At 57.9% G+C, this 53,558-nt stretch overlaps 3 protein-coding genes across 3 annotated transcripts; 1 reads left to right on the top strand and 2 right to left on the bottom strand.

The window, feature by feature from the left end:
* Window positions 1-24,442: 24,442 nt before the first annotated feature.
* Window positions 24,443-35,080, bottom strand: YTHDF1 (YTH N6-methyladenosine RNA binding protein F1). The gene is made up of 5 exons (XM_081150014.1): window positions 34,962-35,080; window positions 34,664-34,688; window positions 33,554-33,633; window positions 28,364-29,884; window positions 24,443-25,713 (listed from the first exon to the last, which is right to left on the bottom strand). The coding sequence occupies exons 1-5, from the start codon at window positions 34,986-34,988 to the stop codon at window positions 25,687-25,689; spliced, it is 1,680 nt and encodes a 559-aa protein (XP_081006140.1). The 5' UTR covers window positions 34,989-35,080; the 3' UTR covers window positions 24,443-25,686.
* Window positions 35,081-40,915: 5,835 nt separating this feature from the next.
* BIRC7 (baculoviral IAP repeat containing 7) lies at window positions 40,916-44,485 on the top strand (the record flags this gene model as incomplete). The annotated part of the gene is given in 6 exon segments (XM_081149247.1): window positions 40,916-41,285; window positions 42,145-42,241; window positions 42,556-42,614; window positions 44,028-44,099; window positions 44,293-44,451; window positions 44,454-44,485. Coding segments are annotated over 6 exon segments (789 nt in total).
* A 2,765-nt stretch (window positions 44,486-47,250) lies between these two features.
* On the bottom strand, window positions 47,251-53,131 carry NKAIN4 (sodium/potassium transporting ATPase interacting 4; the record flags this gene model as incomplete). The annotated part of the gene is given in 8 exon segments (XM_081149246.1): window positions 47,251-47,291; window positions 47,294-47,307; window positions 47,309-47,336; window positions 48,635-48,695; window positions 50,699-50,884; window positions 51,757-51,846; window positions 52,588-52,725; window positions 52,985-53,131. Coding segments are annotated over 8 exon segments (705 nt in total).
* Between the last annotated feature and the right edge of the window lie 427 nt (window positions 53,132-53,558).

The following is a 53,558-nucleotide window of genomic DNA, read 5'->3' as shown; positions in this document are numbered from 1 at the left end:
AAGTATGCACACGGCTTGTCTCCTCACGGGTTAACCTGAGCTTAATACTGTGTGTCTGAAACACACCCGTGCACCCTCCGCGCCCCTGCTCTCCCTGCTCCCCCTGCTCCGGCCGAGGGCACTGAGCTCAGCGTATCTGCTCCCAGCGTCCTGAGGACCAGGCCGCCCAGGCAGTCACTCCAGCTGCTGCTGAGGCAGGTCGTGAACTAGCTCCTGGACATTCCTTGATATGGCCAGCGCCAAGCGCTCCTGAAGGGATGCAGGGGAGCCTCAGTGAGGCCGGCCGTGGCTGGATCCGCCTGTGCATGGCCTGCATCCTTTGTCGGGCAGCCACACCCCGCCTGGCCAAGATTCTAGGGCGGGGCCGTGATTCCTGGGGGCTCCTGCAGCATCCCACTCTCCAGGCCTCCGACACTCCACCCAGCTTCTGAGAGCCACACTCTCAGCAGGAGAAATGGGTGGGACCCAGTGTGCTTAGCCTTGAGGGCCCTGGGAGACCTCAACATGCTGGGAGGTGGGCACAGCATCCCTGGGCACCTCTGCCCACGGCCAGAATGAACAGAACAGCACAGTACCCGGAGACCCCATGTGAAGCCAAGCTTAAAAGGGGCATTTATTTTTAGAGAATGCTTTTAACTCAGATCCGAGTGACAAATGTGAATGGCAATAAAAACAGTGTGATCCGCCAGCACAGCCCACTTGGCAAAATGTCCTTTTGTTCAGAATTAATTGCAAAATAATTTTTTTGCAATAGCAGGAGCGAGGAGACTTCAGAGGACAATCAGATGAGCCTAGGGGCACCCTTAATGGAAGATGACTAACACCCCCCCCAAGACTCTGGGATTTGCTCCAGAATTTCTCTCCCAGCATGCTTTCTGGGCTGTGAGATTGGAACACACAGCGCTCTCTAGGTCTGACCTCTGCCCAGCACAGAATGGATTCCTCTTAGAAGATTCTGATGGGCTCATCTGTACCTCTCACTGGGTCCCTCTGGCTTCAGGGTTTTTTAAGTGTAGTCACCGTTAACAGGGATTAACAAGCATTCCGTGTGACCTGAACGTGTTTGGACTTCGGATTGTGGCAAAACCAGGAAATCGAATCACAACCACAGCAAGAAGTGCCCAGCTAAGAGACTGATGCACACAGAGGCTAAGGGACGTCCCCAAGGTCACATGCAGAATGTGCGGGAACTGCTGTCCTGCTCCAGAGTATGTGCCTCACCGTCACTGTCACCGGGGTCCTTTCCCCAGTGACTCCAAAAGATGCTAGACAGGGACTGTGGGCCCAGCTCAGCCCCCTGAGCCACTTGGGGGACAATGGTCTGGGCTGCCCTTTGTGGGACGGAATGCAGGCTGAGAGAGAGCAGAGCTCACCTATCTCCTCCACCAGCTGAGAGGTGTGCTGTGGGCTGGGTGGCACAGGAGAGGTTGAGGTGAGCCTGCCTGTGGTCATTTACCCTTGAGAGATGCTTCCCACATCCATGTGGGAGAAGTGACCCAGAGCCTGGGACCTTGTCCTACTCCCAAATCTTCATTCATTGTGGGCTCTCTTAGCTGGCGGCCTCCCAGGGACACAGCCCTTGTCAGAGGAGGCTTTTGTTTCACTCTGTGTGTCCCTGGCATTTCCAGGTGGCCAGAGGGGGCTGGGCTTATGTCCCAGGAAAGTGGAATTCTGAGCTCCAAGGACTGGCGGCCCCCAGTTTCCTGAGCTGCCCCACCTGGGAGCTAAACAAGGCTCACCTTGGGGGAAGGATACTCATGTGCCCTCTTGTGCACAGTGAGGGCAAGGCACACACACACTCACACACACTCACACACACACACTCACTCACACACTCACACTCACACACACTCTCACACACTCACACACACTCACATACTCACGCACTCACACACTCACACACACTCACACTCACTCACACACTCACACTCACACACACTCTCACACACTCACACACACTCACACTCACACACACTCACACACACACACTCACTCACACACTCACACTCACACACACTCTCACACACTCACACACACTCACACTCACACACACACTCACACACACTCACACACTCACACACACTCACATACTCACGCACTCACACACGCACACACACAGAAGCCACACTTGCTGTGTGACTGTGGGCACCTTCCTCAGTCTCTCTGGGCCTCAGTCTTCAGTCTGAAAGTGAGAAAACCACAGGTCAGCCCAAGAGCTGCTTGCAGAGGAGTTCACATGACATGCAGCGTGGAAAGCTGGGTGCCGCCGGCCTGGCTGGGGTCAGGTCTGCTCCACCCCTCCCTGCCCCTGCCCTAGGCCCACCAAGACCTTTGCCCAGGAAATAAGGCAAGGAAGACGTGTGGCCCTGCTGTGGGTGCTGGTGTTTTCAGGGCTGAATTCAGTCAGGACAGCAATCCCACTTTGATAGTGGCTAAGACTTTGTCTCGTTTTTATTAATAATTATTAAAATGCTTATTATTCACTTGCCCTCAAATCAGAATGATTTTCGTAGACTATGATCGAGATGCCACTGGTGCTGAGGTCTGCCTCATTTTACCCGGCCCAGCAGAGGTGAGCCCACCTGGAGGCCACCGCAATGCCACACACAGAGCCAGCACTGATTTACCTCTGAATATTTTGCCTTTAATGACAATAAACTAATAAAGATTTCAGAGATGCTCTCATTTATTAGAATGCACAGTTATAATTGGTGACCTATTTTAAGCAATTTAATTTCCCATGACCTGTTTTCCAAATTAACATGGTAATAAAGGCTGGGGCGGTGGGGGGGCTCCAAAGGTGCGAGCCTCCGCCTGCCTTAAAGGTGCATCTGGTGTTCGTGCAGGGAGGTGCTGGGCTATGGGAAGGCTTCTGTCTGGGCCGAGTCCCCGCTTTTCAATCAATCAAATAAAATGAACAAGGACATTGTGAAGATCTGTAAAGTCACTGTTAAGAGCCAGAACGCTGGACAAATCTGCCTGAAGTCCTCTTGTTGCTGAGGCCCGTCCCTCCGGCAGGGGAGAGTGCTCTCTTGCTGGGAGCCAGTTGACCTCATAGGCTCCTCTGGTACCTGGGAAATGTAGACCCAGGGAGGTGGAGTGGACCTGCACGGCTACATCCAGGGGCACACCTGAACAAGGGCTGTCCTCTCATGTAGCTGGGCCACCAAGAATGGGGAGGCAGGTGGAGAGGGGAAGGAGGGCAAGAAGGAAGGGGGGGGAGGGGGGCGCATGGGCAGCCGGGAAGAGGCTGTCCACCTCCTGTCTGCCCTTTGGCTGGTTGGCCTGCACCAGTCTGGGCTGGGGGTGGCCTTGGGGAAGAACTGGCTGGTTCAGTGGCTCTTGGGGTGGCTGGAAGATGCAGGGCTGGGGGTGGGAGTGTGGGCCTCAGCTTCCCCATCTAATATGGGGAGGCCAGAGCACTGCCTGGAGGGCTGCTGGGAGGGTCCAGGGGAAGCAGCAAGTTCAGTGACTCTGCTCCCCATGCACATCCCTTTAGAGCCCAGCACAGGGCTGGGTCCTGAGCCAGGAGCCCTTTCCTATTCCACTGGGCTCAGTGCAGCCACACCCAGGTGCCCTTTTCCCTCCCCCCCTTCTCTCTTCCACTGTTTGCTGGGTGCCGGCTCAGCCAGGACCCAAAGGGCTGCCCTCTGCTTTTAAATGTAACAAAGGGCACTTTCCAAAACACACACACAGAACAAAAACACATTTGAAAATGGTAGGAGAGCAAATCTCCAACCCCCCCCAACCCCCCCACCCCACCCCCACCCCCACCCCCGCCAAGTTCAGGAAGAAACTAAAGCCAATAACCTCGTTTTCTCAGAAATGGGAAACTACCTCTCTGCTCCCCCAGCCAAGGTCCCTCGGGTCCTTCCTCACTGGACCTTCACTCCAGCCCCACCCCAAGGATGGCCAAGGCGCTTCGGACACTCTCCACCAGCCCTAAGTGTCCCAGGGGGTCGGGTAGGCCGGCTGGAGACTGGTCAGTGGGATGTAGGAGTGGGGGAGGGGAGAGCGGGGTTGGGGTGAGCTGGCGTTTTCCCACACGGGGTCTCCCTGAGTTCCAGGTGCATCTGCTAGCAGTGGGGGAGGGAGTCTAGGGCTCCTTAGGGGCAGCTCTACCTGGCTAGGCTGAGACATCTGCTATCTGTCACCCATTAGCCAAGCCCTGCCCGAGTGCTCGGCCCAGGGAGAAAAGGGCCAACCCCGAGGTGCTCTGCCAGGAGCAGGGTGGGTGCAAAGGCTGGTCTATGAACCACCGTGGACTCGGGGGCTGAAAGGAGTTCCCCCCTGGGGGCCCATTGGCTTCTGGTGTCCAGGACCCTGGCCCATACCCCTCTATCCCCTTTCACCTGTGGCTGTAGCACCTCCACCTGACCTGCCTGCACCTGGAGGAGTGGGGGCTGGGAAACACTGGGAGTCCACTGGCTTCAGGTAAGGAGACCTGTGACCCCCACACTGACCTGCAGCCCCCCTCTCCTCTATTCTCCCTTTCCTCTTCTGCACCCCCAAAGCCTTGTCAGGGCTACACTCTGCTCCCCCCACCTCCCTCCCCACCCCACCCCACCCCACCCACCCCACTCAGTCCCCTGCCCCATGGTGGCAGCAGCTCTTGGGCCCTATTTACAGAAAACCAGGGCTCTGGCCTCCCAGCTGGCCGCTGTGAGCCCTGACCTTGGGGAGTGTTCTCTGAAGGGATGTCCTGGTTAGTCCCTCTCTGAGCTGGATTAATTTCCAAAGACAGAGCCTGCGGTTTGAGTGGTGCTATTTGTGGTGCTGGCAGCCCCAGGGGAGCAGAAGGAATTAAGTGAGGACCACAGGGATTACTGATTCATCCACCCCTCCACCCTGCTGACTGCCAGCTGGCGGGAGCATCGCTGCGCCAGGCTGGCCGGCTGCCCACCGAAGCGCATGCCTCCTGCAGCCCTGGATGGAATGCACTCCAGATGCCCAAGCCACCCTTCCAGCAGTAAAGGCCCATGGGTGGTGGCTGCAGCTCTCTCCTGGGTCTCCTCTGGGGATTAGGAGCTTCTGGCCCCTCGGTGCTTACAGGACCACGGGTGACCCCTCAGAGCTCCTCCACCAGACCTGTGATGGGGACACCTGCGATGGGGACCCAGGAACACCAGGTTTCAAGTTGGGGGTGTAGAGTGAGCTTCCTGCCCTCAAAAAGTTTCATCTGGCTGGAGAAACAGCACCCACCCCTGCCAACAGTGTGATGCTGTCAAGAGCAGGAGGATGCCTTCTCTTGGAGGAGGTTTCTCTTCTGAACACACCTTGTTTCCATGGCAACTGCCTCTTTCCCTCAGTTTCCACATCACACCAGGGGGCCTGGCCAGGCACAGTACACAAGATGGTGTGAAGTGACTACCAGCTGGGCCTTCCCTCCCAGAGGGTTGTTCTCCCTGAACTCACCAGCCCGTGGAGTGGGGCCTGAATACCAGGCAGGGGTCCCTCCCAGGCATCTCAACAGCCCACCCTGGTCCTGGGGGGTGCCCCTCCATTCCTGGAGGTCTTTGGAGAACTGGACAGGTCAAATGACCAGCTGGCTCTGTGCAGTCTGTCTGTCCCCCCTCTTGGGGGCTGGCCACCTCCCCACTCCTGAAGGGGGCTTTGTGTTTCAGGAGGAGGGAAAGGGTGGCTAGACTCTCTTGGAGGCTGCCAACACAGGCTCCCCACCCTGCACGTCTTGCTGGGGCCCCCCTTCCTCCTGTCCAGCCTCCCTCCTCAACAACTCGAACTGGTCCCTAGGCCAGCACCGTCCAGGCTGCCAGCAGCCCCCTCATCCCCTGCCCCCTGCCCCCTGCCCCCTGCCCCTGCGGAGGAGTCTGGGCAAACACTGGGAGGGTGAAGCACCAGACAGAGCGCCCAGCAGGGACTGACCAGGGGATCCCTCCTGCCCCAAGAAGATGGCAGTTAATTCAATCAGCTGGAGGGAGTTGTCCTTCCCGCACCCCACCCCCTGCCCCTGGCTTGGTGTCCAGAATAGCTGCTCCTGGGCTCCCGGGATTCGGGGGAGGGTTGACTCTGCCCCTGGTCCTTGATGGAGGCTGTCACTGTGTAGCTTTTCATTGGAGACGCTGGATCACTTGTGGGACAGGGAAGCCTCACGGGGCTAAGCGCGGGCACACATGATTTTGCTTCCGCCTGTCACCAAGTATGTCCATATTGGTTGTCATCATGTGCTCTGAGCGCACCCCCCACACACGTGTCCCAGAGGCCACAGCGATGAGATGCTCTCTCCAGGAGAGGCAGAAACTCCTGCCTCTGTACACACATAGGTGGTTTTCTCCATGTTTCTGTCTCATGATGCTACGATTAAATGTTAGTGGTTGACCTTGGGCCCAATTCCCTTGATTTCTTTGTCCTGGTGTGTCTGCCACTGAAATCAAGGAGTTAAGTTCTTTGATGTCGTGAAATAAAGGAAATGTGACAAATCTCCAGGGTGTTGGTTGTAATTTCTCACCCACCCCCTCCTAGGAGGAAAACAGTCACCTTCCCCCACTTCTTTTTGGAAATGAGAACTGGCTGCCCACCCAGCATCCTCTGTGGTCAGTGTGGCCCTGGAACTCCTGTGGGCTGCCCACTCTGGCCCTGCACTCCTGGCTTGGCCTGGGCAGGGCAGACGAGACCCTGCGTCCCCAGTGACCGCTGCCTGCCACCTGCATTGGTCCTCTCCCAGACATGAGCATCATCCAGGGACTTGAGGGCCAGGGGCAGGGCAATGGTGCTGGTGGCTGGGCATCTCTGTCTGTGTCCTGCAGGTAGCCCAGGACAAGTGGGTGGGTGGGCTTTTGGGGGACAACAGGGCAGGCTTGGGCTCGCTTCTGCAATCCCAAGTCTGGACTCTGACACATATCCAGGTGACATTGCCAATGTCCCTGACTTGAAATTCTCCTTAAATCTTTTCTAAGCAAAACAGAAGTGTCAATACCAAACCCAGCACTTTCCTTCCAAGGGGCTGGTCCTTCAATGTCCACTAGAAACCTCCCGAAGAGGACAGACCCAGGAGAGAACAGGCTGCCACCTCTATGGAGGAGACTGGATGAGCCAAGTGGGTGCTTCTGATGCCAGCTAGTGATGGACACTAGGACCTCCTGCACCCCAGCACTGCAAACCAGATGCGTTGGTCTGTGAAGCCTACTACTACCCTGGACAGGGCCTGGGTGTCGATACCATCTCCTTCACCAGCCAGGAACCTGGGTCTGAAGACCTGGCCTGGTCCCACATGCCTGTGGGTGTGGGGACCAGGTTGGTGGGTGACAAGCAGGCCTCGGAAGATGCTCCCCTGGCCCAGCAGCCTGTGCCCCCTCCGTCTTGTTCTCCCAAGCAAGAGATGCACCCAGACTGAGTTCAGGCAGGCAAGCCAGGGCAGTTCTGGGGCACAGGAGCACTCTGAGTCCCTGGGATATGCTGGTGGAGGGGACACCCCCTTCCAGCTCTCTCCTTACACACGTGCCCGCATGTGACTGTGCACCTGTGAACACACGTACTCACACGCACACACCACGGCACAAAGGCATTTCCACCCTCTGCCTATGGATTACTGGCTTGGGCTTTAGGGGAAAAGGAAGAAAGGGAAGAATTGCTAGGCAACCAGCCAGGGGTTGCTATGGCATTTCCGAGAGCAGCCAGCCAATCAGGGCCGAGCGCAGGCTGCCGTCCGTCAGCGCGGGAGGCGGGGTGGGAGGCAGCCCGGGCCGGGGAGGCCGGGCCACGCCGCGGACCCCGACAGCATGCCTCATGAATATTCATTGGGCTGATTGCGGCAAAGCCAATTAACCACTTGGAGGCTCGATTTTTCCTAGATTCATTCACTGTTTTAACTGCAGGCTCAGGGACAGGCGCGCTGACTACGCAGCTAGACCTCTTGTTCCTGCCGGTCCCAGCCCTGATCCAGGGTGTCCCTGCCGCTCCACAGGTGGCCCTGGCCCCCCAGCAAGACTCAAACTCCCAACCAGGAGCCAAGCACAGTGCAGTGGGGTTACCATTGGACATGTCTGACCGTTCATTCCTCCTTCAGTCTTTGCTCCAATAGGGCAAGTGACAGAGCAGTGACCATGGCCTTACCAGCCTTGCCAGTGTCACCCCAGTCAGTTCCCAGAGTCCCAGCTCCTGCCTCAGCCCAGGTCTCCAGACAGCAGAGCCTAAGAGGCAAGGGTCCCAGGTCCCAGGAGAAGGGACCAGGAACTGTAAAGGAGCTCTGTGGGGGAGGGGCCACCGAGGGTGAGCACTGCTCCAGAAAGTTTGCAAAGAGGAGCTGCTCCTCAGAGTGCTCCTCAGAGGACAGTGGGTTTCTCTGCCTGGGTCCCTCCTGTCTCCCTTTCCTTCTGGTCCAGCTTCACCTTTGGGAACTGACCCATACACTTTCATTTGTGCCCCCAGGGGCCACTCGGGAAGCCAGATCCCTCTCTGTGGTGTGGCATTCCATCCAGGTCTGGAGGTGGCCAGGTGAGTTTCAGACCATGAGAGATGCGAGGGTCCAGTAGCCCAGGCTGAGCTGCCAACCACCTGGAAGCCCTCTGCACCTTCAGCACTACATGTGTCTGTTCCACTAGTCCATCCAGGCCTGACCCCCACCCCCAGCTCCAATCTCCAGGGGAAGGGTCCTGACACATCTCTTCCCACATTGCCAGGGACCAGGGCACAGTGGATGCTCAAAAAGTATTTTTACCTCGAGCCCTGTCGCCTGAGCAGCAATTTGGACAGCTCCCAGGCAGAGCACCCAGCCCACCCAGAGCAGGGCAGAGGTGCTGGGTGCACCTTCTGAGGGTCCCCATGTCCCCTCCTGAGACTGGGGGTCCACCAGCATCTCAGCTCACCCGGAGACCCAGGGGTTGCCTGATGGGGCCTGGGGTGGGAGAAAGCAGCCCCCACACACCCTGCACTGTCCTCCCATCCTGAGCTGCCAGGCCTCTTGTGGCCCACACTCCAGAACCACCCCATTGGCCCATATGGGGTACCTCCTTTGTCCTTGCCCCTCGCCCAGTTCTGGTGGACACCCAGATTCCTACATAACGTGGGGCCCTTCAAAATGGGAGAAAATGGAGTTCTGAACAAATAAAGCTTCAAATGTGTGCATTTTCATTAAAATGTTACTTTTACAAATGAAACAGCTGCTGTATTCTTGTCCTTCCTAAATTTTCTCACCAGCCTCGGAAGCAGGGGCTGTTTCTGTCCCCACTTCTCATTTGAGGACCCTGAGGTTTGGAGCGGCTCGGGAGCACTCTGTGAGGAGGACAGCACCGTCTGACTCCCAGAACCTCTCTCTGCTGCAAGGCCAGGCCCTGCCTGTGTTTACTCACCAGCAAAGGTGACTGAGACTGTCTCCAGGGAGAAGCTCAGCCATCCGAGTTGGCCAAATTCCAGCCCCCCTCCACAAGGTCTGGCCCCTGCAGGAAGGACCCTGAGGAGCAAAAGGTCTCCGGGAGTAAGGAGACAGCAGGGGGCGAGGAGGGGCGGGGAGGGATGAAGCCACTCCCAGCAGGGCCTGCCCTCGCCCTCACCTGCCCGCACAGTCCTGGGACCCTTGCACTTTCCAGAGCGATGTACAATGAAATAGTTTTGCAGTCACAAGGAAGCAGTCCAGGGCATGGTTCTGTCTGGGCACCAGCGATAATGTGTTCTGAACAACACATTAATTGTTTTCATTAATATTATTAATATTAGCCTCAGCCCTGTCAGCAGCCTGGGGTGTTCTCCAAGGGCCCCAGTCCCTGTGGGGTCTGGGTACAGTGAAGAGAAGCCTGGGCGTGGTGTGACCCGCTCTGCAGCAGCCGATGTGGCTGCCACGAGTCATCTCTGGGTGGAAGATGGAGGAGATGTGGTTGAGAGTTGGGTGGGGTCTCTCAGGGCCTTGTCCAGGTTGGGCAGCCAAGGGGACTCCGGGCAAACTCAGCTCATCAGTGCAGAGGGCACAGCCCTGCGCCCTCTCTGCTCCCCCCCCCCCCACCACCTCTGACCTATTTTTCAGGGACTTGAGGATCCTGCAAAGCCCCCCTTCCTATAACCGTGGTGCAGAGGATGTGAAGAGCCTGGGAGGTACCTGGGCCTGGCCTGGGGACAGGGCAGCTCCACAAGCCAGGGTCTGAGGAGATAAGCAGGGCAACCATCTAGTTTGCCACCGCTGGAAGGAGACAAAATGGTCACCCCAGAGGCCCCTGAAGAAGACAACAGCACCCAAGAGAGAGGGCGTGGGCCGGGGGCCTCCACCCTCTCCAAGGCAAGGCCACAGTGTCTGAGTCTCTGGCAGAGGGCTCGCCCAGGCTGCAGTCTCGATGCACCCTGAGCTCCCCCCACCCCTGTGACTGCCTGCTGCACCCCCCACTCTCCAGTAGCTGATTCCAGACACCAAATGGGGGCAGCTTGATTCCCTTCCAGGTGCAGCTGGGCAGTGCAGTCAGGACCTCCATCCTCAGCCCTGAGAGCCCTCTCTCCCCACCTCACAGATGGGATGTGGGCTGGGGATCTGGCTCTTAGGACTTAGAGATTACTTACTGTCATTACTGCTACCTCCCCCAAGGGTGGATTGGATGGGAAGAGAAGCTGGGGTCATGGGTGTTCCCTCCCTGCAATGCCTGGATCAGCTCTGAGCTTCCAGAGTCACCTTCAGAATGGTGGGGTGTCTGGACACGGTGCTCAGCTCCACTCCTCCTCCTCCTGCAGGACAATACCTGGGTGCTCTGAGTCACTCCCTTCCAGAGGCCCAGCCACCCCTGTCAGATGAGGCCTCCTCACTTCAGCCCCACCCCACTCCCTCCTGGACTTCCCTGAGCTTGCCCTCACAGTGTCCCCTTTCCTCCATCCACTCTGAGCATCAAGCTTATCTCTCTCTCCTGGTCCCTGGGGGGAGTCCGGGAAGCCTCTGGGGTTCCCAGAGTCTCTTGCTCTGGTCTGGGGACAGGAAAGCCTGCCATTAACTCAGCCCTTCCTGGTGAAACCACCTGGAACCCTGGAGGGGAATAATGCAGGCTGTAGCCGTCCCTCATGGACAGGGCACCCCGCAAGGAGGGTGTGAGGTAAGAACTAACTCACTTCTCCCTCTGTCGGGTCCGCCAGTGCCTCCTATGGCCAACGCCAACTGGAAGCCAGAGGTATGGGGCCCAGGGATGCAGCACATAGGCAGCCACCCAGAGTGCAGAGTAGAGAGGAAGAGGCTGACACCTGTACACTGGGAAGGAAACCGCAAGTCTTAGCAGTCATTCACATCTTAGTGAGAATTGGTACCTGAGACTTTCCAAAGGAAGTTATAGGGAGAAAGAAGGCTTGAAGAGGTGGCAAGAACAGAGTGCATAATGTGGTTCCAGGGATGGCCAAGGGCGACAGCAACTACAATGCACATCCGAGTGCACATGTCCATGCTTCCTCCACTCCTGACCAGCAGACACATTCAGCACCGTCTTCCTGTCCCTAAGAGCAGACAGAAGTTTGAGAAGCTCCTGGGGCCCCTCCAAGGACCCCCCTTTTGATCCTGTTAGAATCACCCACATGCAGATGGCAGAGGCCCTGGAGGAAGGGCTGGATTAAGGAGTAAAAGAAGCCAGAGGCTCTCAGAGGCCAAGGAAAGTAGAGGGGACAGAAACAGAAGATAGGGCGGGAAGAAGGAGGGAGGGAAGGAGAAGTGGGTGTGTAGGAGAGAGAGGAGGCATGAGAGAGATGGGCTATGGGTGAAAAATCTGAGCTGGAAAAGCAGGAGGAATTAGCCCAGAGGCAGAGATGGGGGGGATATGGAGGAGGGGCCAGGAGGCAAGGACTGGACTGGAAGGCTGGGCCCAGCAGGAGGCCACTCTGGTCCCTTCCCTTCCTGAGACCCAGGCTTCCAGGGGCCCCTATCTGGCCTATCAGCCTGGCCAAGGAGGGTCTGGCCACTCCCACCCCAAGCTGAGCCCTTTCTCAGGATATCAGTGACCAGGACACAGGTCTGGGCTGCCCCAGGCCCAGTGATACTGTGGTGGCCGCTCCCTTGTGTGAGGTCCTGGGCCCTGGGGTGTCTGAGGACTGAGGGGGAAGGGGCAGCACTGGGGCTCCTGGAGCAGGGCACATCCCACCTGTGTGACCAGGAGGGGCCTCTATGGGGACACTGCCGAAAGGTCTGAGGGACAGGCACCCTGCTCCCCACTTGGTGGCAGCAGGCTCTTGTCCCATGGCTCTAAGCTGAGGAGGAAGAGACAATGCAGGGCCAAGTTGCAGAAGGAAAGAGCCTCTGAACGGGTACTCTCACCCCCTACCTCCATCCTGTAGGTCAAATGGGCCACTGTCCTGGGGCTCTACAGACCCTGGAGGGACCCAGGGAGACCGGACCACGGAGCCTCTCTGGGCTCTCTGCAGGGCAAGCCCTCCCTCCACAGAAGTGATTTGTTGTCACCAAGACTAAGGTGTGGCCCATGGGACCCAGCCTGGGTCCCTTCCCCACAACATATCCTCAGGACCCAAGCTGGGCCTGAGGTAATGGGGCTGTTCCAAAGCTAGGACCCAGCCTTGGGTGGGGGTGGGGGGGGTTGCCCTGGGGTAGGGCTGGGAGAGGCGGGGGAAGGGAGTTGCCCCCCACCCCATCCCACCCCCGTTCTGCCCAGGCTGGGGTGCCTAGGAGATAAAAGGCCAGCTCCCACCACTGGACAGGCATCCAGCCAGCCTCCAGCCTGGCCCACATGCGTCACTTACCTGGCCTCCCCAGCGACAACTCTGAGGCAACTTCAGCCCCACAGCTCCACTGGCCTCAGGCCCCATGACCAGCTTCACCTGACCAGAATGGAGGCAGTCGCACCTCTAGGGCTGTTGGGCCTTGGTTTGTCTGTTCCTCCTTGTGGGGCCAGGCTAGGGCATGGAGGAGGGGACAAGGGGGCAGGGTGGCTGGGAAAGGGCCGAGGCTCCAGTTCCCTGTGGAGCCCCTGGCCCCTGAGCACCCTGTCCCATTGTGAGCCTGACCAGGTTCACAGTCACTGCCTTTGTGGCGGCTGCTCCGCCCTCAGCACTCCAGTGTGGCAGGGTCCCAGCCCCTTACCCGATTCATAGGGGAGGGAAGGAACTCCCTCTCCCACAGCACCCTGGAGAGACAGGTAGGAATGGCACCTACTGCGGAGACCTGGCCTCTAAGCCCGGGCAGGTTGTGCTGTGTTGGCACACCCACCCCTCAGCCCACCACCCAGCCACACAGGGGGACTCAGCCAGGCAAAGTATCCTCAGAACATGTGAGGTGGGAGAGGCCCTGGGATGAAGGAGAGTGCAGGGTCCCAGCTGGGTGGGGTGGGGCTGCCCCATGACATCAACCACCTGTTCCACCTCTGGGAACCTGAGTCCCACTGAATGAGAAATGGGACCTGGGTGCTTCCCTGGGGAAATGTTTGGAGTCACTGGTGCCTGGTGGGAGGGGATGGGGCCTCCTGCACAACAGGTCTGTGGTGGGGCCTCTGAGCTGCCTGGACCACCCACATCTAGAGCTTGGAAGCTGTGGAGCATTTTGAGGACCCAGAGCAGGGGTTGGGCCTGGAGCCCTATGCCCATGCCAGCACTGTCCTTTTCTCCCAAAGCCCTCGACCTCCCCCCACACATCTGCACTGCAGGCCCCTGGCCTCCTGCAAGACCCCATCCCATTCCTCCCCCACCTTGGAAGGAGGGCAGGGTCACGGGGCCAAGAGCCAGCTGTTCCCAGATGTGGCCATGGCCCCACCCCTTTCTGGAGGAATCACAAGCCTGGCGCCCAGGAGGGGGCGGTGGTGTGACAAGGAAGCAGGAGCAGAAAGGGAGGGGGCTCTTCACCGGTTTCTGTGCATTTGTTTAATCCTCGATATTCGCAGGCTTTCCTGGTGGAGGAGTGGGAGGGCAAGGGAGGGGAGGGGGTCCCAGACGAATCCCTCCCTTCCTCCTCTCCATCCCCATCCCAAGGAGCCACCTCACCCGTCTCCAAGTTGCCGGCCTGTGCGAAGGGCCTTTGTGCACACGGAGGCGGCCCCCTGGAACCTGGAGCCCTGAGCCCTGAGCCGCCAGCTCCCATGCTCTTCACTCTGAGCCAGGAGCCCCCTGCCCCCCCCCCCCGAGAGCTGGCAAATAAATCCACAAACTCAAATTCTCGGTGTGCTGGGAAGAAGCCGCGGCGTGGGCATCAGCAGAAAGGAGGCTGGGCAGGTGAGGCTGGGTGCCCCACGGAGCTGACCGACTGGAGCACAATCACGAGCTGGGGCCTGCAGCAGTAAGTTGACTTTTATGACACCTATGGAGGTTCCAGGGCCAGCAGGCAGGTCCCCAGCAGGCTGACACAGAGGGTGGACAGGGCACAGACTGGAGGTGGCCCCATTTCCCAGGCAGAACCCACAGGTCAGCTCCACCCCCGTGCCCAGGGCAGCTTTTTATCCCCAGGGCCAGGGGGCCAGCATTGGAGCTGTGGGCCCCTGGGAATGGAAAGAGTGAGCCTCTGACCCCATTGGTGCCAGGACTCTGAGAGGTAAAAATAGGGAGACGAAATGCCCATGGGCTGTGCTGGGAATGTGCAAAAAGCTGGTCTGATCCAAGGGTAGGCGTGCCCACCCCCACTGCTCTGCCGGTGGTAAGGAGAGGCAGAGTGGAGGTGCTCAGTCAGGGGAGGGAACAGGTCTCTGAAGATCTTCCCCTGGCCCAGGTAAGGGCATCTGAAGAAAGATTTGGGGTCTACAAACCTGAGGAGCACTCCCCTTAGAATGCAAACAAGCTCTAGGGAGCTGGTAGCCAGAGCCAGCCTGAACCTTACCCAGGTTGGTGGGGGTCAGGGGACATCTGCCTTGGGTCCCAACCCTATATGGGAAAGGACTGGGCAAAAACTCTGGAGGGAGGCAGGAGAAAATGAGACTGGGGTTCAGGGTTGGGTTTCAACACCATGGACAGCAGCCCCCACTGCTTGGTGACCCTGCCAGCTGCATTAGGGTGAGGGTCCACATCTACCTCCGCCTGCCGGTAGAGGCAGAGGGCAACATATTGTGATGAAGCTGGAATTGGGCTGCCCAGTGTCCCTTGCCCTCTACTCCCGCCAGTGCCAGCATCCTGCCTGCGTGAGGCTGTGGCTGCCAACCCTGCAGGCTTGGGGCAGCTTCCTAGAAGCTGGTCTGGGGGTAGGCGATGGTTTCTCTTCTGTGTGGAGGGGGGCGGGGGGGGGGCTGCAAATCCCATGGAAAAGAGAAGGGCCATGCCTGGCTCCTGCAAAGAAACTGGGGCCGGTTTGGGTCAGACTGAAGCCACATCAAAGGGGGAGGGGTGTCCTGGTGGGTGGAGGACCAGCAGGTTTTGAAGGCAGAGTCCCAGCCCCTTTTCCAGTTGGCTTTCTTCAGGGTCCCGCAGGGCTAGAGAGCTGAAAAGGAAGGAAGCAGAGCAGTGCACCCACTGGAGGTATGAGGGTCACCAGGCTCCACTCTGAGGGCAGATGGCGTAGGGGCTGGTGGCCTGGAGGGAAGGAGGGGAGCAGAGGCCTGCTGGCTGGGCCTGGGCCTGCAACTCCCTCCGTCTGCACAGGAACAAAGGGCCGTGGAGGCGACCTGAGGTGGGGTGGCTTAGAGAAGCTGCTGATCCTTGGCCCTGGAGGGCCAAATCGGGGTCAGCCGTCAGATGGACTCAGGAGAGGGCACACTGGCTGGGCGGTCAGGCCTGAGGAGTGGCCTGTGCTTCCCTGACACCCGGGGGCAAGAGCTGCACCGCACCCCAGTGGAGACGCAGCGAGCCGGGGGCAGCCGTGGGTCGCTGTCGCCCTCCTCTCCTTGGGTCGCTGTCGCCCTCCTCTCCTTGGGTCGCTGTCGCCCTCCTCTGCAGCCGCCCTTGGCAGGACCTGCGGCCGGAGGCCCCGGGAGAGCCCGCTGCGCTTCCCGGGAGCGGGAGGCCGCAGGGCGCGGACCCGCGAGCTCGCCCGTGCGCGGGGGAGGGCGCGGGCCGGCGCGAGCCCAGCTTGGCTGCCGGCGTCGGGGGCTCCCGGACGGTCTGTGCCTGGAGGGCTGCGGGGCCGCGTGCGGCGGGACTCAGGAGGGGTTCGAGGGAGAGGCGTTTCCAGGGCCGCAGGGCACCGGGCACGGCGGGGGGCGCGGAGGGCGGCGTCCTCGGGCCAAGAGCACGCGGGGCGGGACGGCGAGGGCGCGTGTGTGCCTGCGTGCGCTGCGCGTGCCCCGCAGTTCTCAAGGACACCTCGGGGAGGCGGCGGCTGAGCCGGTGTCCGGGTGACGTCACCGCGCGCCCCAGTGATAATCTCCCGGTGCCCAAGCGGAGCGCGGATACGCGCGGAGGCAGCTGCGGCGCAGCGGGCTCGGGGACAGGCGCGCGGACCGGCCGGGCGCCCGCAGCGCCGATTCCGGGGGCGCTCGGCCCCCGCCGGCAGCTCGGCCCGGGGACTCGCCCGGCTCCTGCCGCTTCTGCGGCGTCCCCGCGCCCTCCTCCGCCCGGCAGCGGCGCCGGGCCCCGGGCACCGAGGAGGAGGCGGGAACGGCGGCGCTGGGAGCGGAGGCGGCGGCGGAGGCACGGCCGGCGGCGGCGATGGCTCCCGCCCGCGACGGGTAACTGCGCTCGGGGCCGGCTGCGCCGGCGAGCGGCTCCTCGGGGCCCCCGTCTCTCCCCGCGACAGCTCGGGCGCCTTCTCGCTCGCCCGGCGCACGGGGAGGCGAGCCCGCCGGGTTGTTTTAAAGAGAGACTGGTTTTCATCTCTGAGATCCACACGCTTTCTTTACCCGCATTGGCTGCGCGCTCCTGGGTCGGGCCGGAGAGGGGGCGCCGAGGGGAGGGACGCGCACGCTGCCTGTCGGGGCGCCCGGCACCTGCCCGGGCCCGCGGGAGCGCACAGGCTCGCTCACCCCCCGGCCGGCGCCGCCTCGCGCGAACCCCGGGGGCCGGGCTCCCGGGACGCCTCGGGGGGTTGCCGGCCCCGCCCCGACGCGGCGGGGAGGGAGGACCGGCCTCCTCGGAGTTGGGGGCGGATCCGGCTGGGGGCCGAGAAGTGCGGTCGGCGTGGCGCAGCGCCCCCGCCCCGCGGCGAAGACGCCGGAGTGTGGGCGCCCTGGCGGGAGGACCCCACGCAGGCCGGAGCCGAGGCCCGACCCCGGCGGCCCGGCCTCGCCGCCCGCCGCAGCCCTGAGGGCCCCTCTGCGTGTTCACAGCGGACCTTGATTTAATGTCCATACAATTAAGGCACGCGGTGAATGCCAAGAGAGGCGCCTCCGCGCTCCTTTCTCATGGAAATGCCGCGCGCCGCACCGGCCCCCGCGGCCCCTCGCGCGGACAAGCCCGGCGAACAATGCGCCCGCCCAGAGGGCGGCCCAGCTGCCGGCCGGGACCCGGCCGCGGGACACAAAGGCGTCGCGGGCGGGTGGGGCGGGCGCGGGGGAGCCTGCGGCCGGGACGAGGCTGCGGCCACGGGCCCGGGCCTCGGCCACGTGCGTCTGCGGCGCCGAGCGCCGGCGAGCCTGCGGCGGGGGCCGGGAGCCTGCCCGAGGAAGTGCGGGGGCCGGTAGACAAAGGGAGGGCCCGTGGGGAGCGGCGGAGGGGGTGCGGTGGGAGGCGGGGGCGCCGTGGCCGGGAAACGTCGGCCGTGCGTCTGGGTTTGGGGAGGTCCGGTCACATTGCTGGCGGGTCGCGGGGCTGACCCCGGTGCTGGCGATGGCATGGCCCCGCAGGACAGCACCACGAGCGCGGGGCCCATCGTGCCCGAGGGCCACTTGCCCCAACCGTGCGGGCGCGGGGCAGTTGCCATGACAACGAGGGGGGTGGAGGAGGGTCTGAGGTCGCGGAAAAGTCCGTCCTGCCTCAGTCCGCTGGGCCGCAGGGCGGGGGTGGCCTCACTGAGCTCCCGCCGCTGCCCGAGCCTCGAGGACCAGGTTCGAAATGGGGAAGGGGGCGGGAGGGCTCGCCCGCACCGGGCCCGCGACCCAGGCGGGGGCGGGCGGAGGGCTGGCCGCGCGCCCCGCCCCGCCCGGCCCCGCGCGGCGCGGCTCGGCGCCCAGGCCCCGCGGCGGAGGTGACAGCGCCAGCCCTCCGCCCTCCGCAGCCGCAGTGACACCCACTCGAGTTTGCTGCAGGCGTTTTCCTGCGCTCGGGAGGCAGCGCCACCTGCCGGCGCCCTGGCGGCCCTCGGCCCGCCCGCTCCCGCGCCCCGCGCCGCCCGCCGCCGCAGCCCGGCTGCCGCTCGGGTCGCTGGGCTGCCTGGGTGCAGCCCGGCCGCTCGGCGAGGTCAGCGGCGACGGCACCCCAACGCGCCCACCCTCCCCCTCCGGCAAGTCCCCAACCCTGCTTTGCAGCTGCCGAGTCTTTCCTCCTAATGGCGGCGGGGGTGCACCCCTCTGGCCGGGCGTCAAGTCTGAGCAGGGCCTTGGTTCCCCCCCAATTCCCCCAGCCCTGGGCCCCAGGCAAGGAACAGAGAACCGGCGCGGAAAGGACCACTTGGGTGTCAGGCCATGGCCCCTCCCACCCCTAAAACCTCCCCCATTCCTCTCAGCTCAGACCTCCAGCCCTGCACCAGCAGAAGCCAGAGCCGTCCAAGCTCCCGCGCGCGCACCGGGCAGGTTGCTGCGGACCCGCGGACAGGGTCCTCCGTCTCCCGCCCCCTGGAGCACGAGAGTGGCAAGGCTGCGGCAGAGCCGGCCCCCCCACCGGCCTCGGGCATGGCAGCCCCTCCTCCCCCTCCCCTGTGAAGGCTGTGGACAGCACCCCCAGAGGCACCTCTGGTCCAGATGTGTGGAAGGGGGCTGGGGCAACCCGTGGGGTGGTGTCCCTGCTGGGTTTGGAAGGAACCGGCCTTTGTCGGGTCTGAGGTTTCTCTTGGGGCTGCTCAGAACCTCCCTGAATCACAGTATCGTTCCCTCCCTCTGAGGGGAGGTGGCCCCTGCTCCCCTAGCTCCCTGGGCCCCATGCTTGCCCACTTCTTACTGGGGACTTGGCTCCTGACCAGAATGGGCCTTCTGAGTGGTTAGCCAGGCGGGAGATAGACACTGGAGCTGAGGGATGGCCCTGGGCACCAGGCTGGGCTGGGCTGTCTCTGGTGAGCGCCCCCCCCCCCAAACAAGGTGGGGAGTCCTCTCCTTCTAGAACCCTCCCCCAAAGAAGGCCCAAAGTCACTTCACCCCAGGCCCCTGGGTGGATCTGTGGTTCTGCAGGGTCCCTGAGCCTCCCATGAGCGGGCCTCACCGACCACTGCCGCAATGCGGGCAGGGCCACGTGTCCAGACCTCGGGACTGAGCCCAGAACCTGCATTCAGCACCCAGCACAGCCCTGCATGCCCATGCTCAGCTTCCTTCCCTCCCCCAGCCACATACTCCACACTCAGACCACTGACCTCACTCCAGAGGAGTGGTTGGGTCCCTTGCCCAGTGCTCACTGCCCTCAAGCTCCTGGCCAGAGCCCGGCCCACAGGACATGCCCTGCAGAGGTGCTGGGGAGTCATGCTGAGGGACTGCAAGCTTGGGTGAGTGGCCAGAACATTCCTGAGACCAGTTGGGCACTGACCTGAGGTCCAGCTCAGGGCTCTCCAGCAGGGGGCCACCCCGATGTGGGGCCAGTGACAGGGACACAAGCAGATGGCTAGGGACCCTCCCACACATGACCTGCCCTAGGACCCTGCCCTGCAGAGAGGACCTCTCTGCTCTGAATAAAACCTAACAAAGAGCCAAGGCTGGTGCCAGTTGCCCACAGCCTTCTCCAGAACTACTATAGGTGTCCCCTGGGGACCCCCCCAGCACCAGCACACTTGACACAGCAGCAGGAGAGGGAGGCGATACAGGGCCTGGCAGGGGTCAACCCAGGCAAGGGTGACCACCCCCTCAGCTCTCCCATCCCCTTGGTCTCACTCTGACCTCACCTCCCAGGCAGGGCCCCTCAACTCCAGGTCCTGGGCTGGGAGCTGGACCCTCTAGACTCTGCCCTAGCCACCTCTGGCCCCGGGGCATAAGCCTGGGCACTGGTGGTGGGTGACTCCAAAAAAGCAGCCCCTTGGCAGCCCAGCCTCCAAACTCTGGGCTCCCAGCAGCTGCTGGGGTAACAATGTTTGGGGGTAATTAAAACTGAATAAATGAAAATGGTGAGGTGCTGTTCCCCAGCCCATCAGAGGGAGAAGGGTTGGTGAGGGTTTTACCTGAAGGTGATGGAGGGGAGGGGTGCATGCATATACACAGGCACCCCCTAGGGTCTCATGCCTTGGTGGGGAGCACAGAACTGGCTGTGGAATCTGGGAAGCAGGAGCCACCCTTCCCTACCCCATCCCTGGGCCAAGGCGCTGCACATTTGCACCCCACCTGGACACTGGCCCACCTCCCTTCTCAGCATCCCACTCCCTGTGGAACTTGTTTTCTCTGCACAGAGGAAAGAAAAAAGCCCATGCAGCTCCCAGGGGTGGATGAGAGAGGCTGCCAGATGAAGCAGAGGCCAGGGCTGACTGCCAGCCCAGAGCTGGGGGCATGTTTCAAGAGGAGTGCGGAAAGGACACATTTGCATGGCCAGCCACCTACACCCCACCTATGTTCCTACAGCTGTCCTTGTCCCCACAGAGTTGACATGCACAGACCACCCTGGCTCCCTTGTGGGGAGTCAGCAGCAGCCAAGACATGAATGGCTACAGAGATGGGCACACACCTGCTCTTCCCAGATCTACACCCACCCCAGCTGGTCAGGCTGACCCCCAAACCCCCACCACCCAGGGAGCTCACAGCAGAAAGGGCTGTGCCGGGGAATGGGAGCCAGAAATGGTTCAGAAGAGGTCCCTCTACAAACCATTTTTGCAGACACTGACGGGGGTGAGGCCTGATAGAAGCCAACAGCAGCTGAGGCCCCGCCCCAGGGTTATGAGTGGGAAAGTGACCAAGATGGAGAGGCATGGCCCTTCTAATAGATAGCAACGCTCTGTTCATGGGCGCCAGGTACTCAGCCACAGTCAGCAGGTAAGTCAGGCTGCCCTAAGATGCCTGTGGGCCCCCTGAAGCTCCTCCCTTCCCTGACTACCTTCCCTGGGGACCACACAGCCTCCTGGCAGGGCCTGACCCCAGGATCACCATGCGGTGGGGGACACCACTCTGGCCCCAGAGTCCAGGGACCGGACACTCCCATTTGGCACCAGGGTTGTACCTCCACATGTGTTTATGCCAGGGGTTCCAGACACTTGGGGAGGGCAGCTGGGCTGTCCTGGTGTGTGACTGCTCTGGACCCTCCTGAGAGCCCCAAGCTGGGACCAAGACCTGTGACCAGCCTGGGAAATCTGCCCTGAAAGATGAATCTACACCCACAGGAATGGGTGACCAACAAGACCAGGCTGGGACACTCCCTGCCCCAGGCTGCGCCCTGCCATGTGCAAACAGTCAGCAGTGTGCAGTGGGCATTGTCTGTGTGGAGTCAGGATGGGCTGCTCCACAGAGCACACACACGACATTCATGTGGAGTCTGAGTGCAGCCAGCCCACAGACCCTCCATACAGGTTGACCTGTGGAGACCTGGCTCTGCGCTCACTTCCTGCAGGTACCAGTGCCCACCATGAGGGAGCCTCGGAGTTGCTGCAGGATTCTGCACCTGGACAGGACCAGTGGGGACCTGAGCACTGCATGGACAGCAGAGGCCAGCCCCAAAAGCCATCTCTGTGAGAGTGACAGCAGAGGCAGCCCGCCTTCCTGCTGGGAGACTGCCCCCTGCCTGGGCTCCCAGGGAAGGAAGGACACCCAGGCCCACACAAGATGAGGCTTCTGCCCACCTGAATGCTCTTCATTCATTCAACCAATATTTCTGAGTCCCTCATAGGGACCGGGCCACAAGTGCCACCGAGGTCAGGGCAAGCCTGCTGGGGATGAGACCCTGATAGGAAGAGAAGGTAACATGGGTTCTTGCACTCTGCCCAGGAACCTGTCTGGAACTGAGTCTGGGACAGAACAGGTGCCCTGTGATGATAGCAGGCAGGAAGGTGACCCCGCCCCTACAAGCCATTGAGCATGAACAGTTATAGGCCTCACCTCCTTGTGCCTTCATTTCCTCATCTGTGGCTGGAGAGTGAGGTTAAACATGTTCACTCAGTAAATGTGAGACGTGATCATCACCATCCTCACGACCATCACCATCCTCACCACCATCACCACCACCATCACCATTATCATCACCATCATCTTCATTATTACCATCATCTTTATTATCACCATCATCAATCTCCACTATCATCATTATCACCGTCACTTTCACAGGATGGGGTCCTATTTTCATCCTTTGAAGCAGCAGGAGTGGGTGAGAATGAAGATGCAGACCCACTAGAACTGTGGCCTGTCAATGGTGACTCAGAAGACCCATGTCCTCCTAGGAGGGTGACCGCATGCTGAGTACACAGGAAAGGCAGAGTTTAGTGAAGTGTGGGGTTCTCAGTGACAGATGGCTGGGTGTGTGATATCGGGTCCTCAACCCCACATAAGGATAGCTCTCCCTAACCCATGGAGACCCCAGCCATCAGTACCCAAAAAGCCCCAGACCCGCTGACCCTTGGGCAGTCTCCAGTATCCTTTCCTCAAAATCCTCCAAAATGTCAGGGAGACTCCAATTGCATCTTCTCAACCACTTCACACCAGAGCCGTGCAGGACCCCCAGGGGCAAGCCATCCTGCTTCCTGTTTAGAAGGCGCAGTCTCACTTTTACCTGGATCCTCTTCTTAGGGTCCTTTTCAGTAAATAAAGATGAACTCTAAGAAGAAACAGTCTACTGGGTGTTCTTTTAGCTCAAAAACTTCACCATGAGACTCTCATCCACAGGAAGAATTATTACAGTAAAACTCTGGTGCAGGACAGCTGTTCAAATGCCTTTTCTAACATGTTGCTTTTGAAAAAAGTAAGTCAACAAGCAAATCTCAAAAGCAACTTTAGGCTGCAGAGAAGGGACTGTGTGGGGTACCTGGGGTTCACGCAGGGCTGGCATAAGGGAGTGCAGGGGGCATAGGAAGGTGCAGGGAAGAGTAAGTCGGCGCTTGCTGTGAAAGCGAACTGCTGCTGATTGCTGGCTCATGGAGACAGGCATGACGAAGGCCCGGGGAGAGCCAGGACACAGCTGAGTGACCTGGTTGCACGCCTTGGCTCTAGGCTGCCTCCGTCCTATCAGAGTAAGAGTTCCTCAATCTTGGATGGCAAGAAACCTGAGACAAAATCCACTCTGAGAAGCCACCAGCAGGCTGAACCAGCTCCTCCCCATGGTTCCCTGCCACAGACACAGGAGCCTGTGAACCCAGCCGGTGACGGTGATGCACCAGATGGCCTGTGAGGATGCTGTCTGCGCACCTGCCGTCGGACCCTGTGGGAAACTCCTAGAGCCAGAGGGACCTCAGAGAGCACAGGAGGCTAACCACCCCCAGTGGTCCCGAGAGTCCTCACATGGTGTGCTTTGGGGTGGGACACAGTGGATAAGGCTGACCCAGCTGCTCTGGGGGAGATGCAACTGGCAGCACCTGGTGCACACTAACACAACATCCTTCTAATCCCCCCACACCACCACTCACATCCATCTTCCTGCCTCAGATGTACCGAGGTCCTCCAGACCCTGCACTCCAGAGTGCCAGGAATGCAAGCAAGGCAGCCTGACCTCTGCTCCAAGGGCTTGGAGGACGTATTCAGAGCCAGTGACATGGAAGGACATGATACACAGCCGTCAATAACTGATCCTGTCAGACCTAGGTGCCATCACCACCTACGCTCCTTGGTCACCAGCCACACAGCCCCCTCATGCCTGCCCACCTGCAGAAGCCCCCAACACTGAGCGGCACACCATTGTAACTGCAGCACTCCCAGTGTCACATGTAGCCCATCACTTCACAAGCCAGGGACCATGTCATGTGCACAGAGCCCAGTGACAAAACACATAAGACGGCACATGCGAGAGTGTTGACACTTCAGGTCCAACACTCTCCAAAATAAAGCCACAGAAGCAACTCTGAGCAGAGGTGCAGCTCCTTTGGGCAGGGGACAGCCCCTCCAAGCTGTCAGAGTCCTCAGCACCCTGTACTCCTTCTACCCAGGACTGAGCTCCTGCGGCTCTGCCTGTGGAAAGGCGAGGGGTCTCCGGGATGATGCTGATGCTCTGGCTTTGCCACACTGGTTGAGGCTTTAACCCAAAGGGGAAACCGGGCAAACTCAATTGCACAGAGTTCTCTAGAGGGTGCACCTTCTGCAGTTGGACAGGGAATGATGGGGCTGTGGGGGGCAGTCAGTGGCTGAGTGTGGGGGTGGGGGGGCGCACACAGCCTCATGGCAGTCCCTTCACCTCTGCAGAGCTTCTCAAAGGCTCATGGTAACAGGTAGGGCACACTGGCCATTCTGAGTCAGAACTGGGTCTTTCAAGTTCCTCTATCTGTTCAGCAGACTAACAAGGGTGAGTGAGGTGACAACTTAGTCTCAGCGTCACTGGCTCCCTGGCAGACACATGGGCTTCAGGGTGGTGATCCTTTAACCGGCATTGCAGGTAAAAGCTCGTAAAGCTGGGGTGAAGAATGAGCGGACACCAGACGTGCTGGGTAAGGTTGTTTATTAAGGCTTGTATTCTAGAGGAAAAGCTCTCCCGTGGTGTCCGTGACTCCATCCAGGCAGTAACAGTTCAGAGAAAGGGACACGTTCTAAATACAAGTCTAGATAATACAGCCTAAACTTTAACTCAGAGGGTCTTTTGGAGTAAATAGTTTTCAGGAGGATCTGCTTTCTACACAGCGAGGTCCTCTATGGGCACGTGCAGACGTGTGAGTGTGGCGGGCACGAGCACCATTTCCATGCTTCAACCAGACTCCAGGTGACAGCGAGCACAATGGGCCCTCGCTCCACAAAACAGGACCGCAAGCTTGGTTTCTAAAGGTTTGCTTTTTTTTTTTTTAACCAATTAACAGGAAAAAGAAATGCAGATACACAGTGAGATTCACAGTGGGCAGCACCATCTGGGACACTCTGCCGTCAGAGCAGAGCCTCCACGACAGCTCAACATTATTGGTGTAAAACTTCAAACGGCATCAGGATTCTCACGTGAAAGAAAAGGGATTAAAATGAGGTGCACACAACTGAGGGTGCCTGAACACTGGATCCCAACTGCCACATGGTGGGTCCTGCCATCACCCTGTGGGACACAGCGCTGTTCTGGGTGTGAGGTTGCGGAGGCAGGAGCCCCGAGGAAACACGGCTGTCACCAAATCTGAAACATTAAATTTATGTTTCCGTGTAGTAAAAAAACCAGATGGGCAGAGTAGCATCTTACATAACTGATCATAAAATGGCAAACCAGCCAAACACGGTGACGGCTCACCCGCTGACCTCAGCACTGTGAAGAGTATTGAACACATACGTTACATGACAAGACAACTCACGGCTTGTTACGTTCACGATGAAGCAACATGGGTGAGAACTAGTCTCAAAGAAAGATGTTAAATGACTGTGAATAAGAACGAGACATAATTTCTGCCAAAAAGAAAATCTTTGGGGTGCATTAAGGTGTTTTTTTTTTAAAAGATACTTGTATTTCGCATTAGGTCGATCTGATTGATAAGCTGACGAAACATTCTGCTTTATTAGTGAGTTCTACAATACTATAATACACAGGAAAAATGCACGAGTGAGAAGCCACCTGGGCAGAAACAAACGACAGAGAACGCAGAGAGGCAGCACGGGCCTGCGCAGGAAGACGCTGGGCTGACGCCAGGACACAGCACCAAGCACACGTTCTGAAACTCAGCTTTTCAAACATCAGATCATAACAGAAACTGGCTGATCCTTATTGTTTGTTCCGATTCTGCCGTTCCTGTAAAAAAAAAAAAAAAAAAAGAAAGAGGAAACAAGTTTAACACATGGGGTGAACATGTGCCCAAACTCCCTCAAAACTCAGTCTCATGCTGCTCCGGGGGCTGCGGCCCCAGATCTGGACCTGAGTTCTGATGGGACCGGCCATGCCAGGCCAGTGCCGAACACTCCCCTCTGCCAGCAGCTCTAGGCTTTGGGGTCCTGGCTGTGCAGACCAGGCCTGCTGACCACTGTGCCCGGCATCCACCTGTTCCAGGCAACGCACCTCTGCTTGGTGACTCCCGGCAGAGGCTCCCCACCCACATGCATCCCGGCAGCAGGTTCCTTACAATGCTGTAACTATACTCAGCTTGGAATGTAGGAGGTGCCTGAGGAGCACATGTCCCTGCACTGGGGTGTGGCCCTGCTTGCCCACTTCATCCTGCCCTGTCCGGCAACCACAATAAAGCTCATGAATGACAACGTTGTGTGGGGCTGGTCATGACAGAGTCCCCAACCGACAGGACTCTGAAAGGGTCACACAATAAATCGAACCCTTTTGCTAAAAATGGACTGAATGTGTCTTCAGGTTAACAACACACCCCAATTCTCTCCCCACACACCACCTCGTCAACTAGGGCAGGGCGCTTGGCAGAGGCCTCTGCGCCACTTTCCAACCAGCAACTGGTCGTGAAAGACAGCACCGCTCTATATGATTTAGCACCTCCTCCTTGCACTGACCTCTAAAATGGAAAAACTCACAAATATATTTTGCATTCTCTTAGAAAGAATCACCACCATAAACCACTCAGGGCTCGCCTTGTGCCCTGAAAGCCCATGGCTGTCTGGCTTCCGTGGCTGGCTATCTGTGATGGGAGGAGCCAGGCCCTGGAGGCTGTCCTCACCAGAGAGGCTCAGCAGCAGAACCAAAGGGAAGGCTCTCCAGGAGACTGACACCCACCTACAGGACCGGGTCTGATACAGCTCCTAAGGGTTAGTGCTCCCTAAGTGATCAATGGGTTTCCAAATTTAAGCTGAGATAGGATAGCACAACAGTACTGCCAAAAGTAACCTATGACTTACTGACAAAAGGCGGCTCTGCTCCTAGGTGTCTTGAGAGCCAGGTAGCCTCTGCATAAGCCCAGGCCTGAAGAGCCCAAACTCCTCAGTCTGTCCGTTTTTCAGAGCCCAGTGTCCAACTCCTGATGATCAGGGAGCCCAGAGCGCCCTGCTGGGAGGTGCTGGAAGCAGGCCGAGAATCACCCAGTCCACCACACAGTGAGCATGAACATGAACCAGTCAGGCCCCCCGCCTGTCCCTCCCATTGTGTGAGTTAAGGTAACGTTGACACGTGAGCATTCTGAGGATGCCCAGGAAAGTAACAGAAGCCCAACTTGTGTTCTGGTGGAATTTCAGAGGCCTGTTGGGAAGGCTGGAGAAAGGGCTCAAAGCCCCGCCCAGGTCTGACTGCAGCCTTCACTTCCCAACACCTGACTGGCTTAACAGATATCCAAGGGTCTAGCTGCTACATTGCAAGTTTTAGAGCACTAGAACCTCCTAAACACCAAGCAGGTGAGGGCAGAAATCTATCCCTGAGCTCACCATCACCTTCAGAGAACCTAGTGAGCTTTAGGGAAAACATCATAGTATTTAAGATGAACTATACACACAGCCAAGAACCAGCTACAAGCTGCCTAAGGCCCTCAAGTTGCATAACCAATGAGCTCTTATCCGTCCCTGTGAATTCAGCAACTTTATTTATTTTAGGTATTTTATGCTACACATAAAAAGAGCTAAAATACAGAATTTCAGCACCTGGAAATAAGTGATAAACCCTTCTCCTTTCTGCACAAGAGAGAATGAGACCAACTTGTTTTCAAAGCGTTGCTAACAAAGCTGTTACCTGTAAGTGTAACTTTTACAACTGCTAACTACAGGCCCCTTTGCAGCCTTTCTGCTGAAATGCTTTGGGACATTTGAAGCCCACAGGTGGGCGATGCTTTGTTTTTAACATGGACTAGCATAGATGACCAGAAAAAGATTAAAACCCACCTATTATCTGTTGACGTTTCATGAAAAAAAGATTTTAAAAAGATACTGTCCTCATGCTCCCATTCAAGGGCCAGCCTGTGGGCACCTGCGATCCTCTTAGGACTGCAGCCCCTGGGCTCTGGGTATCTCTGCCAAATGGGGAGCTGGATCCCCAGAGACCAGCTCCAGGCCTGGGGGTTCTGACATGTCTGCACCCAGCCCCCTCCCCTGACATTCTCTCACCACCCACAGAGATCGGGGTCAACTTTCCAAAAACTGCAGGATACCGGGTCTTTCGAGAGAAAATAAGCAACGACCTGCAGACCAGCAGTTACTTCCCTCGGTGGGTGGGGTCTCACAGCCCAGCAGCCTCGCTGCGGCCCCAATGCCCAAGAACAGAACTTGTGAGTGTCCCTGACTTGACAAAAACTAAGCAGCTCTGTTCTAGAAACACCACAACTCAGAGAAGAGGAGTCACCCTGAAGTCCTTTATGGCAGAATTGTGCACTGTGGTCCCAATTACTGTTTCCCAAAAACTGAGAAAGGATCAAAAGTTACGTATGGCCGCCCACTCTAACGCCACCAGGGTTGCACCTGGAGGCGAGGGCTGGGCCCAGGACACCCTGGCTTACCAGACTCACCTTGCGCACCACCTCCTCCTCCTCCTGGCGCTTCTCATAGTGAGAAAAGTCATCAAAGATGGAGGTGGTGTGTTTGTAGGAGGCGATGATTTTCAGCACTTGCTTTGCCTTCTCCAAGGGCACCTCCTGGGTGTCCCGGGAGTTTGTCACCGGCTTGTTGTCGTTGTTCTCCAGCCGGATGTGCCGGAGCTGGTTATTGGGCACGTCCTTGACGAAAATCCACTTCACGTCAAACTTGCCCTTCCACTTGTCCTGAGACCAGACCCCAGCGCTGGTGCCGTAGTCCACGGGTGACTTCATCTCGGCCACCCCACAGAAGTGGCCACTGCCGTTGACACTGAAAAGCAGGTAGACAGGCCCCTTGCTGCTGACGGAGCGGAAGGCGCCATCCAGGCGCTTGTTGCCGTGCTCGGTGCTGCACCAGATGGAGTACTTGATGGAGCGGTGCACGTCATCCTCAGAGTAGCTCTTTATGATGAACACACGGCCGCTCCGCAGGTTCCAGTCAAACTCCTTAGGGTTGTAGCTGTGGGCAGCCTTCAGTTTCTCAAGGACTGGGTGGGACTCCACGCTTGGGGCAGAACTGGGCTGGGTGCTTCCGGGGGAGTGACTGTCACCCCCGGTCCCAGAGCTCTGCCCAAACGCAGCGTTCCTGTTGCGCGGGGCAACCCAGCGGGTTTGGGGAGGCGGCTGGGGGCTCTGATACTGTGGTTGGACCAGAGGGGGGGGCTGAACAGGCAGAGGCTGAACAACTGGCTGAGGTTGGGGGGCAGACTGGGGGGCCGGCACCTGCTGGGGGGCCGGGGCCTTGGGGACGGGCCCCTTGTTATCCCAGGTGCCGATGTCCATGTTATGTTTTATAGGCGGAGGGGGCAGTGCGGCCCCCATGACAGGTCCACCCTTGGCTTTCATTTTCGGCTGCAGCTTTGCCGGCTTGCTGGCGATGGCAGCCCACGAAGTTGGCTTCGAAACCGGCATGTTTACATTTGTCCCACCGTTGCCAGAAAGCACTCCAGTCATTGCCACACTGCTGACGACTGAGCCCACTGTTTTGACTGCAGAGGTGGTGACATCGCCAATCTTCAGGCCCACCATGCCCTGCTCCAGGCTGTTCATCCCAGGGGCCTTGCTGAGGGTGTCGCTGTGAAAGCCCGTCTGCCCGTCCACAATCGTACCACCCAGGGAGCTAGGAGGGTAGGTGTAGCTGCTCCCATAAGCGGAACTCTGGGCCTGCTGCCCCTGAGACCCACTTGTTCCCCAGGCTGAGAAGGCAGGGTTTTCTGGGAAAAAATTAAACCTGTGCTGATAGATGTTGCTCCCCAGGCCCCCAGGCTGCCCAAACACGGCATCGTGCATGAAATGATGGTCGCCATTGCTGAGCTGTCCGTAGGTGGTGAGGTATGGGATGGGAGGGTCCCCTCCGGTTGACCATGGGGCCTCATTGAGGGAGTAAGGGAATCCGATGGATGGTGGGTAATAGCTGGACAGGTAGGGATCCGCCATGGAGGGGTAACTGTTATTCTGTGGAAACAACGGGATGAGTTAGACTGCTCTCATGGCTGAAGGAGAAGCCAAGAACACCAACAGTGGGAATGAAACTGCGCAGCACTGGACATACCTGACAGGACACAGCATGTTCACTCAACAAGCTATTTAAAGTGTCATTCTGGAGACATCCCCTCCACATGATATTTGTATGGGCTGCACGTTAGGCTGCCGTCCACACCACAGCCTCCTGCCCTTCCCCGGGAGGGAGGCAGTTCCTAAACTTACAGAGAACTGAAACTGCCCTAAATCCCCCGTACTTCAACGTGGACTGCAACTCACCAACTGAAAGCACAGACATGGAGCGCTCAGAGCCAACGTCCTCCCTGCACCCCGGGCATGGCCAGCATGAGCTCCCTACACAGGATGTGACAAGATGTACTCTAGCCCAAACACACCTGTTTGGCCCGTGACAACCAACAAGCTATCCCTTGGCCAATTTGTACACCAGAGATGGTGACCATGGAGTCCATTCACCAGCCACACGGTGCGCAAACCAAGTGAGAACAAATTCCGATCTTGTTCTCAGCACAGCAACACCTGTGAGGAGGGAACTCCTAGGAGGTGAAACCACCACCACGCCTGGCACTTTCCTAGAAGGGACTGTAACTGCCACTCGGGCCATCTGGTGACTAAGCTAAAATGGTGAAAAAATAGACATACCAAACAAAACGAACTTGGAGGAGTCAGTGACTATTATCTCCAGATGGTTTTCTTTGGAAAAATAAGTGGTAAAACACAATAAGCTATAAATCTATTCTAGCATTAAGTATTTCATACTTACTAAAATTTAACCACATTAAAACACAACGCTCATTCTCAATGACCAGAACCGTTTATTTTAAAGTTGAACGTCTGCTTCCTATATCCGTTTTTCTGAGAAGGAAAGAATTCTGAAATTACTCAAATGCTCTAGGTTCCATAAACAATAAGGTGACTCAGCCACCACTGATCAAGAGCAGGAACTAGAGAGAAAACTAGAGAGAAAAGGACCTTTCAGAAGCCCAAGGGGAACAGAACATTTTTGGAGTATGTTGAGAAGCATTTACATAAAAAGGAAACAAAAGAACCTTGAATAAATTATGTAAAAAGGAGAAGAATCAAGGGCAATTATGAAAACAGTGACAAAGTGACCAGACTCCAGAAAAACCAGATCCCTGCTTCCTTCCTTGCTCGAAGGGCTGTGATTTCAGCCCCTCAGGTCACATGGAGACAGCAGTTTGATAGCCACAGAATTTCTGCATTTGCTTTCTGTCTGGAGGAGCAGGTTTTGAGCAACTTGACATTGAGTGTTAGGATCCCTCTGGGTCCTGCCAGTTGCGCTCAGGACGGCTAGCCTCTGCTGCAAGGCCCACCCAGGGCAAGGGTCCCACTGCCAAAGGCTCCCGACTACAGGCAGGCCAGGCCTTGAAACGTTCTCCATGTCACTCAGTGTCAAGGCTTCACAAAATAAAAGAGCATGGTAGCCTCTGACTAGCTACGGCAAACACCTGGCTTAGAAAAAAAGCACCACAGGGCTAGGTATGCATGTGCAAGAGGGAAAGTCCTCAGAGAACTGCACCTGTGGTGCCCAGCTTGTCATATGTCTGCACAACCTCAGAGCACTGTGTGCAGCCACAGGGACTGAGCTTTCTACTTCCGCCACACCAATCTCTCCGTCCCTCCCTCATTAGCACCTGGCAGTTGGCCACCCCACACATCCTCAGTGAGAACTGGGGGCCAAGATGCAAAGAGCACTTTTCTAACAGGAGTCTGTCTGCCAGCAGGGCCCCTATAGTTCCCAGGTGAGTCCTGACTATAGGGCAGCTCTGCCCTGTGGCCTTGTGAGGAAGTGGCCACAGACACAGGAACAGAGAAGAGGAGCCTGGCTCTGCATTGCCAGGCTCCACCACCCAGCAGACCAGGGCCTCTGCTCCTCCATTTCTTCATCTGCAAGACCAAGAACTCCCCTCTCCTGTGTCCCTGGCTCCCTACCCTCTGTGACAACTGGTGTTTCTGTAAACCCCATTCTCAACCCAGAGCCTGGATTTACTCTTAAGCAAGAACTGGAAGAGCAAGAGCACCTCTTAACAAACAGGACGAAGGGGCTGCTTTCAGGTTGTTCCCACACAGCCTCCCCAGGGCGACAGAGCTGTGACCACTCCAGTGACACCAGAAATTTTAAAACAAATCCTCAAGTAACATGGAAGATCCACTTCACAGAAGTATATTTCAAGTGTAATGAAGCACCCTCTCCTTTTGGTTAAAATTAACACACAATAATTATCTAGTATTTAAATCATCTAAGAAAAAAATGGAACAGTAAAAAAAATAAGCCCATTAACTTCTTGCTGTCACCACTGGCAGAACCACCGAGGCCAGGCCAGCTCTACTCTGCAGCACCTGGTCCTCCCAGAGGCAGGGCAGATTCTCAGGGCCCAGCTGCCCACCTGTAATGCAGTAGGGAGGAGGGTGAGAAGTCCTGAGATGCTTTAGAGAAGGGCAGACTGGCTCTATTCCACCACAGGGATGAGGCAAAGCCTGCTTTTACTCTAAAGCAAACCAGCACAGTGCATTTTAAAAGTGATAGATATTATAAATATTTGTATGTTAAGCATGAACTCCAACTACCCCAAGTGGTTTTAACCAGGGCAATTTACCCCCCAGGAGACACACGGGTGGCTGTGGCGGTGGTTGGGGCAATTACTAACGGCATCTCGTGGATGAACACCGGGGAGGCTGCTAAACACCCTACAACACACGACACAAAGCATGTTTCAGTCCAACATGTCCACAGTGCCAAGGCTGAGAAACCTGAAAAACCTAAGAACACCAGGTGGCTATAAAAGTCACTGGGCCCTGTATTGGGTACCATCTCCGAGCTCTACATGCACCATCTAATGTCATCCCCTGACACGTCTATGCAACACTCACCACTTTCTGTTTATAGAAAAGGTAACAAGCACAGAAGGCAAGCCATCTGAGGAAGCGGCAGTCAGTGGTGGAGCTGATATTCAAACCCAAGGAAGGAGTTGGGCCTCAGAGTTGGGCTCTTAGGTGCTCTCCTGGACCACACTGCCCATGGTCAAGCTGAAAATAGCTCACCAGAGAAGTACTCACACCTCCACCTGGACCAAGGCAACGTATCACTGACCCACCAACATTGCGGCAAACCAGAAATCGGCTTCATGCCAGCCCTGGAAGGACAGCATCTCCTCAGAGAAATCCAGCTTCACTGCATTCAACCCTGCGTTCAACCCCAAGCTCGGCTTCATTAGCAGCTTTTCTATTATTTCTAGTACTTTACAGTCTGCTTCTTTCTTTTTAAAATAATAAAGTCAGTCTGGCCAGTGTGGCTCAGTGGTTGAGCTGCTGACCCAGGAACCAAGAGGTCACTGGTTCAATTCCTCCTAAGGGAGCATGCCCAGATTGCTGGCTTGATTTCCAGTAGGGGGTGTGCAGGAAGGAGGCAGCCCAATGATGATGTTTCTCTCTCATCATTGATGCTTCTGTCTCTCCCTCTCTCTTCCTCTCTCTAAAAATCAATAAAAACATAATTAAAAAATAAAAATAAAGCAGTAAAGTCAGCAATATGGCAGTAAAGGTAGATTACATAACTCAGTCAAAACTAATGTAGAATATATATATTAACAAATATAAACTCACCTGATTTGACTGTCCAGAAAGATAGGGCTCAAAGTCATTGTCATGAACTGTATCCTTCTGATGCAAAGAACCATTTTGTACTAGAACAAATAGCAGAAACAAATATTATGTTTGCATTTTAAAAAATTACTTTTAAGCATGGAAATTAAAGGTAGTAAAGTCTACACCCAACAATTTCATGTAGAAATTGCTTTTATTTAGAAATGGACATAAACAGTATGGAACTGATGTTTATACAACTAATTAGAATAGCAACTAATCAGAACTTTCAGTAATTGAGGTTATGCTCTTCTAATAAAGATCCCATCATAATTTGGTAGATGTGGACAAAACAGAGGTGCAGACAAAAGAATGCAAGGCCCCTGGAACCAGGTTTTGGTAAAGATGAAGTGGTCTAAGAAGACGTATATAAAGCTCAACGGTCTGCATGAAAGAGAGAGGACCAGGCCTAGGCCACATCGTTACAGCTGGGAAATAGAGTGCAACTGAATGACATTTCTCAACTTGTTATTATCTGACTCTCCCTGTATTTTCCAGTTACAAGGCTCAGCCAGGAAAGGAAAGGTAAATAAAGTGCTGGGCCTTTTCCAACCGAAAACATGATGAACCATATTTGGTTACACCAGAGTCTCACACACACTGGTTAAAAACAGTCTTCCAAGTAAGTGCGAAGTGTCACTTACAGGTTCTCACAGTGAGTTTTGGGGGTTTACCCCAGGACAGAATATCACAAGAGAGGGCCAGGGACTTAGGAAACAAGGACTCGAAGTGCGGGGTGTGGAGCAAGTCACTGGGCCAACGTCCTTCTCCCAGCGCCAGCCCCTTACTCTTGGGCCGGCTCACAGCCCTCCAGCCCCTCGGCCTCCTTCCCTCCCCATCCCAACCAACCACCGTGCAGTTACTCTCACCACCCACGAAAGTCCCAGTTTCCTACCTGTCAAATCTCCCCAAATACCACAACCTAAAGTTTTATCTCCCCGAAGCCGAGGAGGAAGTTTCCGCTTCTCGACGCTACTTGCGAGCCCTCTTCCCCCACCGGGTCCGCACTCCGTGACCGCCCGCTCCCTCCCGCACTCGGGGGCCCGCACAGACCGTCCCGACACCGCTTACCTTTATTATCTTGTCCTTTGCTTCTCTGCACCGCCGCAGGCCGGGACGTGCGAGCGGACGAAACCCGGAGGAAAGGGAAACACAAAGTTATTTACCAGAACCGCTCCCCGGCGACGGCGCGCTCCGGCGCGAACGGAATCGGCGGTCACACGCGACCCCGCCCGGGGCCTCCACCCCGCGGCTCCAGCCCTCGTCCCCCCGCGACCCCGGCCCCAACCCTACGACCCAGCCCCTGTCCCCGAGACCTCGACCCCGAGACCCCAGACCCCAACTCCGCGACCCCTGCCCGGCCCACTACCTGGGGGTCCACGCTGGTGGCCGACATGCTTCATGAACAGCCGGCGCGGGGCGGGAGCGCCCGCCGGCTCGGCCTCCCGCGAGGCCGGGCCTGTCACCCGCGCTCTCGCGGCCCCGGGCCCGCCGCCCCCTCCCCGGGCGCCGGCCGGGCGGCCGCGGCGGCGGCTGATGGGCGCGCGGGCCGCTCGCGGGCCGCGACGCAGCGCGGTGAGCAGGGACGGAACACACAGACGGACGAGGAGCCGACTCCAATGGCGGCGTCGGCAGCGGCGACGGCGGGGACGAGGCTGCGCGACGTCAACGCGCGCGGGGCAGGCCGGGAGTGCGGACCAGCCGCCACGCGCCGCGCCTGCGCACCGAAGCCCGACGGGACGGATTTCGCGCCGCGGTCCCAGCCTCGCGCGCCATGGGCGGGGCCGGGGGCGGGGCGAGCCCGGGAAGTCCCTTGGGCGGCCGCAGCGTGATGCCGCTCCTCGGAGGTGCGCGCTGCGCAGGTCATGGACCCGACGGCACCCCTGGGCTTATCCCCGAGACGTGAAGAAGCGGAGCCAGGGAGAGCGGTCACCAACTTAAAGCCACTTCCACGGGCTGGAGTCCAATATACCCTGCAGCTCGCTCCGAACGCTCCAACATCCCTCGGAAGGGTGCCCAAGGGTGTGAGCTCTGGGCCCTCCGGTGGGTGTTAGCCCTGGACTTCCTGAGTTTTGTTTGTACCCTTGCCTTCTGGGTCACCTGTCCCCGGAAGCCCGGGGCTCCAGCGTCCCTGGAGGTGCTGCTTTCAGAGCTCCCCAGTTTATGGCCAGTTTGCTTGTTAGACTCTTGACCTGGGATTTGGCTCCAGGGGAGGATCCTTGTGGCCCCAGGTGCCTGGTGTTCCTTGGCTCTCTGCCTCCATTGTCACATGGCCTTTTCCTTTTATTGGGTTTGGGGTCACCCTAATCCAGCATGACCTCATTTTAGCTTCATTCTATCTGCAAAGACCCTCTTTTCAAATAAGGTCCCATTCACAGATACATAATTTTGGAGGACACTTTTTAGCCCAGTACAAGGATCACAGGCAATGTCAAATAGAAAATTTGGAGAGCATCCAGGGACTGAGCTGGGTACCACACACAATGTGGAAGGAGTGGCCCAGAAAATGAGAGGACTGAAGAGGCACAATCACACAGGCTGCTCTCCAGGGAAGGGCAGGCAGGATCTGATAGCCACCCCCAGGCCAGCAGGATCTGATAGCCACCCAAATCAGGGGAGCATGGATCCCAGCCAACAGGGAACTTAGGGGCCCCAAAGCAACTTGAATGTAGGGACTGTGCATGGGCCCATGAAGGGGTGGGAGAACCTGCCCCAGTCTTGCCCCAGGACAAGATCTGGACCCTGCAGGCTGGGAACAGAGCAGCTCCTGGCACAGGGAGAGGGTGTGGGGGCCTCAGATGACCCTGACCAGCTCAGGGTTTGGAAGACCATAAGGGCAGGGGTGGCTCAGCTGCCGGGTCTGTGCTGGGACCAACAGGTTCTCTCCACTGCTTCTTCCCCTTCCACCTGACTCCTACTCATCCTTTGGCCTCAGGGAGGAGCCAAGTCCATGCAGGCACATGGCACAGAGGTTTTCTGCTCTGCATCTCAAACAACAGAGCCCACCCCATCCTGGGCCCTAAGCCCTTAGACTGGTGCCCCTCCTCACCACATCCCTGCTGTACCCAACTGGAATGGAATTTTTCTAAACATTGCCAGCATTAAAGACGTTTGATGTTCTATTTAATCTCAAGGCATACAGACGTGTAGTTAGTTAAAAACCTCACCTTTGAACTCAAAGGTGGGCGGCAGAAGGCACCACCCCCATCCCCAGTCCCACTTCTGAGGGAGCTGGGGTTCTCCATGCCCTCCTCCCCAACTGCACATATAAGCATGGGCCTGTCTGTTCCCCACCCCACTGTCTGGCCAGCACGTGGTTCTAAGTCTCACTGAACACCTCAATGCCCATTCCCCATTCCCCGTGTCCTTTACAAGGTCATTCACAGGCTATTCAGGTTCCAGCCTCACTGCATTGTGTGTCCTGGCCCTGATGAATGTGCACACCTCTGTGAGGACACTTGGTGGGAGGTTCCTGCAGGTGGGGTCGCTGAGTCAAAGAGCACTAACATTGGCCACCTATGTAACGTTAGATCTGGCAGATTGCCACCAAAAGAGGCTGTGCCTGCTAGTCAGCACAGAGACCTTTCTCTGAGCTGGGGTGGGGCTTTAAGGCTGGTGTTTCTGAGTTGAGGTGACTACCCAGCTGGAGCAATGCCCCCCCGCCAGGTGTCACAGGACACAGCTCACCCAACAGCTGGCCTCTGGGGGCCTGCAAATGAAGACACCCATCCACCCAATGGTGATAGATGAAGACGTCTATTTGGCATCTGCCACTCCTGGTCACCTCCTCAGCTAAACTCTGACTCGAGCCTAGTCAGAAGCCTCCTTCCAGAAGCCCCTCCCCTGGGCTTTCTGAGGAGCTGCTTTGTCCCCAACAAATCCTACTCATGTCTCAGGGCTCCTCTGCTCCTCCTCTGGAGAAACTCTGACTTGCTTCCTGTGATTCCTAGCACTTTACAGTTGTGAAACTTCCTCTCTTTAAATATCTCATTGGATCATTCATTCCGTGTTAACAGCACCTGCCACATGCCCTGTGCATGAGTGTGGGGTGTGGGGCGTGAGCCAGCCCCTGCCCTGTGGAACTCCCCCATGGGGGAGCACTTACACAGCCTGCAGAAGGGTCCAGCTGATCAGCATTCATCGAGCACCTACTGTGTGCGGGGAGCCCAGCAGGCACAGGGACAGGATGAACCAGCTGCTGCTGTCCTGTGACCCAGCGGGGAGAAAGGCAGGGGTAAACAAGTCACCTTGGATCACAGCTGAGATGGAGCCAGGAAGTGCGCTGCCCTGGCCTCAGGAAGGAAGGGCAGACGCTCGCCAGCTAGGACTCAGAGCCGGGGCACAGAGGTGGCTGCTCACCCACTGGAAGGGCAGCTCCCCTAGGCCCAGGCCATGCCTGTGTCCCCCGCTGAGTGTGGTTCTGGGAAGACAACTCAGCATGTGGGAGGCCCATGATCTAATAGGTAGAGAGCAAACTACTGAGTTAGAGCAGTTCTGGGTTCTGGGAGCAGCTGAGTCTCCCACAAGTTAAAGAGCTTGCCCGGGCCACGCAGATTATCTATGGCCAGCTGGAGGACTTTAACCAGCTCCTGGTGCCCAGCACCCTGCCCCTTCTGAGGGCTTCCCCGAGGGGCCGGTCCATGGCCGTCACTTCCCTCCCTGCTTGTCCAGCAGCTGGACCTGCACTGTCCTGACTCCACTTTGACAAGGGTACCTTCCTCCTCAGCACGAACTGTCTTCTATCTTGGGTGTGAGAGCAGGATGCGGACATGCCTGCCGGGTGGCCCATGCGGCAGTCAGAATAGGATTGCTTGGCAGCCACATCCCAGTTCAGGTGGTGCCAACCTTGGCAATGAGAGGAACCTTGGCACCTGCTGAAAAAGTTCCCTGTGCTTTTCTGGCGAGGAGAGGTGCCTCACCTGGCAACCGGGAGGGTGGCCCCAGCCCAGGAGGACCCAGCAGGGCTGCAGCATGGTACATGGTCCTGTTCCCCTCCTCTGCCATCTCTCTCCAGCCCTGTCCTAGAATTTACTATTTGCTACTTAATGTCATGGTAACCTCGAGCAGCTGTGCTCACAGGGGAGCACAGACCCTCATGGACATCATAAGCCCACCACTGTGACTCTTCACCCCTTCGTGTTCACGCCCAGGGGTGGCAGTAGTCACTGACAGAGGAGTGGGCAGCTGAGAATGGGTCCTGGGAATTGGTACAGGGAGGCTCCAAGGCCCCAATTCATGTTCCATTGTCCCATCAGATGTCACTTTACAAAACACAAATGCAAAGACAAAAGAATGTCAAGATGGGGACCACAGAGCATTCAGCCCCAAGCGTTCAACCCCTAGGCAGGGAGCTGCAAAGTCTGTGTGTGTGTGTACGCCCCACCTTCCCCAGCCCCTTCACCCCATGCCTGCTCTTGCTGCATCCAAAGCCCGAAGCCTTCTCCTGGGCCCCTAATGGGCTCACCTGGTGCCCTGTGATCCCTTGGAGTCCTTGCTTTGCACCACAGGTGGGGGTGCTCCTGGGCCACACCTTTTGCCAGGATTTCCAGGCAAAGGGTAGCTTTGGGCCTCTGATAGGAGAGGGTTTGGGGATCTTGCTAGAACTCTGGCAACATCAAGGCTAAGCCAGTGGTGCAGCCAGGACAGTGATGGTGATGGGATCTCATGGAAAGTGAGGTGGCAGTCCCCCCCACCCCCATCCCCACCTGCCGGCAGTGAGGCACAACTGTGGCTAGTATATAGGAGGGCAGGCCCCAGGCTTTGGTCTGTGTGGGCTCAGGAAGGTCAGAGGTGAGTTGAGGGTGGATGGGGCAGGCCAGTGGGGCTTGGGGAGCTCCAGGCCCAGGTTAGGAACTCCCTCCTCCCAGCTCCACCCTGCCAGCAGGGCCCTGAGAACCCCACCCACCATTAGCAATGGCCCTTCACAGCCTGATTCCTCTTTTTATTCTTAATCAAGTACTTTTTTAAGAGGTTGATGCACTGAGGTCAAGCATGGGCTGAGCAGATGGGGCAATGAGAAAAAGGGGTGACGGGGTTTGGGGCCTGAGCAGGCCAATGAGCTGAGGGAAGAGGTGACCTCTGGGGAGGGGCTATGGGGGCAAGGGCCCTGCACCCCATCCAGCCTTCCTCTCCATCCTTCCCACACCAGGGCCTTTGTGACCTTGGGATCCCACCCTGCCCACCTTGGGAGCCCTGGCTTCCCTGAAGTTACATTCTTTCTCCCATGTTCTCTACCTGTTGGGTTTGAGGGCACGAGGGCCCCTGGGCTTGGGCTGGTTGGCGGAGACCATGTGGCTGTGACCAAGTTTGAGGGAAGTCATTCCAGGGACGGGGACATGCGATGTGGCCAGCAGCTCTGACCTGGGCCTGGAGCAAGTGCTGTCCCAAACCCCAGGCCCCCTCCAGACCAGGAGCCAGGATTCTAATTCAAATGGGAAAACGGACCTTGAGATGCGCCTGGTCCCAAAGACCCTCCCTGAGGCCTAGGGAGGTGAAAGAGGAGGTGCCAGCCCCTCCCCAAGCCTCTAAACTCTTGGGAAGGGTGGGACTCCATTTGCTCCCCTCTTCACACCCTGAGGACCTGAGCGGCCTGGATCTGCCTGGATCTGCCGAGGCCCTCCTGCACCCCACTGGACACAGGGATATCTCAAGTCCCCTTTGGCTCCAGGGTTCAGAGCAGGAAGGCATCTAGGTAAATGGCTCCAGGCCCAGCCCTTCACTAGACACCCCTGTGACCCCTTCCTCTGGGGCAGCACTAATTGCATAGCTCCGATCACCTGGAACCTTCTGCTTCCAGAGGCTGCCCCTGGCACCAGGCCCAGGAAGTCTGAGCTCACCAACAGCATCACCAACTCCTCCTCTCCTCCCCGCTCCCTGAGGTCCTGAAGCCAGTGCCAGCCCTCAGCTGTCTTGGGAGGGGTCTTTGTGCTCTGGACCCTTCCCCTTGTCCTGGAGACACTGCCTGCTCCCATGGAGTGAAAGGAGATCTTTGGCCCCCACAGAGGCCCCCACTGCCCCAGCCCCTGCCCTGCAGCCTCATGACACCCCCCCCACCCCAGAGAGCATGTGATGCTGGCCCCTTCCAGAAAGCATTGGGCCCCAGCAGCCCTCAGGGGCCCCTGGCCCCTCCCTTACCTGGGGCATCTGGGGGGCAGGACAGTGCCTGCCCTCATCTCGCAGCTGTTTGATGCAAAGGCCACAACTAACAGGAGGCCGGGCCTGGGTCTCAGGACCTCTGAGGCAGCCTGGCTGGGCACATTCCAGGCCTGGCTATCCGGGGGCACTGTTACTATAGCAGAACTGGTCACGGCTGGTATTTCCTCTATGGGGCCTGAGGACAGGGCCAAGTGCTGGTGCTGTGGCCCAGAGCTGAGCCACTGGGCAGCCAGAGGCAGCCAGAGGCAGCCCCACATGGGGGCACTGTGGACCCCGCTCTCTGTGCACGTCCTAGGCCAGGACTCTGGCAGTACCCTGTCCTGGGGAGGCCAGGACCACATGAATGGGCAGACCCTCGGTCAGCTGTGTCCCCTGGCAGAGGAAGAAGAAGAGGAGGGGCCCGAGGCCACCCCATCCTCGAGGCCCGCCTTTCTGGAGATGGGCTCCAAGGAACTGCGGCTGGCCTCATCCTATGACTGGCTGCTGACTGCCACGTTGCGGCCTGGGCTGCTGGCCGCTGCCGGCTTCTTCCACAGTGGTAAGTCCTGGGGCCTGAGCACCATTCAGGACCTCTGTGCACTGAGGGTCCACCTACTCCAAGGAGCCCATACCCTACAGCAGGGAGGGTCCGAGCCCAATGAAGAAGGGGCAGGGGTCCTGCAGCCCTTCACACTTGTCCCCAGCCCTGGAGTCTCTCCTGGGCATTTGCTTCAGACTGACAAGTGCAGCTGGGGAGGGGCCAGAACAACACAGCACAGCTGGACCCTGGCTGGGGGGGTCAGTGGTGAGACAGTTGGAGCTGGGAGGAGGAATGTTTGTGGGGCCCCGGGAATCCAGACACAGGCTCTCTGGAGGTCTGGTGGTGGGACATGCCTGCAGCCCCCATCTGCAGTACCAGGTGACAATTCTGTTGATAGTGGGGGAGTGAAGCAAAGAGGTCCCTCACGACCCAAAATAATGTGAGCCTTGCAGTGCCCCTTTTACCTGTCACTGGGAATCCATCCTGGGGAGGTGGCACCTGGGTAGAGTTATGGGCGTATATACTCCTGTCTCCCGAAGCTCCAAGGTGACAGGGTGTTCTGGGGCCAGGGGTTTGCCCCACCCCCACCCCCACCCCCTGCCTCTGTGAGCAATGTGCCACATTCCTTTCACGAATGTTCTTGTCCATCCTGGTAAGTGCCCAGATGCTGTTATCCCATTTCTCCTTTGAGAAAATTGGGGTGCATGTGAGATCTGGGAAGAATATGGGGCAGGGGTGGCAGACCCAGTTGTGGCCTCAGAGAGCTCCCACCCTATAAGAAAAAGCTACCTGAGAACCCCTGTCCCCAGCCTGGGAGACACACCTGGCCCAGTGGGAGCAGGGGTGCAGGGAGGGCCAGCATCTCTGCTCCCCCCAGGTCAACAGGACCAGGTGAGGTGCTTCTGCTACGGGGGTCTGCAGAGCTGGGAGCAAGGGGATGACCCCTGGACTGAGCACGCTAAGTGGTTCCCCAGGTAAGGGCCCTGCGGGAAGCTCCTGGGTCTGCAGTCATGGGGGTGTTGAGGTGGGGCTGGGGGCCCTCTGGGATGGCACTTTTGCTGTTTCTTCCTTGATGCTCAACAGAGGCTGCTTCCCAAACAGCCTTCTCAGCAAGTGCCCACCACTCAGGGACCCTGCCCTCCCCCCCTCATAGGACACTGTGGGGGGAACAGGAGCAAAAGGCAGGACCCCGGCCCCAGGGCGTTTACAGCTTGAACCTGATAGTGAGGGGGGTTTTCTGCCAGCCCAAACCCACCACCCATGGGGCTTCTGAGCTCACTTTCTTCAGGTGTGAATTCCTGCTCTGGACAAAAGGAAGGGACTTTGTCTGCAGCATCCAGGAGTCCTGTTGCCACCTGCTCAGCTCCTGGTTGAGTCCTGCTTTTCCTTAGGGCTGGGAGCAAGTGCTGAGGGTCCCTCCCCAGCCCCACACCTCCCTGTACTGAGGACACAGGTGTTCTCTGGCTCTTTTTAGGACCAATGGGAGGAACTGAAAGACACAGCCCCTGCTGCCCCTTCTGGTGAGCCATGGCGTGTGTGTGGCCCATGTCTGCTCTCTTGGTCACCTGCAGACTGCCCTGTGGCTGAGGCTGTTGGGTGTCCCCCTGCTGCTGGACAGCATGGAGAGTGAAGGCTGCTTGACCAGGAGTGAGGGTACTGTCTGGGCTGGCTTCAGGGGGCTGCAAGCGGCACTGTGTGTGTCTAGGGCTCCAGGTGTGGCCAGTCCCAGGGCAGGTGATGGGAATGGGGAGAGGAGAGGTGCTGTGTCCCGGGTGGCCTCTGCTGGGGTGGATACCAGCTATAGGCCGAGAGTTGACCCAGCTGCAGTCATGAGCCCACAGAGGAGCCGGCTATGCTGAGCTCGGCTTTCCATACCTGTGTCCAGGCCTTGGGGGCCAAGGCTCCAGGAACTCCAGGATTCAGATCCTGGCTCTTCTGACTGTAGAGCAGGTGACTTTTGCTCTCTGAGCTTCTTGCCCTGAGTTGTCAAGTGCTCACCCCATCTGGGATTAAACGGGGTCCAAGTGTCACTCTAGGAAACAGTGCCTGGCACCTAGTGGGGCTTTGTCTGTGGTGGCTTCGCTCATCAGGTTTATGGCTTTTCCTGGTGGCAGTCTGACTTTGCAGCCTGCCACTCGGATGCTGATGGAGTAGCTGTGATGGACACAGAGGCCCCTGTGTTGAGGTGGTCCTGGCAACTGGCCACAGTGACAGGCTGTCTGCCTCTCTCCCATGACCTAAAGCCCCAGGCCCTCCCTGACCTGGGTCCAGCACCCCTGCCTTGCAGATTCCAGGGGCAGCCAGGCATGCTCTGAGTGGAGCTGGTGCCCAGCAGGACTCACTGAGGTCCAAAGAGGCCTCAGGTGGAGGCAGGTGTGGCAAAAGTATCCCTGGGTGGTGCCAACCATTATGTCCCCATCACAGCTTGTGGCTGACCTACTCCAGGAAGAGGACAGGGGCAGGGCAGCAGGGGGCAGAGGTACCTCTGTTCTTTGGACACTGCCTACCTCTCCCTTGTTCTTGTTCTGCCCCTCTAGGGCCCGGCAAGCATGCAGCATGCAGCCACCACATGAGGGGCTGGAGGGGCCCAGCGTCCTGCAGATGAGTGGACTCTGGGGATTCTGACTGTGGTGGGAGGAAAGGTTTTAGGGAGCAGGGGCTGGTCCTGCTGCCTCTCCTGTCAGAACTGGACCTGTCTCTGGGCCGGGCCTCACTTTCCCGCACAGTTCTCAGTCTTAGTCTATTCCTAACTGCCTACAGCTTCTGTGCACCTAGGCCCTGAGCTTCCCACACCCAGAAGAGAGACCCATTCAGAGGGTGCCAGGGAGCCAGGTGAGGGTAGGACCCACCTGGGGAGGGGCCAGCTCTTCTGCATCCTGGGGTGACCCCAGCCCACCTCCCACATCAGCCCAGTACAGAGGGTGGAGGTCACAGTGTGGGGAGGTGTCTCAGGCCCAGCCCCCCTTGGAGGAACCAGGGGGAGCCCAGGCCCATACCCATAGCCTGTAGGTTCTTGAGCCCCCAGGAGCCCAGGACATGGAGGAGCAGCTGCAGCGACTGTGGGAGGAACGGACTTGCAAGGTGTGCCTAAACTGCACTGTGTCCATCGTCTTTGTGCCCTGCGGCCACCTGGTCTGTGCTGAGTGCACACCCAACCTGCAGCTGTGCCCCATCTGCAGGGCCCCCATCGCAGCTGTGTATGCACCTGCCTGTCCTAAGTCAGGTGAGCACATCTGCCTGTCCTGGGCCACATGAGCATACCTTTCTGTGCTGGGCAGTGACCCCAAGCATGCCCTGACACTGCAACCCTGACACCGGGGTTGGCAGGCATTGAGACCAGGGCGGGAGGCAGCACTTCCTTTACCCCCAGCCCTGGCAAATGCCCTAATGGAGCCCTTACCTCCCTCAACGCTTAGATTCTTGCTCTGACCCTTCTCCACACAGCACCCTGGGTGGGGAGGCACTGCCTCCTGCTTGGGCACATTAAACCACATCTGCTGGGCACGTCTCTGCCTTGATTGTCCTTTCCTAGGACCCTGGACGGGACCTTAAACTGGGCTCCCAGGCTGGTGGAAATGTACCATGGGGTGTGGATGTGTGAACCTTGGATTATCACAGATGGGTGGGGCAGGGATAGGGACAGGAACCTGGCCTTCTCAAGGTCCTCAAGGGTCTGTGTGCCCCAAGATCTCCCCAGGGGTACAAGCCAACTGGGAGCTGCTAACTCACCCCTCTTCCCCCCCCGGGTGCCAAGTGCGGCCGTCATGTGGGCGCCTTGCCTGGCTCAGCCGGTCGCTTGGACCAGGCAGTGGGCCTGCCGAGGACAGCTGAGCTGGTCCAGCACCACTCGCCTGATTCCTGGCCCAGGGTGGAAGATGGCTTGGTGTGGGGAGTGGGGAGGTTTTACCTAAGTTTGGATGCTTTTGAAGATTCACAATAAAGTGATAGGCTTTTCCCAATGGTGTTCAGCAGCCTGTGTTCCTGAACCGAACCATGGGCCCCCTCCCCACCACCCTGCCCCCTCCCCATCTCTGCTCACCAGCAGGGCAGCACCCACCCTTCTACCCTTCTCCAAGCCATTTCCTCAAATGCCTCCTCATAAGGCAGCCCATTCCCCTCCCCTTTTCCCTGTTCTTATCTTTTCGGCATTTTTAAGGACCTCTACAATCTACTTGCCTAAGGCCACTTCTGAGACAAACTTGTAATTATTCACTAACTCCTGTTTCTTAGGGAAAGTGGTTTATTACCTACTGGGTACCTTGGGGACACTGTAGGACTATTGCCTAAGGTCTTTTTTGTGAACAGTTCCAGGGCCTACCACAAGGCAGTGCCTGGCCCTGCGGGGGGAAGGGCCATTGCTCCCGGACAAACCCAACCCTCACCCAACAGCTGCAGCACCTGGTGAGAGCTCCGGCCAGTGTACACTGTTTAATCAGGAGCACCCTTCGTGGGGGGCCCGTGGGCTCACGCTGACCTTCAAGGTGGGGTCACATTTTCCATCTGGAAGTCCCTGAGGCCAGCTCTTTGCCCCACCTCCGTGGGCAGCCTACAGGGTCCAGCAGCTCCAGTGCAGGGCACCTGAGGAAGGGGCTCCTTGGACAACAGTCCCAGGCCTGTTGTGGAGAGAGGATGTGATTTTCTATCTTTTTTTTCTTTTTAGAAAAAGCACTTATAAACTTTTGGAGTTGCAGTCATCCTGGCCTGGGGCTAGCTTGCTGCCCCGGCTGGTATCTAATTGCTTGACCCTGGGGCAGGTGCTCTGGCCACCTGCAAGGCCCTGGGGCAGGGAGCCTGGTGAGTCCCACTGTCCAGGGTCCCCTCAACATCTGACATCTGTGGTGGATCAGAGGCTGGAGGCATGAGGAGGGATGCTCTTTCACTTACGCAGGCCTGTGGGGGTAAAGAACCCTTGAGGAGCTGCTTCTGGCTAGGAAGGAAGGCTCAGGGGGTCAGAGGTCATTGGTCATCAGAGCTGCTGTGCTCTCTTCCCCTGGAAAGCTCAAATGCAAATGGGACAAAATCCAGAAGGGGAGGGCTTCCTGGGCTTTGACAAAGGAGTAGAAGGCGACATTGGAAGGCCCAGCCCAGGTCTGGGGTTAACACCTGGGCAGGTCAGGCTCATCTGCAGACATCTCTGTGTTTGGGGGTAGGGGCTGGGCATGGAAGGAGGGGCTCACTCTGGGTGAAATTCCCCTGCAGACTGTAATTTCAGAGCCCCATGTGCCCCCCATCACTGACTCTCACATGTGCCCTACCCTGGCTCAGGGGCCTGGGTGAGGCATCTCTGTGTCGCGGAAGCTGGATGCCTGTTACCTCTGATGGCCTTGGGTCAAGGTGCACCCTTCACTCATAGGGTAGAAAGGCTGGGGGATTGCCAGGAGGGTCAGTGTCCCCAGGGGATGGCCACAGGTGTGGCGCTGAAGGGTAGGCTTGCCCCTGAGGACATGGGTAGAATGAAGAAAGTGCAGCTTGACCAAGAACAGAACCACTAGCCACCAAATCTCAGGATGACCCCAAATTTCAGGATGACACAGCAGGCAGGGCTGGCGGCAAGGGCTACTTCAAGGAAGGTGAGGCAGGTACCCAGCAACCCACCCCCCAGCCTGGGTGTGCAGGGTGGGAACACTGCTCGTTGTGGAGGAAGAAGTCTGTTCCTCCAAAAATAGGAAACAAACACTCCAAACTTCCTGCCACAGTGAGACATCACCCATCTGGTAGGTGGCCTCTTGGTACCCCACCCTGGCCCCTGGCATGAAACCAGCTTAGACCCAAATTCCCACGGACTTCACTGGGCATGGAGCTCCGGGGGTGGGGGGCAAGCCCCAGACCCTCTGCAGCCCCATCCCTGGTCTGGAGACGCACAGAGCATATCTCAGGAAAGTGGGGATGGATGGATGATGAAAGATGGACAGACAGACGATGCCTGGTGAGGCTGCCCCAGGACAGGAGCCTCAGGGCTGTGTAAGCTGACTGGCAGCCATACTTACAAGTACACTTGCCTGAACAAGAGGTTGGAGGGTTTTCAGTGACACGGTAGAGAAAATGGACCAAATCCACCAATGAAATCAACTGAAAGAAATCAAGACCCAAATAAAACAAGACCCAGACGATGAAAAAAATGGCAGAATGGAGGACACACCCAACCCTAAATGCACAGTGATGGCAAGGATGGGGGTGAGCGGAGGGGTCCTAGGGAGGGCGACACCACCCCAGGCAGCTCAGACCTGGAGACAGAGCTCTCTCTGAACCATGAATAGTGCAAGCGACTTCAGGTGAAGTGTTTCAACGGGCACCGACATGCTCAGCGGGGAATGTGGCCAGAGAGCCTGATCCTCAGGGCCGGGGGGGGGGGTTGGGGACTGCAGGCTCTCCCAATCACCGTTCATAGTCACAAACATCCCGCCCCCGCCCCCCCTCCTTTGAAGCTGTCTGCACAGTTACCAGGTGGCAGGGGCTTTCCAGGCAAAACTAATCTATTCCTGAACCCCAGGGCTGGCTCCTATCCTAGTATATGTTAATGCGACCAACACATGAAGCTTTTTGTCTCTCCCAGCCAGCTTTGGCCTGCGAGATGGTGGGGTGCTCACACAGCACCAAGGCAGCTAGGAGCTGGTCCCAGAGTGAGCCAGGTCTCTAAGCCACAGGATGGACAAGTGGACTACCCACCGCACAGCCACCTAACTCCTGGGACAGAGGCTCTGAATTCTGATCCCAGCCCCAGGGAAGGGTCTGCCCATGAGAGCCAGGGCCCCTGGTACACCCAGCCTCCACCCACCCTGGCTTTGTTTTTCTCTACAGGGCCCTCCCATGAGACCATGTCAGAGCCCAGACGGTTGGTGCCTATGAGGGCAGCTGAGTGTTGATGTTGCAACTCAGAGGCAAGTAGAAGGGCTCACAGTGGAGGGACAGTGAACACGAGGCTCAGATAGGTCCAGGCCAGCCCTGAGGTCCCGGGGGATGCCCAGCCAGCAGGGTCCTGTTCTCAGCTGCCAGGAGGGAGAGTGGCCTGTCCCCCCATAGTCTGAGGGCTCAGTCCTCCACCTGCAGCAGCTGTGGGGGCCGTGGGGGGCCAGCCCTGCAGAACAGGAGCCCTCAAACCTGCATGTCTCGAAGTGAGCTGACCTCTGGTGGCCACAGCCTGGCACTTCTCCCTCACCTCTTCTCAAGTGGCTGGACCATCCCCCTCTCTGCTCAGACAGGACCCTCGCCCCCCCGCCCCCCCCCCCCGCCATGGAGACCCATCTAAGAGAGGAGGGCAGGAGAACTCAGAGATGCCACCTCTGTGGCCAACCCTCTGCTCCCCTCTCCCTCCCCCACTGCTGGGTCTCTGAAAGGCTTCTGTGGGAGCCCTTGGGTGGCACACTTACAGCTGTCTTCGTCCTCAGTGAAAATGCTGACCACGTAGCATGCACAGGCAAAGCCCACCAGCTGAAGGACATGGAGAGGCCGGGCGCGGACACCGGGCAAGCTGCAGGAGTGTCACCTCGGGACGTGGGCCGGCTGAGCTCTGAAGTTCCAGATGGTGTCTGACTTCCCTAGCAGGGCTGGCTCAGTCCCTTGGATGAGGGGCAAAGTATGGGTGAGGGCCTCCAGGGGTGAGGGCTGGCCACTGAACAAGAGAGCCGGGAAGATGACCAAGTCCCTGCTTAACAGACGGGTGAGATGCAGAGAGAGGCCCTTGGAGACATGTGACCTCAGCCTGGATGGCCCCCCAGGCTGAGGCCCACCCCGGAGTTACAGCCAGGCCACTTCCCTAGGTGCCTTACACAGCCATTCACTGGGTTTCCCCCCCTTGGGGAATGGGTCGTCTCCAGGCAGTTCCAGTTGACAAGCTGTGAGCCAGCCAAGCTCCATGGTTTGGATGACAGTGCAGGAGAGACAGACCCAGGCAATTCTGGGCAGAGTGGATGGGGCCAGCTGCTGCCCTGAGGGATTCCGGGGCTTGGCCTGGCAGGGGCCCTCATTGGAGGGTGCTCAGACTTCAGGGGAAAAGGGCAGGCCCTCATTATCTCATTCCCCCCTGTACCCTTGGGTAGCAGGCAACCAGGAAGAAAAGGTTTCAGCTGAGATGGTGCGAGGCCAGGGCTGCCCATGGCCCAAGCCCTCCACACTCACGTGGCCCAGGTAACACTACCCACAGGATGAGTTACTCTGGAGAGTGGTGTTCACCGCCATCAGAGCTGACAGAGGTGCTGGAAAAGCTGAGCTCATGCCCCTGCTCTGGAGGCCCCCACTTTCCCAGGGGACAGCCCATGGGCCTTCTGCACGCTCACTCGGAGGCCTGTCTCCTCAGTACTGACGAGCAACTTGAGCAGCTTGCCCACACGCCGTGGGCCAGGTAGAAGGAGCAAGCCGGGTAGCTGGCCGTGGTGCTGAAAAGCTTCCTGCGTCCCTGCTCTTCCTGGGGTGGGGGTTCTGGGAGAGGAGGCGCCATCTGCTACAACTCTACCTTCCCACAGCCCCTTGGGGTCCATCCTCTGGACTCCTGCCCCAGATCCTCCACAAAGCTCTCCAGACGCCTGCAGGACCTGCAGTCTCAGATCCCCCAGCACCGGGTGCTCTGGCCCCTCTGACTGTTTCTTCCTGAAGGACTGCATGAGGCCATCCAAGGGTCAACTTCTCCTGGACCCTCCAAAGCAAACAGCAGAGGGCTGGCTCCTACCAAGGCAAAGTATGTACCCCAAAGCCCTGCAGACCCTCCTGCCAACCCAGGCCCCTTACGTTAAGTCAACTCTCTTTGCTGGGGTTGCAGATAAAATACAGAATGCCCAGTTAAACCTAAATTTCAGATACATAATGAATGTGTGTGTGCTAGTGTAAGTATATCCTAAACATGGCCCGGAACACTCACTAAAACTTACTTGTTTCTCTGAAATTCAAATTTAACTGAGCAACCTGTATTTTTATTTGTAATCTGCAACCCTACTCTCAGTACCACAGGATCAGAAAGCAGCTAGCAGGTGTGGGCCAGGCTGGGTCCCCGCCTCCCTTCCCAGACCCTTGCTGAGTGGCTGGTGAGGAAATGGTCCCTTTGGCTGGCCAGGGTGGAGCACTCAGGCTCCTTCCCCTGCCCACGCTGCCTCCAGGGCTGGGAGGGGACAGACTTCGGGAGCCCTGGTGTCCCCAGCCCCATAACTTCATCAGGACCTGCAGGTCCTATCCCCTTGTTTCATCCTCATGCTGCCTCTGGGGTCACAGTTGGTCCTGAGCCCATTTTACAGAGCAGGACAACGAGGCTCCAGTGGATCAAGCCATATAGGTGGGGTGGGGGTGGGGTGAGTCTTTAATCTCTTGGGTAGGGATATGGGCAAGGAAGGGCATCCTGACCTGGTGAAGGACAGTGTGGCCCTCTGAGCAGGAAAGGCCTGTGCCCTTCTACCACAGTTGATGAGTCCCCTTTCCCGCACCCCATACCCCTCCCCCACACTCACCGCCACCAGGATCTGCAAGGTGCTGTGCAGGGCCTCCACATAGCCATGCTCCAGGCAGCAGCCTACACCTGGCACCAGGGCCTGGCCATCAGGGGGCCCCAAGCCTGCCACTGGCTCCTCGTGCTGACAGCCAGGGCCATGCTCACCCCACCAGGAGCGGTGTCTAGAGAAGTTGAAGGTCAAAAGCTTACGGTCTTGAGGGTGATGGGGTGTGACCAGATTAGCACCAGAGACACCACCAACCTCCACCCTGGACTCCACCCTCACTCCACAAGGGATAAGGGCACCAAAGCCCTCCCAGCTGCTCCCCACCTGGCACCTGGAGTCAAACCCCATACCCACTTCTGGCTCTGAAGACTTACCTCTGAGCTTCATGCAGGGATGAAATAAACTGCTATGTGCCAAGTGCCCCAAGTAGCCACTCAGGCATAGGGTGGCTACTTGGGGTGGAGCGCTCAGGCTCCTTCCCCTGCCCACGCTGCCTCCAGGGCTGGGAGGGGACAGACTTCGGGAGCCCTGGTGTCCCCAGCCCCATAACTTCATATGGGGATACTCCTAGCAAAACATGGCTTGGATGTGGTCCCCATCGATCCCCACAGGAGGGACCAAAGGACTTCATCAGCATTTGAAGGAGCAAAGCAGCCCAGAGGATGCAGGAGGGCAACGTGGCCCTGCCTGGCCCAGGCCAAGTCCCCGCAAGGTGGTGTTCCCACCTGTACACTTCTGCCAGGGCTGGTCTCTCCTGGCCTCCAGCCCTGATTCTCCTTTCAGGTGCTGCCCAGGATCTGAGGCCCCTTCCTCTAGGAAGCCTCCCCTGGTGCATCTTTCCCCAGTTGGAGACTACCAGTCCATCAGTATCCACAGCCCCTCATCCATCCATCAAATCACTGGTCTTTCCTCAGACCTTTACTGTCACTGCTATGGGCCAGGCCTTTTCTGGGGCCAGAGACAGAGCCACAAGCAGACCTAGCCCTGCCTCTCTATGTGGCAGACAGGTGACTAAGGCATGTAGTGCCCACAGTGGCCATGCCCTCTCTGTTTGCACAGGTCTCTTGGACTTTACTCACCTTGGAGAGGCCTCCCACCTCCAGGTAGAAGCAGGTAATAAAAACATTCCAGGTGACCCAGAAGGCTGCCCACACAGCATACTAGGGAGAAAGTGTGTGTGTGTGGGGGGTGGGTGGTGAATGAACCTAGAAGGAGTACTAGGGAGATTGGGGGGGGGGGGATAGCTCTTCAGAGGGAGGAGGCCCACCCTGCTTTTGCCCTTGGACTGCCCTTGGAGAAAAGACTCCACCAAAACCTCCGTGGGGGCAGGGACTCTGCTCTCAGGTCTCAGCCATTTGGTGGTGACAGGGTTCCTGCTCCCACGGAGGGGCACCCAAGAGATGGGGCTGCTGGGAGTGGAGGCCTGAGGACGGGTGCCTGCTGTTGTAAAGTCTTACTGGGACACAAAACGTCCCCATATTCACTGTGCTCAGGGCTGCATTTGTGCCCTAGCCAGGACTGTGGCCCACAGTCCCAAAATACCTGCCATGAGGCGCTTTGCAGGAAAAGTTTGCCACAAACCCAGGTCTAGACCAATTATTTTGATCTGCACTTGAAAATACTACACTGATCAAACTCCTGAACATCATACGAGCTAGTCCAGGGCAGGGGGCAGCATACAGGGACCTGGGCCAAGGCACGCCAGGGTCCAGTCCTGGCTCTGTGCCTGTGTCCAGGTCAGGATTCCAGGCTGTGGAAAGGTGTGAGCCTGGGGCTCAGAGAAGGCTGTGTGTGGCTAAAATCCTGGCCTTTACATGTATTCTGGTGGTTTCTGGGACAATATACTCCTGGAGGGCCCCATGCTGGTCATCTGGGAGGGGACGAGAACATGGTGGACTCACCACCACAATGTAGCGAGGACGGTACTGGATTGTGCCAAAGAGCCCCAGGATGACCATGACAATGTGGATGAAAGTGGCCAGGATGGACACCCACTGGTAGCACAGGAAGTCAAACACCTGCTGCTTCAGGGCGGTGCCCTAGGGCAGGCAGGCGTGTGAGGAGCAGTGGACCCCTAGGGAGGCCCCGCCCAGCCTCCCCTGCCTAATCACCCCCCTTTGAACACCTGCTGGGGCCCTGGCTCTTCCAACAGAACTCTCCAATGAGTCAAATGGCCTGGAAAACTCTCCATTGGGTGTTCCTTCTGTTTTGAAAGGTCCTCTTTGAACAAGCCCCATACCCCGTCCTTAGTTTCCTCATCTGGTGAATGGAACTCCATCCAGGGCTGCTCTAGCTCACAGATTTGGGGGAACAAACAACAGACACAGGCCAGGAAGCTGGAGCCTGGGAGTGGGCTTCCACATCCACACCCTCAGTCTGCTGGGCTTTCATGTGCTTTGGGGACAGTGGGGGTGGGGCAAGGCTGCTCCTCCACTTTAAGGCCATTCTCGCCCCTCCAGCCCTGTGGACATCAGCCCTGTAGGCACAGCCGACAGAGTACAAATGGGAGGGAATCGGACACCTAAGGAACTTGATGTTTTATCGTAGGGAAACTGACAGACTCTGAGCTCAGCCATGACTCCAGAAAGCATGCATGCATTCATTCATTCATTCATTCATTCGTTCATCACGTTTGTGGTACAGGCCTGTCACACGTGCTGGTGTTGAGGAAACACTGGGAGGAAATACAGCTGAGTCCTCCATATCCAGCGAGCATTGGCAGGGGCCCACCGAATCCAGGAAGCACAGCAGTGGAGAAGGGGTGGCATCCCAGCTGGGCCTGTGGCTGCATACAATTTCACTGTGGGCCCACTGTGCGCCCAGCACTCCCTTGGCCCTGGGAGAGCTACAGAGGCCAGTCCCTGACTCAAAG

Source organism: Miniopterus schreibersii, assembly GCF_964146895.1.
Source record: "Miniopterus schreibersii genome assembly, chromosome: 10".
Classification (NCBI taxonomy): Eukaryota; Metazoa; Chordata; class Mammalia; order Chiroptera; family Miniopteridae; genus Miniopterus; species Miniopterus schreibersii.
The sequence above is the reverse complement of the archived record's forward strand: the minus strand, read 5'-3'. Positions and strand labels throughout refer to the sequence as shown.

Bases quoted from the DNA above. Each gene is read 5' to 3' on its own strand.
- YTHDF1 (XM_081150014.1), bottom strand. From the start codon at position 34,988: ATGTCGGCCACCAGCGTGGACCCCCAG. The intron at 29,885-33,553 runs GTGAGTTTATAT...TTGTTTCCACAG, and splicing joins TTTCTGGACAGTCAAATCAG to AATAACAGTTACCCCTCCAT. The intron at 25,714-28,363 runs GTGAGTCTGGTA...TTTTTTTTACAG, and splicing joins AGGAGGAGGTGGTGCGCAAG to GAACGGCAGAATCGGAACAA.